Raw genomic sequence first — 60,948 nt, 5'->3', positions numbered from 1 at the left:
TATGTGCATTCACTGAACCCTTCTTTAGTGAAAAATATTTTTGTTTGTTTTTTGTTTTTGTTTTTAAATTCAAGATAAAGTTATATGTTTTTGGTAACACTTTGTTATGGTTAACATAATCTAAGTAACAAAGACTTAATTTAGAGTTATTTGGACATAATATAGGAACATATTCTAAGCAACAAAGACTTAATTTTGAGTTATCTGGTTAGGGTTAAAGGCCTACTGAAATGAGATGTTCTTATTTAAACGGGGATAGCAGGTCCATTCTATGTGTCATACTTGATCATTTCGCGATATTGCCATATTTTTGCTGAAAGGATTTAGTAGAGAACATCCACGATAAAGTTTGCAACTGGAGAAAAGCCCTGCCTCTACCGGAGGTCGCAGACGATGACGTCACATGTTGATGGCTCCTCACATATTCACATTGTTTATAATGGGAGCCTCCAACAAAAACAGCTATTCGGACCGAGAAAACGACAATTTCCCCATTAATTTGAGCGAGAATGAAAGATTTGTGTTTGAGGATATTGATAGCGACGGACTAGAAAAAAAATTGCAATCGCGTTGCATTGAGATGGATTCATATGTTTTTAGACACATTTACTAGGATAATTCTGGGAAATCCCTTATCTTTCTATTGTGTTGCTAGTGTTTTAGTGAGATTAACAGTACCTGATAGTCGGAGGTGTACGGCCGGGTGTTGACGCGCAGTGTCTCAGGAAAGTTGACGGCAGCTGTACGAGAGGCACAAGCTCAGCTGATATCCGGTAAGAGGCGACTTTTCAACCACAATTTTCTCACCGAAACCTGCTGGTTGACAAGTGGTCGGGATCCATGTTCGCTGTGATCCATAGTAAAGTTTCACCTCCGTGAATTTTAAACAAGGAATCACCGTGTGTTTGTGTGGCCAAAGGCTAAAGCTTCCCAACTCCATCTTTCTACTTTGACTTCTCCAATATTAATTGAACAAATTGCAAAAGATTTAGCAACACAGATCTCCAAAATACTGTGTAATTATGCGGTTAAAGCAGACGACTTTTAGCTGTGTGTGTGTGTGTGTGCAGCGCTTATATTCATAACAGCCCGTGACGTCACGTGTACACGTCATCATTACACAACGTTTTTAAGAAAAAAGTCAGGGGAAATTTAAAATTGCAATTTAGTAAACTTAAAAGGCCGTATTGGCATGTGTTGCAATGTTAATATTTCATCATTGATATATAAACTATCAGACTGCGTGGTGGGTAGTAGTGGGTTTCAGTAGGCCTTTAGGGTCAGGGTTAGAGGGTTAGGGTTATAATAAGGCCATGCCGAATAAGGCATTAATAAGTACTTAATAATGACTAGTTAAGATCCAATATGTTACTAATTTGCATGTTAATAAGCCACTAATCAATGGGGAATATGTTCCCCATACTAAAGTGTTACCATGTTTTTATTTACTGGTGCACAAAATAAACCGTGCATGAACATCACCTTCTTCAAACAACAAAAGCAACACAGTGCATAAACTCACAACTAATTACACACGTGCAAATCAGTCAGCTGTTGCCGGATCCGTAAAACGCAGATAGGGATAAGTTTGTATTTACACAATGAGTTGGGTGTGTTTGGACCCCTGGGGCCGACTCACCGAACACCTCGGGTTCGATCGAACTCAGGTTAAGAACCACTGCTCTAATGTGAGAGAAAACAGAATGTCGTAATTGTGCTTGCTCAAGCCTTTCTCAATGGAAATCATCCACTCTTTAAAATGCAGTCAGATGACTGAGGGTTTTACCACAAGGGGGGTGGGGGGGGGGCAGTGTTTGTGTAACAAATATTGTTATGAGCGGCGTGCATCATGTAGACGTCACCTTTGGGAATGGTTTACATTGCTGGGCCGCAAAGTGGCTTTTTAATAAACCGTATGGTTTCGTGGTCGCACCCGATTTATTCGCCTTTGAGATGTCCGCCATACAAGGTGCAGTAACCAAGGCAACCAGGAGATAAGGAGTCCTCCGCAGAGAACATAAAGGTAATCTGCATCCTCACATTCTAATGAAGTCCAGCTGCATGCACGGAGGTAGGCAACCTATGACATCACAACACTCCTGATAGTTCTTGGTGCCTTCTTTTTTTTGGGACGTCAACATCATTGTGGAAAGGAACATTCCAAATAGAACAAAAGAAGTGAGGGTCTTTACTCGGTTCTGGGTTCGAGTCTGGCTCAACATCTCCTTGTGGAGTCGGCATGTGGACTGTGGAGCGTGCCACCATCCTGTTTTCTTTCCCCTCCTTTTCCCTGCCGCCTTCCTGTTCAAATCATTTTCTGTAAATTTTCAACTAAAAATTTTTAAAAATCAGTTCACTCTTCCACCAAACCGCCAACCTCAAGAAGAAATGAAGGCTCTAACTTGAGTGGTTCCAATTGACCTTTGGTAAGGAGAGTAAATACTGTGCTTGTGTTCCGGTAAATGTACAACAAGAGTGCATCCAGAAAGTATTCACTGTGCTTCACTTTTTCCACATGTTTCTAATTCCAAAATGCAATGCATTAATTTTTGCCATCAAAATTCCACACACAATACCCTCTAATGACAATTTTAAGAAAAAATAGACAAATAAAATATACATATACCGTATTTCCTTGAATAGCCGCCGGGGCGCTAATTAATTTAAAATCTCTTCTCATCCCTGCGCTTATCAATGGTATGTAGTTAAAAAAAAAAAAAAAAAATTGAATAAAAAAAATCAAAAAAAATTCTTCTGCGGCCCGGTGGTTGAGGATCACTGCTCTACAACATGTCATCGCGCCCGCCTTTACACCATGTTATCTACGTGCCGGCCGGACGCATGCATTTCGCTGCCCCTCGTATGAGATTGCAAGGCATACTTGGTCAACAGCCATACCGGTTACACTGAAGGTTGTGATATAAACAACTTTAACACTCTTACTAATAAGCGCCACACTGTGAACCCCCACCAAACAAGAATAACAAACACATTTCTGGAGAACATCGACTATGTAACACATTATAAACGCAACATAACAATTACCCAGAATGCCATGCATCCATGACTCTTGGCTATATTATACACGCGCCCCCAACCCCGCCCAGCTCAACCGACGCACGGATGGGGGGCGGGGTTTGGTGCTAGCGGGGTGTGTAAGAGTCATGGATGCATGGCATTCTGGGTAATTTTTATGTTGCGTTTATGTGTTACAGAGTCGATGTTCTCCCGAAATGTGTTTGTCATTCTTGTTTGGTGTGGGTTCACAGAGTGTGGCGCATATTAGTAAGAGTGTTAAAGTTGTTTTATATCACAACCTTCAGTGTAACCGGTGTGGCTGTTGAACAAGACCCCTGGTTTACACATAGCACAAGCAAAAAAAACCTCCTCCGCCATTTTGAAAATGACGACAGGGGAACCGTCACTCGTGACGTCACGAATTTGACCCGGCGGTAAAAGTAAGCATGCGCTAATAATTTTGGGAAGCGAGTTTGACCCGGCAGTAATTCAAGGCAGGCGCATATTACATGCCCGGCGGCAATTCAAGGAAATATGGTATATAAGTGTGTGTATGTATATATATATATATATATATATATATACATATATATGTATATATATATGTATGTATATATATATATATATATATATATATATATATATATATATATATGGATATATACTTTTTTTTTAAGAGGGAAAGCAATGTCAATGCAGCAATGTACAGAGGACATCCTTCATGAAAAGTTCTCACCCAACCTGCAAAGAGGAACGGGCAAAACTACCCAAAGATAGGTGTGCCAAGCTTGTGCCATCGTATTCAAAAAGACTTGAGGCTGTAATTGCTGCCAAAGGTGCATCGTCAAAGTATTGAGCAAATGCTGGGAATGATTTTGTAAATGTGATTTGTTTTTTATTCTTCATACATTTGCAAAATAAATTAAACAATGACATAGTCTTTATGGGATATTGTCTGTGGAATTTTGATGACAAAAAGGGATTTATTCAATTTTGGAATAAGGCTGTAAGATATCGAAACGTTGGAAAAGTGAATACTTTTCGAATGCACTTTATATATATAAAAAAATAAAAAAATTAGGGCTGACAAAGAAAATCACAAAATCACATTATTCATGTAAAAATGTTGATTATTCACGCAATTTATCTTGACAGTACATGCTCCTTTACCTTAACCGTGGGTAGTTGCCAAAGAGGTGGCGAGGGTTCTTAATGCATACGTCGAAGATGAATGAGTGAGGAGACTCTGCCAAATTTCACTTCAAAATACACCCAGACGGGATTTTTTATGGATAGATCAAATCAAAGTATTTAGCATTATCTTGTAGTCGACGTAAAGAAGTTTGAAATCTTAAAGCCAACGGCTTGCAAGAACGCTACAGACCTCAAAGTCAACAAGCAAGGACGACAAACATCGCTGGCAGAGTATATCCGCTAAATGTGGTCTGTGATTCATCCAAATTCTAAAATGTGATTAAACTGACCGTATGTCAACTGTGATAAATCATAAATAATCAAAATTCTAAAACATGATTAATCAGAATTTTTTTGACAGAACTACTAAATATTAATTTTCGACTGCGTATCCTGTTTAGGGTTACGGGTGAGCTGGAGCCTACACCAGACGGGTGATAGCCGGGTGACACCTGGGACTTGTCAATCACAGGGCACCCCGAGTCACGCAGAGAAGGCAGAGCCAAGATTGAAAAACAGAACCTTGGGGCTTTGAGGCAGACATGCTAACCACGTTGAACCCTGCTGCCCCGTCGAAAACACAGCTGTTCAAAACATCTGCAATCTCACTTAAAATCACATTTGAACAGTTTCAAAACAAGTGCCATTTTTTTATAATTGTGCTTCTTTTGCAGGCAGAAAATAAATGAGTCGAGGATTTAAAAACTGACCTTAGGGACAAAAATAAAAACGTTGAGATCATCGTGGTCAAAGCTTCTTTCCCAGCACTCACGAGACATTAAAACAACGTTGAGAACTTTTTGAAATAAGTCCTAACGTTGAGCAACTCAAACATAAAGTTGGAGCAACATGCTGTTTGACAACATTTAATCAATGTTGGGTTCTGACTAGGGCTAAGCGGTATATCGATACACTCGATATATTGCAGGTTCGTCTCTGTGCGATATAGAAAATGACTATATTGTGATATTCGAGTATACGTTCTCACGCAGTTGCTTTTAGCTGCAGGCATTACACTGCATGCGTTTCTCCCTCTTTCTTGTCTCTCCTCACAGAGACGTAAACCAAGCGCAACTTCTTACATACGTCATGCGTGCAACGTCACACGCCCTCCCCGAGCAGAGAGGTAGCTACATGGTAACATTAGCTGTGATGCTAACGGTGCGTTGCGAGTGGTAATACGAGAGAGAGAAGGTGCGAATCTGGTAACAAATGGAGGAAGAATGAATTCCCAAGAAAAACAGCACGGGGTCCGTCGTCTGGCGGTGGTTTGGCTTCAAGCGGGAATATGTTGAACAATTATGCGGCAAAAGCGTTGCTACAAAAAGTAGCAGCACTGCTAATTTGTAGCATCATTTGAAAAGTCCTCTGCTAGAGAATGAAGAGTGCTTGAAACAGCATGTCAACATCTCCGGCCGGTGCCAAGCAACAATTTCCAGATCAACCCCGTATGAAAAAAACAATCAACGACAGAAGGCGATAACGTCTGCAGGAACCTACCACAGAACGAAGGACATACAATGTTTGATTTCCTATTATGCAGTTCATTTTTATTTGACAGTTTTTGAAATATCTTGTGTGATATCATGCACAAAAGTGCACTTAATTTGTTTTTAACGGTTGTAGAGGCGTTTTATACAAAAAGTGCACATTAATTTAGTGTTGTTTTGATATGTCATCTTTATGACATCACTCACAAAAGTGCACTGATAACTTGTTTTAAAATGTCTCTGACAATCTTGCACTTTCTGTTTTGGAAATGACATGAATATTATTGTTTAATAAACTGTTAAATAAATATTGCTAAATTGACTTAGTTGTGGTTTCCTTCTCTGCATGAAAGTTTAAAAGTAGCATATATTAATGCAGTATGAAGAAGAATGTTTTAATATAGACACATATAATCATCGTACTGCTGTGATTATATGCATCAAGTGTTAATTCAAGGCCAAGGCAAAATATTGAAATATATATCGTGTTCCGTGACATGGCCCAAAAATATCGAGATATTGATAAAAGGCCATATCGCCCAGCCCTAGTTAAAACCTGACTATTGAAATTTGGTCATTTCCCAACCAACAACATGGATCCAACGTTAGACTCCAACATTATCTCAATTTACAAAAACTATTTTGCAACGTATTTTTAAAGTCAGTTTTAAAGAACATATATGTATAATCAACATTGTATCAATGTCTTGTGCCTGCTGGGTTCACAGTATCACAAATGTGCCACGCCGTGGTGTAGGTCAGCGGTGTCCAAAGTTTTTTTTTTATTATTGACCTTCGGTATATTCTAAAATAATAAAATAAATGTATCATAACAGAGAAGCAAGCTTAGCATTTATTGCCCTTCATTGGATCGGTTTAAGCATCTTCTTAAACTCTGGGCTTGCTTGTGACTATTTACACTAGATGTGGAAATGCACATACAGTATCTTTGCTGACTAACCACCAGCGTGTCCATAAAGTTGTCTGGTCCAGTTCCCAGAACCTTCTAATACTGTATGTCCAATCACTGTGTCTTGTATCCATGCTGCCACAGTACTGTATGATAAACAAATCCGTTCACACTGCCCAATTGGGATGTTTTGTCAAATGTGATGGTTATGTAGTCTTTTCCAAAACAAAGGAAAATGTGATCAATATGAAGTAAATATGGCCCACATTTGAGTGGGTCTATATTCTGGCACAGATTTGTAAATTTGAAGGATTTTGTGCAACAATGTCAACATTTACTTAACCAAATGATTTCTGTTCTGAGCATGTAGGCATGTAGCTGAGTTCCAAAACATCTTCATGTTGACTGTTTTCTGCTTTTTTGTTCACCGGGTCTTTTTATGACCGTCTATTATGGCAAAGAATTTAGATTTTAATGATGTCACATTGGATACATATTATCAAAGAGGCTCTGGTCGGATTTGAAAATGTCGGAATTGTACTATTCTCACTGACAGGTCACATATGGAATTGACCTGCAGTGTGAACAGAGCCTAAGTGTTGTTTTTAAAACGGTTGTGTCACATTAGTATTTTATTTTATGAAATTATTCACAACATATTCTGGTCTACGACTGCTTAGCTATTTTTGACTTTGCGTCATTTAAGTGCTTGTGGTGTGAATGGTCCGATGTTTTCCTACAACTGTTTTGGTCGGGATTTAGCTGTGTATCGATTCAGTAACTTCTTAGCAAAGACAATTCAAGCAGTGTGACTGTAAAATAAATACTGGATGCTGGAGACTGCAATGGACGTTTTCTATATTCCTGTTACTTTGCGTACTGAAATTAGGTATAATTGAATTATGGATACAAACAAGCAAGTAAACAATTAATGGCCAATACATTCACATCTTATTTACCGTATTTTTCGGATTATAAATCGCAGTTTTTTTCATAGTTTGGCCGGGGGTGCGACATATACTCCGGAGCGATTTATGTGTGAAATTATTAACACATTACCGTAAAATATCAAATAACATTATTTATCGAATTAGCGGAAGAGACTAAGAAAATGTCAGCAATCGTCACACACACACGTCAACCAATAAGAATTTGGCGGGGGAGGGCCATGGCAGAAGTGCATTTTGGGTCATGGAATGCCAACTGCTATCAATCAATCATCAATCAATGTTTACAATCAATCACTAGTGTCTCAAAGGGCTGCACAAACCACTACGACATCCTCGGTGGGCCCACATAAGGGCAAGGAAAACTCACACCCAGTGGGACATCGGTGACAATGATGACTATGAGAACCTTGGAGAGGAGGAAAGCCATGGATGTCGAGCGGGTTTAACGTGATACTGTGAAAGTTCAATCCATAATGGATCCAACACAGTCGCAAGAGTCCAGTCCAAAGCGGATCCAACACAGCAGCGGGAGTCCCGTTCACAGCGGAGCCAGCAGGACTATATACTATATGCTACTGCCGTAGCTATTAAAATGGATCATTTCAACGTTGGCGGTAACTTATAAAAACTGAGAAGCGCTGAACAAAAATGGCACTGAAAAGGAAATCATCTACTGCAGATTACAAGCTGGACGTAGTGAAATATGCAGCAGAGTTGGCAGAGTTGTTTAGAAGCGACATAGAGGAAGAAGATTTCATGGGATTTATCGATTAGGAGTGACAGATTGTTTGGTAAACGTATAGCATGTTCTATATGTTATAGTTGTTTGAATGACTCTTAACATAATATGTTACGTTAACATACCAGGCACCTTCTCAGTTGGTTATTTATGCGTCATATAACATACACTTATTCAGCCTGTTGTTCACTATTCTTTATTTATTTTAAATTGCCTTTCAAATGTCTATTATTGGTGTTGGATTTTATCAAATATATTTCCCCCAAAAATGCGACTTATACTCCAGTGCGACGTATATGCTTTTTTCCTTCTTTATTATGCATTTTCGGCCGGTGCGACGTATACTCCTGAGCGACTTATAATCCGAAAAATACGGTAAAAAAAAGTGCAACCAACACTTACGTTGAATCAACAGGAGGAAACACTTTTCTGCTCTCATTTTCAATATTCAACAAATTTTCAATTAAAGTACAGTAACCAAGATGTTGACAGTAGATTTACATGCTACTTTTGCTGTTGTTTTTCCAACATAAAAGTATACAATATTAATATCAACAAATAAAGTGCTTCTGGTTAATTAAGCAGTAAGTTTACCTAAGAAATGAAGTGCAAACAAATATTTTTAGGTTTAGTGGTTTGACCTGCTACTACTCATTTGAATAAACAGCTAGGGTGGCCGAGAAAAGTCGCAACAAATGCAACCGCCACAGCACAACACATTGAAGCCACAACACTACGGCTTTCAGCTATAGCATGATTGCAAAAGCCACAGCAAATACGGATGCCAGATCACAACAACTGCAAGGCAAAAAACATGACGATATAAATAATATTAGCGGACAAGATTCGGCGACACACCGAAAGTTGACTACGGTGTAATGAACAAAGTTGTACAAGTAAGTGAAGTGTGACTACGTCTTCAGTCAGAAATCACTCTTTCAAAAATATTAATATACAGTGATCATTAGTTTTCACCCTTCGGTCTTGGCTTAGTCAGTCGGTAAAACTTACTACGCGTTTAGTTCCGTTGTGTCTATCGCGTCCTTCGGAGCGGACAGATGTGTTGCGGCTTTATAATATTGTCTTGTGGCGTTTGCATTTGTTGGACTTATCTCGGCCATCATAGGTGTCCGCCATTTTCGTTTTGATTACTGATGGCGTCAGGCAGACAGACTTGAGTTTCATCAAAGTATCATTAAATCTAAAGTTTTCTTTTTTGCAGTATCTATAAAATTGGTATTTCCTTTTGAAACAATGATCGATCAATACCTAGCTTCCTTAAGGTCAACTTGCCGAGCACGGATCAAAATAGTTGAATCTTAGGAATGTAAATCACCCGTTATAGCATGTGTATGTATCGATGCAACAATTGTGTAGCAGTTACCATAGCAACACAAATGCAACCAAATGCAGCTTTAAAAGGTCTTTGCACAAACTGTACAACAGAGCTCCTGGGTAAAATGAAAAAAAGCTTTGGACACCCTTGATATTTGTTGCCAATTATATCATCTTCCAACACATCAGGACAAAAAGGCACTAAAGGTCTAACCTCGACCGCTAATGACGCAGGCCCACGCAGACACACGCTCTCCTTTTGCAATTCATGTTTCTCTTGTCGCACATTAGTTGTTGAATAAAGATCCTAAAAATGCAGCAGTTCTTTCCTTCACATGCACAAAGTCATGTTCTTTATGAAGACGGAGAAAGTTCTCTGCAACAACTGGACACACGGCAGGAGTAAAGGGGAGGTTTAACACTGAGCAATGACAATTTGTAACTGCAACAAGGTGATTTTCATCATAGAAATATTGCACAACATTATAAATCTTGGAATAAGATATTGTCTATGCTATATATAGATATATTTGAAATACATTGACAGGACATTGTGGGTTCTACTTGAATACTTTCTATGTTACTATGTCAGTTTGAGGCACGCAGGAAATAACTGGAGGAGAGGAAACTGATCACTAGCATCATTTTCGAGCTTACATATAGTTTTACTGCAAAACAAAGAGATACTGAAGAGGATAATGACTTCATCTGGCCTTAAGGTGCACAAATGTGGTCTTTGCCAGGTAAGGGTCGAGCAATTGCTTACCCTTTTTTTGTTATTGCAGAAACTATCTATTTTGCCTGGCTGAGTCTCAGTTGTTGCACTTCCAGTACACTTACTATTTTGAGTGCATTCACACAGAGAAGTGCGACAAAATGCAGTGCACTGTCAGTGCAGGAGGTCCACGGCCTACGAGCAAGTTCCCATCCTATGACTTAAATGAACACCTAAGTTACTCAAACTGTACACAGAAAACATGACAATAAAGTAATAAAAAGATACCGTCTCTATCCTTGATGAATGTAGCGGCTTTTGAGCAGCTTAGGCAAAGTATGCAACAATTGTTGATAGACATATCTCTTCTTTCAGAGCATTTTACTGTGTCTAAATGCACTTAATTTTCCTTTTCTTTGACACTCTGCCATCTGAAGAATCTGCCCCACGCATGAGAGATATAATTAAGGTCAAAATTGTAACTAAAAAGAACAAATGTAACATATTTCCTGCCCAAGTGTTTGCCTCCACCTTCAGTGCAATAGTCGCCATAGTGGCTGTGTAGCACGAGGGTGGCGACTAACTTGAGAAATGGCTGGGTAGCAACCAGTGGCAGTGGAGGGTTGCTGGTAAATATTCCAACCATCATTTCCTGTGAGTACGCAATGATACTTGGGGATTGGAAAATGCGTGCACTCAGGAACTAAGTACGCAGTTTACCTATTGAAGTGTACTGACAGAAGTATTCCATTTGAGACACAGCCTTAATCTAAACAATGGTCTCGTAGAATTCCATTTTCTCACAGGCTTTAAAAACAAGTTTAAAGACAAAGATGTGTCATTTGCGGGACTCTAATGGAGTGGAGAACAAATATATTGTAGCTACAACAAACTAAGAAGTTCATACAAATTTAGATTAAAAAAACAACTGTTATCAATAAGAACGGACAAAAAGAACCCACATTCTAAGGGGCTTAAGAGTAGTTTAAACAGATCTACAGTAGGGAGAGGCAGCAAAATACCATATTCTTAAAACTCGATTTTGCAGGCAGGAAAAGATTCATCCTGCATGACGACAGTGCTGCTTGAGGCCAGGACCATGATGTTGAGCTCCTGCTGCCGCTCGTGTGTCTGCTGGTACCACTCACGAGTCACCTCTGTGTCATGAGTTGGGATCAGCGTCACCTGTAGGGGAAAACAATAACAAAAAAATGCAGATTTTTTACATTTGATTCATTGGAGGTGTAATGATACACAACTCTGGTTTTATTCCCGGCCAAGATCCAACCACCACCCAGCCCACTGGTCCCAAGCACTGGTAAGTGGGAGGCGTCTGACTTAAAAACCAAGCCAAACAAATCATGCAGTTTACTCATTGTGGCGACCCTTGATGGGAAAAGCCAAAAGACAACTTTCAGCATTTTATTTGAAGCGCAAAGAATGTAACATCCACAGACGATTGTGAAATTGAGTCCATTAGAGAGCCCCAACTGGATTTGTAAAGCGAGCACCAACTGGATTTGTTGACAATCTAGGAGCATTACTGTGAACGCTTTCCAAAGGAAGCGGAAAAAAAATTGAGCAGCCAGGTGATGGTAATGAGCAAACGCACATCAATTCTTTATCATTAGCAGGTGTGATAACCACTCTAAAAACAGATATTTTTGCACCTTGCTAATGCAGCGTTTAAGCATGTGTTAACAAAATACCAAGAAGGAAAGCAATGAGCGCAAAAAGTTTTTGAAAGTTGGTGTATTTTCTTTGTAAAAAATGGGTTGCCTTACAATACCGTAAAATATTAAGTCTTGAGTTTGGAAGGGTCACCAGTCAACCATAACAAAGGTTATACAATCATATGCAGAGCTAAAAAGTTACCTGAAGATTTGAACCCCATTGAGCTTTGCCATCCAACAGTGCATCAAGAACTCCACGGCTTGGTTCACCACTGGCAGCATCATTACCACTGACCACATAATACGCAGAGCGAATGCGTTTAAAAAACTCTTTATCCACATTCTTGGCGTTGCAGTGGTTGGGAATGTAGGCCATGTCCACATAGATAGGAGCTGTAGAACTAGCCTTTTGAGAACCTGGTAGGTCAGTCAGAAACATTTGTCAAATAAATGTATCAAACATCAAAAGTTATATTTTACCACTGCAGTGATTGACTTGCCTGAACTATTCTTGTTAATGTTGGTCAGCGACTTTCCAGGGTTGTAGCTTGACCGTGAGAGGTCATCGTCTTTTGAGCCTTGTCCATCTGACAGCCGAGACATTCGTGAGCTCTTGTCTGCTTCTTTCTTCTTCAGTGACGCACTGCGAGGAGATGATGTCTGTTTGACAGGCATGGGGGACCTCTTGCGCCTGGAAGGTGATGCTTTGGTTTTCCCCGAAGCTTTCTTCAATCCTTTAGCTTTAAGCTCTTTCTTAACTGAGCCATTATACAAAGAATCAGGATCCACCATACAAACATCTGGTCGAGGGGGGTGAGGGTAAGCATCCTTTTGAGGTGTGGGAACTGGGTCCTGGCTTTTCCAGGAGGAATAGTGTTGGCTGCCTTCACCTATGGCAGCTATCTTGTCGACGGGCATATAGTCTGCGTCCTCATCTGAGTCCAGGTTGCCTTCAGCAGTGACAGAAGGATACTCTTCCGTGCCTTGATGCACTTCAGAGTCTGACTGAGAGGCAAAAGACTCACTAATAGAAGTAGGTGGTGTGTCCTCTGTTGCCAGACCTAACCCTGCAGACGTGCCACTGGCTTGATGGACAGAGCTGCTGTGGGATTGCTGATGGTGGGGCTGCTTAGCCCTTCTCTTAACAGACATATCATGTTCATCGCCTTCCTGTGACTGGTCACTTCTTTGTCCTTGATCCTCATCGTCTTCATCACTGCAAAGCTGCTTCATGCACGGGTTGATAAAGGAAGGGGAGAGGTCTGTTTTACGCTGCCTGTACTCACAGGATGAAAATCCGGGAGATGTGTTGCCGGCAGAGGTGGAAGATGCTCCTATGGCTGATTTATCAGCAAGCTCCTGATCACTGTCATCATCGTCATCGTCTTCCAGTTCTTGTTGGCTACACTCCTCAAAGTAAAAGGGAGAGTGGAAAGGCTTATTAGTTGAAGAGAGAGAAAGCGGGCGGGCAGGGTGCTCGGGCTCCATTTCACACTCCTCCTCAAACTCATCATCATGACGATAATGGGGAGGGGAGTCTCCAGGCATCCTTCCTATCTGAGGCTTGGGCATTTCCCACTCATAGGAGCTCTTATAGACTCCTGCACTTTCTCTGGACTGCATTTTAGCTGTGCCTGAAATCGCATCATTGGCTGCTGCTCCAGCAAGGGGGGTAGAGCTTGTACTGACCTTTGCAAGGCCTTTGGTTGGGTCCGGCTTGCTGGCCTCAAGTGGTGAGGACATGTATGAACCAAGAACATCTGGGTGAACATTGCTAGTCTTTTCCCCTTCAACTGAAGCTTTTGGCTTCTCAGAGAACAACAAGGTACCTGTGACACCACTGGAAGGTGATATTTTAGACTTCCCCCTCATATAAACATCCTCATCCTCTTCACTGCTGTCAGTCTCTTCAAAGTAGTGCTTGCCTTCAATATCTGGCCTTGGGGAAGAAGTGACACCAAACAGTGCAGCGCTGGATGCCTCTTTATTAATTGAGAGTGCTGCCTCTTGAGCGTGCAAGGTTAATGATTGGTCAAAGCCTTTTGCAGAGTCCAGCGCAAACGCTTCAGACCACTCAGGCTTATAAAAACAGTCTGAATGAGGGCGTTTATCCAAAATGCTAGCAAAAGCGGTTGTGTGGTCTTTTTTGTCTTCATCAGAAGCAGTGGATGAATGTGAAGAGAAGCGTTTGGAATCCTCAAACGGATTGAGGGGGGAAAAGTGAGACAAGCTGAAGGTAGCCTCAGCTGTGGTTGCAGCAGGGACCTTTTTCTCAGACACTTCCAAATAGTTTTCTTTGGTGCCAGGTAAAGTAGAAAACAGAGAATCAGTGATCGGGGAGTGTTCTTCTTTGAAGGAGGAGTATTCAAATAGTGGCTCAGCTGAGGCAGGTGTCTCCAGCTCATCCGCAAGCTGACGACTGGTAGAGAATGAGCCTGAAGTAGAGGAAGAGTAGCTATATGCAGAGGATGAAGAGTACCCAGGGGCAGCGGTACTTGTGTACTGATCAGCTCTATCACTGTAAAAACTACCCTCTGATGACTTCAAGTTGAAGTCTTCATTACCTTTGTCTGTGGTTTGACTTGATAAAAGTGATTCCTTATCCTCACCCCCATATAAGTCTAACTCTGTGGAGTAGCCAGAGAAACCAGTAGCTGCTAACTTATCTTCATCCACTACCTTTGTGAGTGAGCTGAATACGATTTCTTTCTCACTTGGTTTCCCCTGACTGTTAAAACCATATCCAGCCATAGAAACCATAAATTCTGGCTTATTTGAGCCACATATTTCACTGGCAGGACTTTTTATCTCCTTCTCAGACTTTTCTTTGGGACCTTTTTCAATGTCAGAACAAATAGCTCTTTCATCATCAGTGTTTTCATCCTCTTCGTCTCCCTCCTCATCATCATCTTCATCAATTACTTCATCATCATCATAGTCTTCCTCATCCTTCGCTGTCAGTTTTCGCATATCAATCTCCAAACATGATCCACTATCAGGAACTCTAGCTTGGGAGACATTGGATGATGTCATTGAGGAATATGATGCAGGTTTTGAGCTGTCTGGTTGCCTAGCAAAAGACATTGGGTCTTTGTCTGATGATGGAGAAGTAGACAATGCTTTAGGCCCATCTGCCACTGAGGAGAATTGACCCGGGTATTCAAATGTCTCATAATCTTTGCCATCTTTGATCGATGGAGAAACAACTGATTGGCTTTTGGATTCAAACCTTGTTGGAGTGGAAGGATCTTTTTCGTATGAGACTTTACATTCTTCCTTTTCTGATATTTTGTCACTCGCCGTTAGAGGGGATAGAGGAAAACCAACATCATCCTTTGAAATGTCCTTCTCCACCTTATCTAAGGACTCGTGACAATATGAATCTGATTCCACTGAACTTGGTTTGCTATCATAAATGTCACCATACGAGAATGTTTTGCCATGCACATAAGGTGTGTCTTGTCTAATATAAAGGGCTTTCTCTTTGTTCTCCTTTTCTGGGAAATCACAAAGACCAAAATGAACACTTTTCTCATGCCCTGTGAGAGGGATATCTGTTTCCTCAGCACGTTCTTTGTTGATGTCTGTTTTGGTTAGCTCTGCTGAAGAGAACCCTGATTTTATTCCAGTTGGAAAATTGTCTGTTTCATCCTCATCTGAGTATATGATTTGAGGCTTTGGTTTCTCTTCAGCAGGAGGAGACAGAGACCCATCTGAGCAGAGAAGCTCTATGTCTGTCTTTGCAGTCTTTGCCTCAGTAGTTAGGTCATCATCCAGGAAGCACCCCTCTTTTGCCTCCATAAGTTTAGCTTTAACAGCAGGTTGGAGATCTTTTTTGGTGTAATAGTCGTCTTCATTCACACTGTCCTCTTCAGATTCCTCTGATGCCTCAAATGCATCCTTTTCAACTGAGTGTCCAGTTAAAGATGTATTGTCAGAAATAGTGACCGATTTTTCCACTTTATTCGTATCAAATTTGGTCACTGCTTCATTGTTGCCTTCTGTTTTAAATGATTTTTCATCTGCAGGAGAGTAACCACTGCTTGTAGGCACTGACTGTGTGGGTGAAGCCAGTTTCACGGTGCTGTCATCTGGACTTAGACATTTGTCATCGCTTTCTTGCCTAAAGTGTGACTCCAGTCCAGCGGAGAAGGATAGAGAAGTTGATAGAGGTTGTATTCCAGCACCAATCTTGAATTCCCCAGTACTAAATGGAGACTGACTTTCACCTGCAACCTGTGTAGGAAGTTTGTGCTCTTCTGAGAAAATAGGAGAAGAAATGTCGGCTGAGGGGGATTTCTCGTTCTCCTTGAGCATCATGGATGCAGCATGCTCATAGCCTTGTCTGAGTTTACCCAGTGGGATGTCAACATTTGGAGTCTGATCCTCATCCTCGTCTTCCTCGTCATCTTCTTCTTCTTCATCATGAGCTGAATGGGCCTTGGCATCATTCTCCATCTCAGGAATGTTGGGCTGGTACTCATCAGAAGAAGGAGACTTGAAACATTTGTCGTCCTCCAGAGAGGAGGTGGGTGAAATGGTACCAGCAGAGTGGAGATAGTCCTTTCCTTGGGTACCAGGTGAGGGTACATTGTTGACGGTGTCAAGAAGGAGGGAGTTCTTTCCAACTTCCTCAGTCTGAGGGGCTGTAACAGAAGCTATTGACTGGTCCTCAGCTACAGATGTGGCAAATGAAGACATTTTGTCATATTCGGTTATGGATGTGGCTGAGGAAATGTGTTCCTCCTCTGCAAGAGGAGCAGCAATTACAACAGGGTAGGAAGCAAGCTCAGGCTCATGAACTCCCACAAGGGCTTTGGGTCTGACATCCACAACATCTGACACAACCAAGCTCTTTATTTCCTTCATGCCCTGCATTGAGTCAAAGGTCCCAGGGAAATCTGGGACTGAGATGTCATAAGATCCCACATTATACCGTAACTGTGGGATTTTCTCTTCAGTATCCTCATGGATCTCCTCATCAGAGATAGTTTGCTCAGTCTCAGAGTAACCAGGGATGGTTTCATCTTGGATAAAGGAGAACTGTTCTGAGGCTGATGCCGATACTCCTTGCTCAGGCAGAGCTGAAGCTGACATTTTAAATTGTCCTGCTGGTTGAGTATCAAAATCTTTTACAGTTTTTTCTTTTTTCATCTCCTGTGTTTTACATTTCATAACCTCATCATCTTCTGTGCCTTCCAGCTCTGCTTTTTCAATTACATCATCTTCCTCTTCTGAACTGTCACTTTTCTTTGATATGAATTTTAGATCATCCTTTGCAGAATATGTGTCATAATCCTCAAATGTCTTCAAAGTTATCGTGCTGTCTTCAAGTTTATCACTCCATGAATCCTTTCCTTTTATCTGTTCTGAGGTTATTTTGTCTGTGGTGTTGTCTTCCTCTGGTTTGGCAGAAAATGTGGATGAGACTGTCTTTGTCTCAGTAGCTTGTGTAATGTTCTCATTTAGGGGATATGAGGTAGAAACTTTAGTATCCTTGTGAACTGACACCTCAGAGATTTGGGTAGCTCCTGCCTTGGGTTTGGACAACTCTTCTCTTTTAAGGGACTCAAAGTCCTCAGTAAGATCCTCGGGTGAAGACGCATTGGATCTTTCAGCATGAGCCGCTGCTGCAGCTTCTTCCTGGAGGTGCTTGGGGAGTGACTTTTTACCATTTACATCCTCTTTAACTGTTACATTTTTTTCAGTCTTGGCCTTTGCCTGAGTCTTTCTCAGAGTTTTTCTCACTTCAGGGGTGAGTGGCTTCAAGTCAGGTTTAGTCATTTTTCTCAATTCTGGCTTACTTGGGTCCTTCTTTTTGTTGTCTTTCTTATCGTCTTTTGTTATATTTTCATCTGTTTTTGCTTTTTCTCTTTTAATTTCTTTCTTTTCCTTGTCTTTCTTTTCATCCATACGAGACACTTTGTCAGTTTTTCTGCTTTTCTCCTTTAATATTTTCTTCTTCTCTAACTTGCCTGTTATGGGGGCCACCTCGCTATTTTTCTGCTGTTTGGTGGCCTTCAGACTTTCACTTTTGATTTTTTTCTCGAGTTTATTCTCTTTGGTCTTCTCACTCTTAGGCTCTTCCTCTTGGCCAACTATTTCTTTCTTGACAGTTTTGGAGTTTGGTTTTGGTGATAATTTCAGACTCTCTTTGCTGTCAGCTCTGGATCTAATTTTGGTTTGTTTGATGATTGGCAGTGGTGCACTGGATGTTAGGTCTTTTTGAGTTGCCACTGGGTATCGCAGGAAGTCTAGGTGTTTCAGTTTCTCAAGGCCCTCAAAGATTTTATTCTGTGGTGCATTCCCTGGGAAGAGCACTCTAACTATTCTTTCTGTGGGACGATGAGGAATCCACACAATGAGAGCAGTAACTGATGTTAAATAGGGAACAGATATTTCTCCTTCCTTTCCATTAGACATTAGAATACCTGTCTTGGCTTTGCTGTTACCAGCCCATTTTTGCATTAGAAATTGCATCTCTTTGCTCTCTTTTACAGGGTTTAGCACATACATGTCTAACTTTCCAACACCAAGTTTGTGAAAGAGTGTGATGGGTTCAACAGTGTTGCTCACTGCCCTGTGAAGAGGCTCTGGTGTTATTCCAAGTTTATTGAGGTACTGCAGCGTTAGAGATGCTTCCTCGATGCTCCGTTTCACTTTTAGAGTGGACTCTGGCATCCGAAGTTTATCTGGGACGTTCAAAAATACAATCCCAAGTTCAGGGGAAATCAGGTTCTTTATCGACTCGCCATTACTACTTGAACCAGATCCTTGATTGTGTTCCTCTTCCAGCTCTGCAATTTTTCTTTGGAACAAGCCATTAATTCCAGGAAGGTTGTCTGCCCCAATGTGGGTGAGCAGAATAGAGTCAATCCTGTCAAGGTGGCGAACCAGTTTCCAAAAGCAAGACTTTCTTTCAGATCCCCCATCTACTAAAATGTTAAATCCATTGATGGCAAACAATGCAGAATCTCCTCTTCCCCCAGGAAAAATGTAGCAGCAGGGTTTGGACAGTTTCAGAAATCCTCCAGAAGTCGGGGGTTCTAAGAGATCAAAAGGAGATGATCCATCTACTGTCTCAGACTCTGCAACTCCCTCCATGATGGGATGGTGAGGTTCAGGGTTAAAACGATATTTCAGAATATTTTTGAACTGATGCTGGTACTGGCTTTGGCCAAGAGAGCTCCAACCCCCTCTCCTTGACAGGAAACGGTAAGCCCTGGTGGCTCCTCTGTAAGAGAAAGGACTTCAATCACCTAGAAACAAATGAAGAAAGGAGAAAGATCAATCCTAAGTCGAAAGTCACATCAAAAGTAAATATATTCTCTATGACTTCAAGAAAAATGAAGATGGTGGACTGTATTTACATGAGGCTTGGAGATAATATCAGAAAAACGTTATCAGGTAAATGTTCTATCTTGCAGCACCTCCCTCCTCACAGCTCTTCCCACTCAGTATCAGCAAATTATTCCCAGCAGGTAGCAATCAGAACACCGACCTGAAAAACACGGGACAGTAGTGGAATTAAATATCACACCTCAAAATACAACTTTCAACATCAGAATAGCAGAGTACTTAGAACCCCTGAGTGCCAAGAGAGATGACTCGAAAGAAAAACAAGGACAAGATGAAAAGACAGCTAAAGGACAAAAGAAGATGAAAGCGATATATTGCGATCATTTAAAACTAAAAACATTATTGTGATATGTTTGCAGTGTCAAACGGAGTTGTCATTTCCCAATAGCACTGCATCAATGATGGAGCACATTACCACAATGCATATTTTAGAGCAGAAACAAAGTAAAAGTCTAATTTGGCAGCTAAAACCATCTTATATGTCTAACTTGCATAATGTGTGTTTTATTTAAACACGTAGGGCCATGTGAGAATCTACAGTTTGTACGTTTAATGCTAACAAGTTGTTTGTCCAAAAACCAAAATCATTTGTAAATGGTGTTAAATTGTTAAATACATTGTCACTCAAGTTATCATACTTTATCAGAGAGTCTTGTTGAGTTAGTTTTTTTTATTATCTATTACATGGTTTTAGGCTACACCAGGTTTTCTTTTACTTATTCTTTTTTTAATGTATAGTGATGGTAAAAGTCAATGTTATGTGCATATATGAGGAAAAAGTATAAAGATTTTGGTATTTAGGTTTTCCCTAAAAGATAAAGTGAGGCTAGAATTAATGTTTTATCTAAATACTCGATTCATCGAACAAATTAATAGATATATTAATAAATTTCTAAAATAATCAATAGCTGCAGCCCTATATTGTATCATTTAAATTCAAGGATTGTGTTAAAAAAGAACAAGACTCTTGTTGTGTTTTATCATTATCCTGCTTTCTCCTTTGTTGTGATGTCTGCACCTGTGTATTCAGTTAATTTGTCCTCAGCGAGGGGCGGACCTTGAGGCACACCTGCTAGCAATCAGCCCGTTAGTATTTAAGCTTGTCACTGACAGTTTGGCTTTGCCGGTTAATGTCTCCTAAACCTCTCACGTTCATGCGCCTGCTTCACCTCGCCAGACCTGGTATGTAGTCGCTCCGTAGTCCCGAATTCCCTAACCTGTTTTGTGTTTCCTTCCTTGCCTCCCTGAGGTAAAGAGGATTCTTTTGTTGGATATTTGTTTTGCCCTGCTCAGTGCGCCATGGCCGTTTCTACTGCCGACCACTGGGGAACCTATTTTGTCTGTGTTACATGGTGTGCGCTTCTGTCCCCATCACCCTTAGTTATCCGTGTTTTACTAATTAAATGTTTTCCTTTTTTGTAATTCTACCTTGTCTCCCGTTTCTGCATCCTGGAGTCAACCCCTTGACCAAGACTGTAATAGTGCTTTTATTAAAACTAAATAGCCTTGTCTTATTAATCTTATTTACACGAAAGCATGTAATTTCTGTCTCTTCTAGAAAAGCCCTATATTAATTGAATCCATCATTATTATTATAATTATTACATATATTGGTCGAGGCCAAGCGATAGCATTGATGATATGGACCATAATAATTTTGACCTTTTGGATTAGTTAGGAGTATTTCTAACTATTTATGTTATGTAAGTTTTGTGAAATGTAACTGTGGAGGAGCAACTGCAATAAATTCCACTGCGATGCACGCATGTATGTTTGCGTAAAGTAGCACACCTCCACTCGCCAACCTAAAGTTGTAAGCCTATGTATGGTAGGTGAAACCTACCATAGGCCAACTACTGTATATGTCTTTAAACAGAGGCCTTTCTGTCATTAATCTTTGTGGACTACAACAAACAATAACTTTTATGACCCACAAATTTCTCAAAGGAACATTTTCCAATTAGACAGAAAAATATGACAATATTATTTCACGAATAGTAATGATCTGGAGTTCAAAAAGATACGGCCTGACACAAAACGAATGGTATAATATGTCTTTCAACATATGCCATCAGCTAATCTACACAAGGCTGTGTATGAGCAACCTACCGCCCCTCCCTACTCTTACTTCCCTATCTTATGTTCACTATGGGGTTAACCTTAGCCTATAAAAATATGCTACACTTCAAAAAAAAAAAAGACCAAAAAGATTTTAAGAAATATGGCTGCCACAAGACTCATTGGTTGTTGCTATGGACACTATTGTGTCTGTCTCTGCAAGCTAAGTTACACTGACCCAGTCTTGGCTGAGGGAGACGCATTGCAGCATTTCTGCAAAGAGGGAGGGATGGCTTATACCGCATGACCGTACGCATGCACCATCACATAGTAAAGGATCTGCCAAAACAGTGGCAACATCATTGACATGCAGCTGTTTCATCACAATAATTTTTGGCTTTTTCTCCCAGGAATAATTTATAATGATGCATGGTCCTCTTTGACAAAATCATGTTATAATTAGTATATAAACAAGTTTGATTTAGAATCTGAATTGGTCTGACTGGTAAATGGGTGCAGTACTAATCTATACAAAACAATGACAAACCACAGTTCAGTTGGCTGTTTGATGATTTAACAAGCTGTGGTCCAATTTGTAAATGGTTCCCCAACACAGACGGACCAACTCAATTTGCTCAGCTGGCAATCAAATATTGAGTGGGATGATGGCTTATTGTTTTAACCAACATGACTCCGCCCGAATGCAGCTGAGGCTTCAGAACCCCCGTGTCCCCAAAAGGGACAAGCGGTAGGAAATGGATGGACTCAGTATAAGAGTGGCCCGACAGACAACACAAGTTTAACAAGAAGATTTGCCTGCAGCATATAGTTGCCTACATTTCGTCACCTGTGAATTGCATTGGGGTGATATCGCCACCCTCTTGCATGCAGACATAAAGTCGAAGGTCAATGACCACAAATTTCGCATGAGAGAGACTTGAGCACTACATATATGACCTGATCCAAACAACTTTTCCCATTCATGGTTTAAACTAACTGTAATCAACAAATAAAGTCAACACACGGTCGCACATAACACACCTCATGCTCATTGAACTTTGTGGACATTGTAACAAGTGCATATATAAATTACACATACTGTATATATATCTATTACAGTGCATGATGGGAGATATATGCAAAACACTTCCTCCACACCTATCCATGTTTGGCGCATTTTAGCTGCTTGAAATTTCTGATTGATTACAAAAGGTCGACTTGTCCAGGGTGTACCTCGCCAACCGCCCGAATGCAGCTGAAATAGGCTCCAGCGACCCCCCGCAACCCCAAAAGGGACAAGCGGTAGAAAATAGATGGATGGAAGGTCGTCAGAGAAGTAAACAAGGTAGAAGTCAAACTATCACATACTCTTAATATTCAATGTTCTATCGTTTATACCTCATTTCAAATAAATCAAATCAATTTTTATTTATAAAGTGTGTTTCAAAGGGCTTTACAGACTTAAAAGCAACACCCTGATGATCCAGATTTCCCATTATCGCACACACAAACACACGAACGCAAGCATGCACGCACACAAATCCCAAACACAAACACATATGCACATACGTACAGTATATGAACGGATGGCTGAGTACAGAGGAGACATGTGAGTAAACACTATCACAGGAGCCATCTGCACCAGGACATCATCAGATCATAGCCACCGGGGCCCCACAGCACGACCGATAACCCCTGATGCAGATGGCTACCTGGAATGCTGGAAAGTTATAATAATAAAACAGAAAAAAGATAGAATACAAGTAAGATATATGAAGATAAATCATATATATATAATAAATGAATATAAGTGAATACAATATTGTATAGCTAATAAGATTGAAAGTGAAGTACAAAGGACTTCAATAAAATTGATTAATATTAGGTAAAAGCCAAATCAAAAAGGTGGGTCTTAAGCCTGCTCTTAAAAACATAGCCATTTTCCACAGCCCTGAGGTCCTCCGGTAAGCTGTTGCATAGACGGGGGCCGTAATAGTGGCAAGATGCCATTCCGTGGCTTTGTGCCGTAGAACCTCAGGCCCCACAAAGGTTAATAGGGTAAAAGCAAATCTGAATGATAACAAGGCCAAATACCGTAAAAACATTTATAAACCATAAAAATTATCTTAAAATTCATCCTCAAACAAACAGGGAGTCAATGCAGAGATTGGTCTTCATCAGGACACGTGCCACTGAACTTTGGAGTACTTGTAAAGGTGCAATAACCTTTTTAGGAAGACCAAAAAGCAGGCCATTACAATAATCTATATGTCTTGTAATACTGTAAAAGCATGCATTAGCGTCTTCGTGTTGCGCTGAGAGAGAATTGTTGTCGTGATTTGGGGAGTCAGGGGGGTTAAATTTGTAGTAGTATAAGTTATGTGCTGGTGTTCAGTCTGTTATAGCTTGTCAATGCAAACTGAAATGTTATCTTAGTACAAAAGATTGTTGTTGTGTCACAATCATCGGTCTGCTGTGTGTATTTGTGTCAATGCGTGTGTTGAGTACACGCTCATGCATCCATATAAAAGCGTATTGGCGATTACCCCTAGAAAATATTGCTTTACTGCAGTTTGTACTATATTTTCACATGTTTGGCAAACATGTTGTGACGTCTCGGTGGCATTGTGGTGACAAGTTGTTCTCTCGTGGGTGCAGCGAAGATGGAACTCAGCGTGACGGTAGGGATAAGAATTTATTTACACACTAAAGAACACTATAAAACAGACTAGGAAACAGAACACTTTGCACGAAGGCACTAACAAAAAAAACAGAACTAGCGTGGAAGCTAGAAAGAACAGAAAGCGGTAGCGTGAGAACTAGGGAAAAGAACAAACAAAATAGCGTGGAAGCTAATCGAGCGCTAGTAGTTACCACAATGCCAGAACGCGACGTAATCTGTTGCGTGGGAGCAAACAAGAGTCCAAGAATGAATGTCCAACAAAGGCGGTTTTAAATAAGGAGATAAATCAGGATGCAGGTGTGCGTGATTAAACGGAAGGCAGGTGACACAAGTGCGTTGCTAGGACAACAGACACAAACCAGGAAGTTCCACAAAGAACTGGGGAAGACAAATACGAGACAGAATGTGATAACAAACAGTACCAAAACCAGAATATGCCATGATCCAATATGTGGATCATGACATAAGCCCCCGCCTCTAAGGACAGATATCAGATGTCCCAAAAGTTTAACATGAACCCCCCCACACAAAAAAGTCAAAACATGAAGGGAGGGCAAAGGGAGGACGCGGTGGAGGGTCGCCAGGTCGCGTCCCCCCGAATCCACCGAGGACAAGCCAGGTAGCGGCGGCGGATGGAACGAACGCCGCAGCCGAAAAAGTCCCGGGGGGCGACCTCGCAGAGGCCACACCCGTGGCCGACCTGCAGGAGGAGGTGCCCGGCGGGGAGGACGACCCAGGCACGGCGACGTCCGCGGCCGACGTGGGGGAGGAAGTGCCCGACGAGGAGGGCGACTTCGTAGAGGCCACACGCGTGGCCGACGTGGAGGAGGAAGCGCCCGGCGAGGAGGACGACCAGGACAAGGCCACTCCCGTGGCCGACATGGAGGAGGGCGCCTCAGCGCCGTCATCATGGCGAGCCTGGAAGCTGCAGATGAGGGTGCGGGGACTGCAGCCCAAGCAGGCCCGAGTGCAGCAGGCGAAGACGGTGTGGTTGCTGCAGCCGAAGCAGGTGGCGTCGTCGTCGTCGTGGAGACAGGCAGCGTCATCGTGGAGACAGGCGGCGTCATCGTGGAGACAGGCACTGGTATCAGCCGCGGTGCTGGCAGTGGTATCAGCCGCAGTGCAGGCACTAGTATCAGCCGCGGTGCTAACACTGGTATCAGCCGCGGTGCTGGCACTGGTATCAGCCGCAGTGCAGGCACTGGTATCAGCCGCGGTGCTGGCACTGGTATCAGCCGCGGTGCAGGTACTGGTGCTGACGCCAGCCGAGGAGTAATTACTGGAGTGGAATCCAGCACTGAGTCCGGTGCTGGAGTGGGATCCAGCACAGTGTCTGGTGCTGGAATGGGATTCAGCACAGAGTCCGGTGCCTGAGTGGAATCCAGCAAAAAGTCAGGTGCTAGAGTGGGATCCAGACCTGGACTAGGACTACGACACAGACTGGGACTAAGACTATGACTAGGACTGGGACTATGATTAAGACTAAGACTATAACTGGGACTATGACTATGTCAAGGACAAGGACTCAAACTATGGCTAGAACTGTGACTTGGGCTAGGACTGGGGCTAGGACTGGTGCTAGGACTAGGGCTAGGACTAACTACAGCTAGCCATGGAGCCGGTGGAGGCGGCCGAGGAGGAGCTAACCGGAATACCGGTGGAAGGGGACGTACAGGAGGTTGCGGTCTGGCGAACAAAAGACCGGTGGAGGAGGTCTTTGTGGAGGCAGAGGCTTGGCTGAACGCCGCTGTGCTACCTCCGTAGCACAGCTACCAGCATGAGCCCACCCTTCCAAAAGCGGATGCCAGACGCTCTCTCTACGGTCTAAAACTACCTCTAGGGGTGGGTGGGGGGAGGAACAGAAAGAGGTAGACAGGGACGGAGGAACAGTCACTGGAGAAGGGGGCCAAGTCACAGGGGGTGGGGTTCCAGAAAATGGCTTCATTTAAATCCCCTGTGGACGACTTAAGGAAGTGCATGATTTAAAATAAATTCCTCATCTCCACTCTCCTCAGGAGATGTCGGAGGAGTGACGTCACGGCTGTAGTACTAGTTACTGACAGGCACGCCGGAGGAGTGAAAGGAGGGACAAAAAAAATTATTAGCATATGTGTAGGATGAGTCCTGGACGGGTTGGAACTGGCTGTGTCCATGAGGTAGTGTTGGCGGGGTTAGCGAGTCTCTGTTGCTAGGCGAAGCCTTTCCACTTGGCATCCGCCTTTGCTGACGCGTGCGAGCCGGGACCACATCGAGTCGAGAGGCGTCGGGAGAAGCCTGGAGACGTCCGGGCTCCCAGATCTACTCTGGCGTGTGGCGAAAAGTCCCCGCCTCCATTGCTTGGGCTAACTGCCCCGTAAACTCATCAAATGCCTCTATTTCGGCTGCGAGAGAACATTCACTTGCTTGGACTCTTCTGTTACGTCTCGGTGGCATTGTGGTGACGAGTTGTTCTCTCGTGTGTGCAGCGAAGATGGAACTCAGCGTGAGGGTAGGGATAAGAATTTATTCATACACTAAAGAACACTATAAAATAGACTAGGAATCAAAACACTTTGCACGAAGGCACTGACAAACAAAACAACAGAACTAGTGTGGAAGCTAGAAAGAACAGAAAGCGCTAGCGTGAGAACTAGGGAAAAGAACAAACAAAATAGCGGGGAAGCTAATCGAGCGCTAATAGTTACCACAATGCTGGAATGCGACGTCATCTGTTGCGTGGGAGCAAACAAGAGTCCAAGAATGAATGTCCAACAAAGGCGGTCTTAAATAAGAAGATAAATCAGGAGGCAGGTGTGCGTGATTAAACGGAAGGCAGGTGACACAAGTGCATTGCTAGGACAACAGACACAAACCAGGAAGTGCCACAAAGAACTGAGGAAGACAAATACAAGACAGAATAAGATAACAAACAGAACCAAAACCAGAATATGCCATGATCCAAGACGTGGATCATGACACATGTAATTTTCTTCTATTTGGTATGAAATTATTTTGCAGACTTTAACGTGATAAGAGATCACTCTGAAACAGCAGACAGTTGTAATAAATAATAATAAAAAACAACTGAAGTTAGTGTAGTGATATTATATATGTATGTATATATATATATATATATATACATATATATATATATATATATATATATATATATATGAATGTATCATGTATGTATATATTATAATAAATATGTGTATATATGTACACATGAATATACAATAAAGGCCAAAAATTTGAACACATCTCATTGAATGCGTTTTCTTTATTTTCAGGTCGATTGTAGATTGTCACTGAAGGCATCATAACTATTAATGAACACATGTGGAGTTCTGTACTTAAAAAAAGGTGAGAGAACTGAAAACATGTTTTATATTCTACAAACCCCGTTTCCGCATGAGTTGGGAAATTGTCTTAGATGTAAATATAAACAGAATACAACGATTTGCAAATCATTTTCAACCCATATTCAATTGAATATGCTACAAAGACAACATATTTGAAGTTAAAACTGATAAACATTTTTTTTTTGCAAATAATCATTAACTTTAGAATTTGATGCCAGGAACACGTGACAAAGAAGTTGGGAAAGGTGGCAATAAATATGGATAAAGTTGATGAATGCTCATCAAACACTTATTTGGAACATCCCACAGGTGTGCAGGCTAATTGAGAACAGGTGGGTGCCATGATTGGGTATAAAAGCAGCTTCCATGAAATGCTAAGTAATTCACAAACAAGGATGAGGCGAGGGTCACCACTTTGTAAGAAAATTGGTAAAAGTTTTAGAACAACATTTCTCAACAAGCTATTGCAAGGAATTTAGGGATTTTACCATCTACAGTCAGTAAAATCATCAAAAGGTTCAGAGAATCTGGAGAAATCACTGCACATAAGCGATGATATTACGGACCTTTGATCCCTCAGGCGGTACTGCATCAAAAACCGACACCAGTGTGCAAAGGATATCACCACATGGGCTCAGGAACACCTCATAAAACCACTGTCAGTAACTACAGTTGGTCGCTACATCTGTAAGTGCAAGTTAAAACTACAATGCAAAGCGAAAGTCATTTATCAACAACAGCAAGGAACGCCGCCGGCTTCGCTGGGCCCAAGCTAATCTAAGATGGACGGATGCAAAGTGGTAAAGTGTTCTGTGGTCTGACGAGTCCAGATTTCAAATTATATTTGGAAACTGTGGACGTGGTGTCCTCCGGAACAAAGAGGAAAATAACCATCCAGATTGTTATAGGTGCAAAGTTCAAAAGCCAGCATCTGTGATGGTATGAGGGTGTATTAGTGCCCAAGGCATGGGTAACTTACACATCTGTGAAGGCACCATTAATGCTGATAGGTACATACAACTTTTGGAGCAACATATGTTGTCATCCAAGCAACGTAATCATGGACGTCCCTGCTTATTTCAGCAAAACAATGCCAAGCCACGTGTTACAACAGCGTGGCTTTGTAGTAAAAGAGTGCGGGTACTTTCCTGGCCTTCCTGCAGTCCAGACATGTGGTGCATTATGAAGCATAAAATACGACAGCGGAAACTGTTGAACGACTAAAGCTCCACATAAAACAAGAATGGGAAAGAATTCCACTTTCAAAGCTTCAACAATTAGTTTCCTCAGTTCCTAAATGTTTATTGAGTGTTGTTAAAAGAAAATGTGATGTAACACAGTGGTGAACATGCCCTTTCCCAACTACTTTGGCACGTGTTGCAGCCATGAAATTCTAAGTTAATTATTATTTGCAAAAAAAAATAAAGTTTATGAGTTTGAACATCAAATATCTTGTCTTTGTAGTGCATTCAATTAAATATGGGTTGAAAAGGATTTGCAAATCATTGTATTCCGTTAATATTTAGATCCAACACAATTTCCCAACTCATATGGAAACGGGGTGTGTAGCCTGTTCAAAATAACCACCCTTTGCTCTGATTACTTTTTCGCACCCTCTTGGCATTTACTCGATGAGCTTCAAGAGGTAGTCACCTGAAATGGAATATTTCGCAAACAACATGGTTGACCAAGACAGTCTTTAAGACTCACAACTTGACCAGCCAGATTCACCAGAATAGTTTTTGCTTTCACTGAGGTAGCCAGACAAGTTAAGTCATACTTGCCAACCCTCCCAAATTTTCCGAGAGACTCACGAATTTCAGTGCCTCTCCCAAAAATCTCCCGGGACAACCATTCTCTGAATTTCTCCTGATTTCTAGCTGGACCTGAGTGAGGAAAGCCTGTCGTCACGTCCACTTTTCCTCCATATAAACAGCGTGCCGGCCGAGTCACTTTATAACATCTACTACTTTTGGAGCTCAGTGCGCAACTGAGCTCAAGAAGGAGACTGTTATATATATATGTCTCCGTTACCCAAAGGTTTATCTATAACCCATAAAGAAGGCAGGCACGGAGTTATTTCTACGCGTGTGTTTATTCCAGCCGGTATGTTAATACACTGACACACGACATCCAGATTCCCATCATGCATTGCTTCAAAACTACGGCAAGTAGTAATGTCCAAAAAAAGATAGTGACAGAGAATAGAACGAGGATGGACAATTCAACCTTAGACTCACTCCTTTCCTGCAAATTAAATGTCACAGATGCTGCCCATACCTATGCTCCTTCAAAGGCTGTGCTACAGGCTACAAAGCATTGCACTTTCAAATACAACAATGGGTAGAAAGAGGCACTATGTGCGTGTATATGTGTAAATAAATTAAGTGAATTCTAGCTACAAATATACTCCTCCACCCTTAACCCTTCCCCCACTGTGTTTGACAATGCTGTCTGTAGGACAAATATGGAAAATCTAATAAAACCTAAGCCTAACATTAAAACCAGCAGTTATCATTAACTAAATGGGGCATAGAAAATGAGGCAGTGTTTCTGTAGACTATTCAATGTCATTGGTGTTTGCAAATGTGTCATTTATTAACAAAACTGTTCCTCGTTAATATAAGGATAATAAATTAAAGGCAAATATTTTGTTTGTTTCACAACACCTCAGTCACCTTTCATTAAGCATATATAGCCTTATAACTGTGGCTATGATAACAAATTAACAAAAAGGCAAAAGTTAACTTTTTTGCTTTCACTGAGGTAGCCAGACAAGTTATGTATAGACAACAATAATAGAGCAAGAAATGCATACAACCATGTTGTGTAAAAACTACAAAATCATTCATATTAACTCAGCTCTAAGTTGTGAAAAGGGTTACACATTATACATTACTTGACCTTCACAGTACAAACAAGTCCAATAATGTGACCATTTGTTTTGCAATTGATCAAAACGACAAAATGTAACTTGTTTGCTTCAACTGAGGTAGTCACACAAGTTAAGTAGACAACCAAAATAATGGAGCAAAAAATTATTTAAAACGACAACCTCCCAGCATGATGGACCGATGCACCACTGTCCTCTTGGGGGCGACACAGAGCCACAACAACCTAATGCAGAGGTAGGGAACCTATGGCTCGCGAGCCAGATGTGGCTCTTTTGATGACTGCATCTGGCTCTCGGATAAATCTGAGCTGACATTGCTTAACACGATAAGTAATGAATAATTCCACTTGTAATCACAGTGTTAAAAATAACGTTCAAAATATAAAACATGCATTTTTAATCCATCCATCCGTTTTCCACTGCAGCTGTTCAAGAAGTTGCGTTAAAGGTAAGAAGTTATTTATTTATTATTGGCTAGTGTGGGGCTTTCCCTCTTGGGGGTTCTTCATACCACCAAGCACCGACATGAGAGCCTGTTTCAGGGTTACAATATTGTTTTATTTTTCAATTAGTCTCTCAGTTGCTTTCCACCAATTGTCTTTTTCTCTTTCATTCTCGCTCGCGCTCTGGCTTCAGCCCCAGCCCCAACCCCATCTCTCCTCCTGGCTGCTGCTTATTACAGAGCGACAGATGATTAGATAACAATGCCCAGGTGGGCCATCTACACACCTGTCGCTGATTTCAAGGCCGATCCTGGCAACACCCCGCTTCGCTGCAGGCCCGCAGGCCACGCCCCCTCCACATGTAGCTTCAGAATAACAATGTTGTTACAAAGAATAAGAGACCTATTATACTCTAGAAATATTGGTCTTACTTAAAAATTCACGCGTTTAGTTGTGTTCAGTGTTAAAAAAATATTATATGGCTCTTAAGTAAATAAATTCTAAAATATTTGGCTTCTTGGCTCTTTCAGTCAAAAAGGTTCCCGACCCCTGACCTAATGTAAGGGCTTGTGCAAAGCCAACAGATCAAGTGTGTAGCTTTCATTTTTAAGGAAACTTATTAAATTTTTTTCCTTTTTATAATTAGCCTATTGAGTCAGACTGCGGGGAATTATGTTGAACATTTCCAAGAATTTACAAGCACTTCACCCAAAATTCAAGCATTTTAAACCTTAAAAACACAACATTAAAATCCAAGCATTCTCAAATTTCAAAGCACCCATACGAACCCTGTAATAGCTAGTCAACAAGAGTTGTGGTTACTCAACAGTGTTTTCTACTGCCCTCTAGCATTTTGGAGGAGAATTGAAGGTGACGCGTCAGTCTCAGCAGAAGAGCTACATAAGAATCCAGACGCCAAAAGAGGGGACGCAAGCTACGTGACACTAGAGTAGAGTTCAGCCTTAAGGCGGTGAATGATGAGGTGAGTTCTGGACAATTCTGAGTTCTGGTGATGCGATGAGTGTGAGGAAAGCAAGGGAAATAGAGGCATGCGTGACTAAGTCGTGAGAGACAGTGTAATTCTTAGAACTCTGCAGTAAACTAAGCTGCGTGCTTGGTGTATACAAACAACAAAAAAATACAACGTTGAAAAACATTTTCAAATAGAACATTTTGCATTTTCTGAAAACAGGCCTACACATGTGCAATGTAACCTAAGCTTTTTCGCTCAATCCAGCCCTATACATGCCTAATAATAATGCATTCAGTCCCGCTGTGACTGGAATCCAAGATGGCGCCACCAGGTATGGCAGGTGTTGTCGCTGCTCCGTTCATTTGTGCAACACTGACAAGTACAATGAATAACAAAGGCAATGGTCAAACCTTTTTGCCTAAAGATATCTGTTATTTCGACAATATCAGCAAAACAATAAATGCGCACAAGATTGAAGCCAAACAACACTTTGGGTTCGGGAAACATTCGCTGCTCGCCACATTTATCCACCCGCTTCTCTACAACCAAGCAACAAAACGAACCAAAACAGAACCTAAACAACAGCAAAGTATGGTCTTTTTTGTGGCAATCTCCTTACTGCTATCTGGAGATATCCACCAGTGTCCCGGTCCAAACAACATACCGGCAACAGGGGAAAGCAACGTAAACACAGCTAACAGAAGAAGAGCAACAGCTAACAGCAGGAACACTACCGCTAACCTGCAGGTACAGCTATGCACATCGTACTACACACCTGAGCAAGAAACTTACGCGTGAAATTCCATCCCCCCTGGGAGTATTTCCCTGACACCGGTGTCCGGCTTGAATCTGGCGGCCTGCAGGGCGAGATCGCTTGAAACGTGAAGTGGAACGAAGACGCGGGACGACGCTGCGGGCTTGCCAGCTCTACATCCAGCTTCGCCGCGGAGCGCCCGAGCTTGGAGACGGGCCTCGCGGTGATTGTTGCTGCGACGGAACCCGGGCGGGGGTCGCGGTCCGACTACAGGTGGAGCACGTGGAAGACGCTCGCAACAACAAATTGATGACATCTGCACTCATCTACCAGACCTGGGATGCAAGCCTATAGGCATTTGGTCGATACCAACACAGGCGTGAGTAAGACTGAATCAAGTAATGCTGATAATACTGGGCCCCGTAAACAGTATAGGGCTAAGATTCCAAATAACGCAGCTGCTTCCAAACAACGAGCTACAAAGATGTTTCAATCTGTAAACCATGCACAAATATTATGGGACCAAAATTCAAAGCCCAAACGAATATTTGGGGATTCACCTTAATATTAGAAGTGTTGTCCAAAAGACTGAACAAATCCAGCAGTTACTGTCTGACTCTAATCTGGATTACCTTTGTCTATCAGAGACATGGTTAAAACCTACAACACATTTTGCTCTAATTAATGTCCCAAGGTACAAGATTTACAGAAAAGACAGATTAAGTGGGAGAGGGGGAGGAGTTATGATCTATGTAAGGGAAAACATTAAAAGTGAACAAATAACCCTCCCAGTAGATAATCTTAAATGTGTTGGAATTAAAATCACATTGTCCTCAGTAATGTATTTCAAGGTAATTGTAGCATACCGACCACCCACAGTTAAAGACATTTTTCTCAATTTATTTTCAGACATCCTCAAACAGCACAGTATGAAAGAATTAATCGTTATGGGGGACTTTAATCTGGACTGGCTAAATATATCACCTAGAAAGAAATTTAAGGATATTATTAACGGCTTCTACATGACACAAATGATAAACAGCCCTACTAGAAATACACATTCCTCCCGAACCTTGCTGGATTTGGTATTTACTAATAAACCTGATCGCATAAAAAAAACTTACAATTTACTAACCGGCTTGTCAGACCATAACATCACATTGATAACGCGGAAGTTGTCAAGATTTAGGCATCACAGCCAAAAAAGTGCACAAAAATGCTTGCCCTCTGTATCCCTAAAAAAGACCAACACTTACTAGAGAATGAATTTATGCAGTATTGTGTTGGTCTTGGAGCGCTTGACGAATGTGATGAGAGGAAGACAAAAATTCCGAAAATGTGCAGTTCCCCTTTAACCAAAATAAGGAACTCAGGATTATTAAAATATATTATATGAGCACGTTTTTAAGTACACAGCTTTTCGAAACGGAGTTTGAAGCATGATAATGATACCGTAAAGCATGTCCCTCAGGGTCATATGCACCCCCTGGCATCGCACCACAACCCCCCAGGTGGGGCCCACCCAACTGTTTGAGAAGGACTGAATTAACGTAAATGGCATTGGAATGTGGGAGGAAGGAAAAGTAACTGGAGAAAAACTGGTACTCACAGGGAAAACGTGCAAAACATGTAAACTCCACACATAGACATATAGAAGATTTAGAGTGTATTTGGCATTGCTAACAAATTGATACAGGTGTATTTCTTATTTAGCAGTTATACAACACTAATATGACTGATTCCTTAAGGTGAAGTGGCGCAGAAGAACATCTTTACTGATCATGTACGGTAAGAGAGATGTCTAAAGGTGTAGGGGTGTTTAAATAAATCAATCAAGATCTAAAGAAGCCTATGCATCTATGCTTCAAAAAGCATAATGCTAAGTGGTTTGCAGCCTCCATCATTTGAGCTGGCAGGAGCACATTTCCTGCCCACACAATCCCACAGCCAAAGCATCATGTGCTGAAATGCCACCTGATGCCAAAAGAGATGTCTTCAACTATGTATTTGCTAGACCTGGGATAAGTGTCTCACTGTGTATGTCTCTGTGTGGGACTTAACATATTGTGATGCCCCAACAGCCAACTACATCCACGACATAAACACATTTGAAGTGCAGGTTCAGCATTTCCTCAAAAGACATCAGATGACAAGCACTGACTCATATGACTGCATTTACTCCATGAACAGAAAAAATAATTCCATTCAGGAAGTGACAACTACTTTAAATATATCTCTACGTGGTCACATGTTTGCAGTTCTCCTGTAATAATGTGCGTTTGTACTTGCGCAAATGTAAATGTCTTTTTTTTTTTTTAAAGTAATTACAGTCTTTCGATTTATTTCCAATACAAAAGGTGGCAGTTGTCAAATGTGCATCGACAGTTTCGTACATATGGGTCTTGGTATTGGTGTTTGTCGCAATCCTAAAGCAGACAGGACTCATTGCAGGACTCACAAAAAAGTCTCAAGAACCCATGTTTACAAACAGGAAGTCAGCCATTATGGTTTAGACCGTCCATTTTGGGCCAAAAGGGTCTTATTGTGACAAATTCCTCCCAGAGATTTTTACCATATAAACCTTGATTAAAATCACATATAATCCAAAGATGCGCGATGACATAATGCAAATAATTTTATCCTATGCCATAGGATGTAGGTGGAGCCTTGCAACAGATTTCCAAAGTCAGTTTGACGATTTTTCACATACTCCACTCCACAGTGTCAAAAGATATAATTTGTACATATGATAAAGGATGAAAAGGTCACATGAATAAGTGGGTTTAAATAGTTAGCAACATAACGTTGCATTTTGCTATAACTTTCAGGTAATGTCAGAACTTCGATAACGGACAAGTGGTTAGATTTTGGGGGTGATCTGGATTACCAAATTTTTTTAGATGATTCTCTTCTATTGCGATATAGGGCCTGACATAGGTTAAAAATGCTCATGAAACAGGCAGAGAAATGTGTCTTTCAGTCTGTATGTTGGACTCACGGTGATCCCTTCTGTTAAAAAAAAAAAAAGGACAATCTTTTGTTACAGTATGAGGCAGATTATCTGTCAATAAATTGCACATATGTGTTTGTCAAATGATTTTCATAGCTTGATATTGTATTGCCAATCTCCTCAAGTATACCATTGTCACAGTTTTCAGGGTACAGATAGGTTATCAGCTTTCGGGGGTACACAAACACATTCACAGTTTCCAACGCAGATTGACCGACTGTAATGTGATCGCACTGTGCAGTGTTTCCCGTACATTCATTCATTAGTGACGCCGCATGTTTTCATTTTCATATATATGTGTCAGCGGTAGATTTGTAAGTACCTGCTTTCCATCGGAATATACACAACACGCTCACCTGGACCCATAAACACATGGGAAACTGTAACTCAAAGTGATTTATGAATCCAAGACACAGGCACAAGCATACTATAGGTATTATAAAAAGAAATAAATGATAAATAAATGAGCTGTACTTGTAAAGCGCATTTCTACCTTTAAGGTACTCAAAGCGCTTTGACACTACTTCCACATTTACCCATTCACACACACATTTACACACTGATGGAGGGAGCTGCCATGCAAGGCGCTAACCAGCACCCATCAGGAGCAAGGGTGAAGTGTCTTGCTCAGGACACAACGGAGGTGACGAGATTGGTACTAGGTGGGGATTGAACCAGGGACCCTCGGGAAGCGTAAGGCCACTCTGCCACTGCGCCACATATGTTCTTCAGGAGATATTACTATGATGTGTCGGTGGTTTGAACCTGCTACTTTCAGTGACAGACATGTAAACACAAAATAATTATTTAAAATAATATCAGAAGGAAATTATGTTTGTAGAGAAATGTAGACGTTCATAGATTTTTTTTTTTTCCAACAGATTCAATCAAAATTTAAGACCTGTCCTGTCTTGCTGGTTCTGTGCAACACAGGTGAATAAATATTGAATACATCTCTGATGCGCTAATTTTGCAGGATTCCAGCGTAAAAGAAGCTCATATTCTGAAACACCAAGTTTACCAGTTTAAAGACAGCATATAAAAACATATAAAAAACACGCAACTTTTCATCAAAAACATACACTGCTGGAGGATATTTCAATGACAGTTTTCAGTTTGTGTTACGTAGTTATGTTATATATTGTTAAATACTTTTTAAAATAAACACCAAATAAGTTCACAAAACTTTTTCAACTGATGCCATAAAAAGCATGGACAACTTAAATTTAAAAGAAAAATGTGTTTACTTGAAAAATGTTTTATAATACATGGTCACATAGTCAGTATGTTTTCATGCACACGTTATTCCTGAATCAACCATAATATAGTAAATATTTTGATAACCCTTGATATTAAAATAAATACTTTTTTCAGAGTACCAATTCGGAATTTAGATCATTTTGCGGTTATCAAAACTCTGATTTGGACGCCTGACACAAGTATTTGTAAAGGATGCTCGTTAGCTTTGCTGTGCGACAGTACTTTAAGTATGAATTAAGAACTCTCTCATTATATAGCGCTTTTTCACAATTGTCTCACACTTCTGTATATTTAGAAAGTAAACCTCACTCCTCGACGCCTTACAGAACTAATAGAGTGGAAAGACAAGTTGCCTCTGTATTGAACTATAATCGTATATATCTGATTTATGACACCAAAAGACTTCCAAAGTCTGATATGATCAAAACAGTATCAATCTCACAGAGATTTCATCCATCCATTTTCTACCGCTCATTCCCTTTGGGTCGCGGGGGCGCTGGTGCCTATAGGGCGGAAGGCAGGGTACACCCTGGACAAGTCGCAACCTCATCGCAGGGCCTACACAGATAGACAACATTAACATCTCACATTCACACTCACATTCACACACTAGGGCCAATTTAGTGTTGCCAATCAACCTATCCCCAGGTGCATGTCTTTGGAAGTGGGAGGAAGCCGGAGTACTCGGAGGGAACCCACGCATTCACGGGGAGGACATGCAAACTCCACACAGAAAGATCCCGAGTCCGGGATTGAACCCTGACTACTCAGGACCTTCGTATTGTGAGGCAGACGCACTAACCCCTCTTCCACAGTGAAGCCCTCACAGAGATTCCCAAGCTATTTTTAGAGATAATGAGGAAAACAATAGCAGCATAAGCTAGCATTAGCTCACAGCTATCAAAGTGCCGCTTATAATAGCAATATCACTCATATGTGGTTAAATTTTAACTTATGACTTGTTAATAAAGTATTGTTAGTGCTTTCTGGATGTTTTTAGCAACAGTCTAATGAGCGCAACAGAGGACCCTCGATCTGTTGACTCAATTTTTAGCTATTTATTTACGATTTCAAATGCATAAAGGAAGACAAGCACATGTGTTCTTGTCTTTTATAAGGATTATAAATAAAAACCACGACATCTCTTTTCAACTTTTGCGTATCTGATAACATTGTCAGAGTGCAGAAGCGTTACTACCAGGATGTCACTCTCCGAAAATAGCTGAAGGAATTCAGAGCGGAATATTCAAAATGGCTGACTCAATTTGTGGCATTTTGTTATGTTTAATGTTTTCACATCCTTTGCGGATAGTGATTACAATTGGATATGGTTTTTTGGCTACAATAAAACACAAATACCATATAAAGTCAACTTTTTTTTCTACTTTACTGGTACTTTAAGAACCATGTTGGAATGTGGGTTGTAAGCGGATGTTTAATCACATTTATTAACAGGTTAGAAAAAAGAAAAACAAAGAGTATGTGTAATCTTGTTTTATAATCTGCAATAAGGATTGTGAATGATATGCACAATTCCCCCAAAAAGTAAAGTTCCCCTTCTTGAAACCAGAACAATTTAATTTAGTTTCTTCTGCCAAAAATGTATACTGTGTGTCTATTTATTTTATTTTTTCAAATAGAACTTGGTTAAAATATTTCAGTCAGTGTATAAGTACTTTTTGATCTCATTCAACGGTACCATTATAATTTTGGCCACAATAACCGTGATATGAAATGTTCATATCCTAACATCCCTATAAAGATAAAACTACATGTTTAAAACAGTGTGATTTATTTAAATGTATGCACATTTGAAAAATTCGCCCCGCTTAAATGATTTAGTCTGAACATTTTTAAGCCCTGATGATAAGCAAACTTCAGTGTTTAACGTCAAAATTAACTGAGTTTTATTTTCCTTTTATTTTCAGAGTCTGGGGTTAACAGACGACCCCACAAAATTAGCTCCAGAAAATTTGCTTTTCAAGGACTAGTATTTTCGCATCCGAAAATACTAGTCCTTGAAAAGATAATGATAGTTGCTAATGCACTGATAAATGTGTGGCCCATGCTGGTCAATAAAACAATATCAATATGTATTGCTTTGGCCACTTAATTGAAATTTAAAAAAAGTTATATATATATATATATATATATATTTTGGGGGAGAGAGAAGCAGTAAACAAAGACGCATGTTTGGTTGCATGAACAAAGACACACATGTAACCTGGTAACCTAGAAAAACAGGAAGTGGTCAGTGAGCAAAGGGGCAAGACGCTAAACAGCCAATCGCGTGACAGTATCAACTAACAAGTGTGGTTGCGCCATCTTGCTGTCTCGCTGTTGATTCTCTGCACGGAGTGAGAAGACAAAGTAAAAATGAGTGCTGCAGAGAGCAAAGGAATTGACGATAAAACAGGAAAGGTCACCTCGACAGTATGGCAATTTTTGGAATTTTTTCAAACGGACCATAATCCTTCGCCGCCCTTATCTTTTCTTTTTAACCCTTGTCCGGTACCCATTCGGATGTACAGAAACAACAGGTAGGAACTAAAGTGCAGGACTTTATGAATAAACTAAATAACACAATATTACAAATTAGCTACTTTAAAGTAATGATTTGGTCCAATAATATTTAAATAATAATTACTACATAACATAAATTCATAAATTCATTTCCATACTTAAATAAGAATAACAGACAAAATTAAACGTTAAACAGATCACATAACTTCCTGGCAGTAAAGCTGCAAAAATAGTTTTTCTCTGGTTTCTCTCTGTTTACATTTTTACACTTTGCAATACTATTTTGTCACACTTTATGAAGCATTTCTTACATATTTGTTATTTTTGCACCTTAATTTAAAGAAGTATTTTGTCAAGGCTTTATCGTGATTTTAGAATTGTGGAGTGTTTTCCATGGTTATGTTGACATTTCTTGTCCTTTCTTCCTTATCCTTGATGTCTGAGGGGATTCTAGTGAAAGGAAGTTTACATTAATTACAATGTTAATGTTACTTATATTTTTCTCCCGGTCCATATTTTACATAGGTCATAAAAATATGTATAATTATTGATATCGACCAATAGGGCTAGGCAATATATTGAGTTTGTAAGATATATCGATATATCTTTAAGCTACATATGAAATAAGAAAATATGATAATATTTATATAATCTATTTCACATTAAAATGACCTAACACCGCTTATTTGTTGTGTTCCTTGATTTCCCCCACTTCCGACTCGCTACTTAAACCCCTACCCTTCCTCCTTCCAAGACGTGCTTGCACATATAAGAACATCCATGATTGGTTGGTTGTTTACTACGATGAGTCACGATTGGTCGAGATTATGGCAAAACATTAGGGATGGGTCATCAAACCAGGGAGGGATATCACAATAGACATCCCAAATGACGACGAGAGAGCATACTTACCAACCTTGAGACCTCCAAATTTGGGAGATTGGGGGAATATTGTAGCCTTTTGATTTATTGATTGAAACTTTTATTAGTAGATTGCACAATACAATACTTATTCCGTACAATTGACCACTAAATGGTAACAACCGAATAAGTTTTCAACTTATTTAAGAATGGGTTCCACGTAAATCAATTCATGGTACAAAAGAGTTAGTGCTGCAAAGGGTTCTGGGTATTTATTCTGTTGTGTTTATGTTGTGTTACGGTGCGGATGTTCTCTTGAAATATGTTTGTCATTCTTGTTTGGTGTGGGTTCACAGTGTGGTGCTTATTTCTAACTGTGATAAAGTTGTTTATACAGCAACCCTTATGTGACGCTGATTGTATGGAGGAAAAGGACGTGACCACAGGTTGTAGAGGACGCTAAAGGCATAAAGGCACGCCCCCAATATTGTTGGCCGGGTGAAAATCGGGAGAAATTTGGGAGAACGATTGCCCCGGGAGATTTTCAGAAAGGGCACTGAAATTCGAAAGTCTCCCGGGAAAACCGTGAGGGTTGGCAAGTATGCGAGAGAGTCGTAGAAAAGAACGAAGGAATATTCAAGCGGGCGGTTTAAATATTTAAAAAAACTAGTGGAAGATGACAGAGGCATTCTCTTCTTTAGATTTTTCATTTAGTGATGTAGACGAGGTCCAGGAAACCCACAATGCGTCTACTTGGCCACATTTGGACAAATGTATGCATCTGGATAAAACCTTCATTTGATTTGTGTAACACGTAAGCCCAAATCAAAACTGTTCACGAGGAAATTCTGCTTAAAATGTATGCCGAAGTGAGGAAGATAATAGCCGCACAATTAAGTCAAGTGACTTTCTTGGCGCTGACCAGAACCGTAAATGTGTGACAGTCCATTACATCATCGAATGGGAATTAAAAAGTGCCTGCCTGCAAATGCATTTTTTATCTGATTTTGATACCTTTTTTATTATTTGCACAGCTATGTAAATTATTTTACGTAGTAAGAATATTTTCCTATTGTATTTATGTGATGTAATTCTGTGCTACTTGAACATTTTCTTTTATGTGCTGTTAATACCCATCTTGACTACCGTATTTTTGGGATAATAAATCGCTCCGGAGTATACGTCGCACCGGCCAAAAATGCATCATAAAGAAGGAGAAAATATATATACGTCGCACTGGAGTATAAGTCGCATTTTGGGGGGAAATTTATTTGATCAAATCCAACACCAAGAATAAACATTTGAAATGCAATTTAAAATAAATAAATAGTGAACAACAGGCTGAATAAGTGTACGTTATATGACGCATAAATAACCAACTGAGAAGGTGCCTGGTATGTTAACGTAACATATTATGGTAAGAGTCATTCAAATAACTATAACATATAGAACATGCTATACGTTTACCAAACAATCGGTCACTCCTAATCAATAAATCCGATGAGATCTTCCTCGATGTCGCTTCTAAACAACTCTGCCAACTCCAAAGGTATGCGCCGCTTCCTCTTGTCGTTTTCTGCTGCATATTTCACTACGTCCAGCTTGTAATCTGCAGTACAGGATTTCCTTTTCGGTGCCATTTTTGTTCAGCCCTTCTTAGTTTTTATAAGTTACCACCAACAATGAAATGATCCATTTTAATAGCTACTGCAGTAGCTGGCAGTTAGCATTCCATGACGCACAATGCACTTCTGCAATGACCCTCCACCACCGAATTCTTATTGGTTGACATGTATGTGACGATTTCTGACGTGTGTGTGACGATTGCTGACGTGTGTGTGACGATTGCTGACATTTTCTTCGTCTCTTCCGCCAATTAGATAAATAATATTATTTGGTATTTTATGGTAATGTGTTAATAATTTCACACATAAGTCGCTCCGGAGTATATGTCGCACCACCGGCCAAGCTATGAAAAAAACTGCTATTTATAGTCCGAAAAATACGGTAACTGGGTTTATAAAAGTGTCACTGACTGTTTACAGTACAGTTGTCATTCACTTGAATTTCAGTGAATCTCGCTCAAATATAAATATCTTTATATGTATACTTTCACCGGATAATATTTCGAGATATATGTGTTGACCCTGCGATGGAATGGCAACTTGTCCAGGGTGTACCCCGCCTTCCGCCTGAATGCAGCTGAGATAGGCTCCAACGCCCCCCGCGACCCCAAAGGGAAAAAGCGGTAGAAAATGGATGGATGTTAAACTGGGTAACAATGGCATATTGACAAAACTTAACCCTTTGTTACTATAACAATCTACAAGATTAATATAGGTTGCTTCTCTTCCCCTCCATCATTCGGTATTCCATCCATCCATCCATTTTCTACCGCTTATTCCCTTTTGGGGTCGCGGGGGGCGCTGGCGCTTATCTCAGCTACAATCGGGCGGAAGGCAGGGTACACCCTGGACAAGTCGCCACCTCATCCCAGGGCCAACAGATAGACACACAACATTCACACTCACATTCACACACTAGGGCCAATTTTAGTGTTGTAAATCAACCTATCCCCAGGTGCATGTCTTTCGAAGTCGGAGGAACCCGGAGTACCCGGAGGGAACCCACGCATTCACGGGGAGGACATGCAAACTCCACACAGAAAGATCCCGAGCCTGGAATTGAACCCAGGACTGCAGGACCTTCGTATTGTGAGGCAGACGCACTAACCCCTCTGCCCCCGTGAAGCCTTCCTTTTTTTTTATTTCATTAATTTTTTTTATTATCTTTCTAGCTTTCATTATGTATACGTATTGTTGCATTTGAACAACTGTATTGTTGATAATAGAGGTAAACTATTGATATTGTTCATGATGAATAGCGCTTTTTCTATTGGTATTTGCATTGCTCCAGTTTTAGTGTAAAAATGCTTATTGACATTTATATATTATTATTTATTTCACTAACTGCTTATTTGTTATCACTTTTACGATCATATTTGTGCATATCGTATGTGCTGGTGTTGTTCTAATGTTGCTGTTGTTTTTGTTGTTATTGTTGTGTTTGCTGTTGTTGTTTTTGTCTCTGTCTAATCCCCCTCTTATCCCCACAATTTCCCCCTCTGTCTTCCTTTTTTTTTTCTTTCTATCCCCTCCTGCTCCGGCCCGGCTGCACCAAATGATAATATAAATACATTTAATAAAGTCAAATTCAAATAAGGCAACAAGAGAAGTATCCTACACTTCTCTTTTGTAAAGTAAATCTGAACAGGCGATATGGGCATCTACATCAACTATATGATTTGCCTGAGAAGCTGGACAGGACAAAAAATTAAAAAATTAAAGAAAATGGATGGATGTAGGGCCAGGCGACATATCGATATACACGATATATCGCGGGTTGGTCTCAGTGCGATATAGAAAATGATTATATTGTGATATTCGAGTATATGTTCTCACGCAGTTGCTTTTAGCTGCGGGCATTACATTACACGCTCTTCTCGCTCTTTCCTGTCTCTCCTTCTCACAGACAAGCGCACTTTCTTACATACTGTCACGTCATACGTCACATACGTATACGCTCTCGCGGAGCAGAGAGGTAGAAGCGTGGGAAACGTTAGCTGTGTTGCTAGCAGAGCCATGCGAGTGGTGATACGAGAGAAAGAAGGTGCGGATGAAGGAAGGAGTAATTCCCAAGAAAAACAGCAGGGGGTCCATCGTCTGGCGGTGGTTTGGCTTCGAGTGGGAATATGTCGAACAGACAACCGTAATTTGTCAAGTGTGGTGCTGAAACGTTGCTATAAAAAGCAGCATTACTGCTGATATGTAGCATCATTTGAAAAGTCACATGATAGAGAATGAAGTGTTTGAAACTCTGCATGTCAACATCTCTATTCGGTGCCACACGCCCACACCACCAAAATGCCGAGGCAAACATTTCCAGACCAACACCATATGAAAAAAATAGTCAACAACAGAATTTAATACCGTCCGGAGTGACCTACTAGATAGCGAAGGACGAATAATATTTGATTTCCTACTATGCAGCTCATTTTTATTTGACACTTAAAATGTCTTTAAAAATCTTGCACTTTCTGTTTTGGAAATTACATGAATGTTTATGCCACTGCTTAATAACTGTTTAATAAATACACTTTTGGTCAATTGACTTAGTTGTGATTTCCTTCGCTGCATAAAAGTTTAAAATGAGCATATATTAATGCAGTATGAACAAGAATGTTTTAATGTAGACACATAGAATCATCATACTGCTGTGATTATATGCACTAAGTGTTCATCAAGGCTAAGGCAAAATATGGAGAAATATATATTGTGTATCACGATATGGCCTAAAAATATCGAGATATTAAAAAAAGGCCATATCGCCCAGCCCTAGATGGATGGATATTGAATATCAAGTTTGAGTAAAAATATATCGAGATAAACTCTTTTGTCCATATCGCCCAGCTCTATCGACCAATTTAAAATACTTACATCGTGATAAGAGTTTTCAGCCATATCGAAAAGCCTTACGAAGGCTGCCGTGCCACACTGGTCTAGCCCAGTGGTGCTCAAATGGGGGTATGCGTACCTCTGGGGGTACTTGAAGGTATGCCAAGGGGTACGTCAGAATTAAAAAAAAATATTTTAAAAATAGCAACAATTCAAAAATCCTTTATAAATATATTTATTGAATAATACTTCAAAAAAATATGAATGTAAGTTCATAAACTGTGAAAACAAATGCAACAATGCAATAATCAGTGTTGACAGCTAGATTTTTTGAGGACATGTTCCATAAATATTGATCTTAAAGATTTATTTTTTTGTGAAGAAATGTTTAGAATTAAGTTCATGAATCCAGATGGATATCTATTACAATCCCCAAAGAGGGCACTTTTGTCACACCTATGGATCATGTTTTGTTTCGGTCATGTTCGGTTTAGTTTTTTGGACATTTAGTTCTGTTTTGCATTTCCTTATTTGTTTTGGTACCATGCCAACTCATTAGTTTTCATCTGTCATCTCTGTTCATGAGCGTGTATGGCCATACTACCCTGAGCATCCCCAATCTTGTTTGTTCTCAAAGCCAAGCAGTGTCTGGCCTGGTTAGTACTTGGATGGAAGACAGCCTAGGAATACCAGGTGCTTTTGACCTTTGGACTCTTTAAAGTTCCTTTTTTCACTCCCTGTTTTGTCACCATGACGACCAATCAGTTGTCTTGTCTCACACCTGTTTGCACTTATTATGTTCATTATTTAAGCCACAGTTACCAGGTTTTCTGTCTGGCAACATCGCTTCCTGCACCCATGATATCCATGCTGCTTTTCTCATACCCTTGTCACAGTTAGTTTTCTTGTTATTTATGCCACAGTGCAAGTTTTTGTTTCATGTTTATAGTTAATTGCCTTTGTGCTAGTCTTTTTTTTCATAGCCCAGTTTTTTGTACCGCCGTTGTGCGCGCTTTTTGTTGGTTCCTGTTTTTAGTTTTAGTGTTAAAATAAAGATGTCTTTACCTTCACGCCGTTTACACTCCATTCACTTTTCATCTTGGGAAAACAACCCAAGACCAAGTCCAAGCTTGACAACTTTAAGTTGATGATTACTTCTATGTGTAGAAATCTTTATAATTGAATCAATTGTTTATTTTTCAACAAGTTTTTAGTTATTTGTATATATTTGTTTCCAAATAGTTCAAGAAAGACCACTACAAATGAGCAATAGTTTGCACTGTTATACAATTTAATACATCAGAAACTGATGACATAGTGCTGTATTTTACTTCTTTGTCTCTTTTTTTTTCAACCAAAAATGCTTTGCTCTGATTAGGGGGTACTTGAATTAAAAAAATGTTCACAGGGGGTACATCACTGAAAAAAGGTTGAGAACCGCTGGTCTAGCTTGTTGCATGAATTGGTTTTTTTTTTTTGGAGAGTGAGGTTTAAATAAATTCACTATCTCAGTCAGTCTCAGGTCAGTCAGAGGATGCTTTTACCCCCCAAATATAAACCAGGTCACCTAAATCTACTGAACTGAAAAGGTAGTTGCTAATGCACTGATAAATGTGTGGCCCACGGTGGTCAATACATAGAAACAATATACACGGTATGCAATCTAATGAGACTGTTGAATTTTTTGCACATTAATCAAAAATAAAATGGCGTTTTAGTCTAAAATAAAATAAATGGCGTTTCTTAAGTCCAGCTGCCGAAATGGTGGTCATCGTGCATCAAGTTACTTACATGATTACCTGAATCCACCGATAATAGCGATAGATACCTCCGGTGTGACACATCAGCATACGTCACGCTCCAAATGGCCGTAAATTGATAGACAGTGCGTTAACGACACGACTCCGTCGAATCCCCCACCTAATTCTGTTTTCAACCGTAGGAAGAAAAAAACGAAATGTCCTAGTTTTAGGACGTTAAGGACGAGATTAAACGTGGAGGTGTCTTACCGTCCGTTGGCGGTCAGGATGGAGGCGAGGGCGGGGCTTTGATGCTGCAGATGAGGATGGATCGTCAACGCTGCTCATGCTACATTCAGGGACCGCTCGTAAAATTCACCACAATCAACGTTACTAGTTAATACAGACCTGGGCAAATTAAGGCCCGGGGACCACATGCGGGCCCGTTAAGCTTTTCAATCTGGCCCGCCGGACATTCCCATTTTTTTTTTTTTTTATATCGTTAAGATGGAAAGTGTAGCTGCTATTGTGATATGCAGTGATGTTTTGTAATGACCGTAAGTCTTGAACTATACAAAGTATTTCAATGATTGTTACTATGGACTTCTAATTAGTTACTATGGTCATCTAATTCAGTGGTTCTCAACCTTTTTTCAGTGATGTACCCCCTGTGAACATTTTTTTAATTCAAGTACCCCCTAATCAGAGCAAAGCATTTTTAGTTGAAAAAAAGAGATAAAGAAGCAAAATACAGCACTATGTCATCAGTTTCTGGTTTATTAAATTGTACAACAGTGCAAAATATTGCTCATTTGTAGTGGTCTTTCTTGAACTATTTGGAAAAAAAGATTTTAAAAAATAACTAAAAACTTGTTGAAAAATAAACAAGTGATCTATTTATGAATAAAGATTTCTACACATAGAAGAAATCATCAACTTAAAGTGCCCTCTTTGGGGATTGTAATAGAGATCCATCTGGATTCATGAACTTAATTCTAAACGTTTCTTTACAAAAAAAAAATCTTTAACATCAATATTTATGAAACATGTCCACAAAAAAAATAGCTGTCAACACTGAATATTGCATTGTATTTTTTTTTCATGGTTTATAAACTTACATTCATGTTTTGTTGAATTATTATTCAATAAATATATTTGTAAAGGATTTTTTAATTGCTGCTATTTTTAGAATGTTTTAAAAAAAAATCTCATGTACCCTTTGGAATACCTTCAAGTACCCCCAGGGGTACTCGTACCCCCATTTGAGAACCACTAATCTAACTAGTTACTATAGTAATCTAAGTCACAGCAGCTAAGATGAGGAACCAAGCAGTGTGGTTGGGGTGTGTTTCCACAGAGTGTTTCCAGAACGGCCAGCCCGAAATGCGGGTGTCAGGGACAGACGTGAAGGGAGATTTTTATAACAAAGCTCTAAAGCTTAGTGATATACCCGATATGTCAGATTGAAAGTTTTTTTGTTTTGTTTTTTTACCCCTCACTGTTTGTTGCGTTTTTGTTGTGTTTCTCTTAATTGTAAAATATGTGGACGGAGAGGTGGTGTGATGTTCATATGTTGTCAATATTCAGTGTTTTATCCTTCACAGTTAATATGGTAAATCCCACATTCTTTATTTTCATGTACATTCCAGATGTGTCATTCAATTTAAAAAAAAAATACAATTCTATTTAGTTTTTTAAGGCGGTCTGTCATAACATTTTTAGCATTCAATCAGACATTATTGCATGTTTTTTTAATTAGTGTTCCTAAAAATCAGATATACTGGCACCCAGTCTCACTTGTTTCTCTAAATATTCAGTGTTTTATCGTTTATTGTTAATATTGTAAATCCCACATTCTTTATTTTCATTTACATTATGGGTGTCTCATTCAGTAAAGAAAAAAAAAATTCAATTTGTTTTTTTTTAAGGCCGTCTGTCATAACGTTTTTAGTATTCAATCAGACATTATTGTGAGGTTTTGTATTAGTGTTCCTAAAAGTCAGATATACTCGCCCCCAGACAGACTTTTTTCCCAAAATTTGGCACCCGAGTCAAAATTATTGCCCAGGCCTAGATTAACACATTTAGTACTACAGTGGCCTATTGTCAAAGCAGTAATTAGGTTCAAAGAGTGGTCAAAATAAAAGGTTTATTAAACTTACAAGCCATGTTTTTTACCATTAATTGATTAACGTGGACCCAGATTTAAACAAGTTGAAAAACGTATTTTGGTGGTACCATTTAGTGGTCAATTGTACGGAATATGTTCTGTACTGTGCAATCTACTAATAAAAGTTTCAATCAATCAATGTTTCAAGACACAGTCATACAGTGTAAAAAAAGTTTACCACTGTTAATACCAACAATACATATGTCAACCTAACCATGGTGTATATAAACATATGTGTGTGGCATGTTCTTGACTGAGCTGATACTTAACTGCAACATTTCAATTAACTTTCTGGCTTTAAGGAAGTGTTGTCCAAACTATGTCCCGGGGGGCATTTGCGCCCACAGCACATTCTAAAAATACAATTGAAAATACAGTTAAAAAGTGGGACAAAAGAGCAAACATGTGAAATGTAACAAGTTGCAATGTTGACCTAATAATGCAAAGCTGTCATGTCAGCATTTTTTTTTCTTTAAAGCTGTTAATGTGTATTTCTGGTCTTTTCACCGTTCCCCAGGCTGAAAGGTGACGCGGCAGTACAGCGGGATCAAAGGAGACGCCGGGGATGCATCGTTGAGCAAGTTGCTTTATTACGAGCGAGCCTCATTAGGCAGGTATGCAGTACCTGGAGGAGGTCTAGTCAAAGCTATGTGTCACTCCCAAAATGGAGAAGCCAAACCAACAGTTTTCTATTCCTTACTGTCTGGGTGTGCACTAGTTCAGTGGAATACAACCTGACCATGCACCTGGGGATAGGTTGATTGGCAACACTAAAATTGGCCCTATTTTGTGAATGTGAGTGTAAATGTTGTCTATCTATTTTGGCCCTGCGATGAGTGGCGACTTGTCCAGGGTTTACACCGCCTTCCGCCCAATTGTAGCTGAGATAGGCAACAACACCCCCCGCAATCCCAAAGGAAATAAGCAGTAGAAAATGGATGAAAAAATGGACAACCTGACCATGTAAGGAGATGTTTGTGTGTCTAACTGTCTGAAAACAACAGATTTAAGTCATAACATAAATGTTGGTGTAAAGTTGATCTCTTCTCATGGATAGGGCTGTCACTTTGAATACCAAAGTCCATTTTGCTGCCTTTTATCTTGCGAGGACTAGTCTAGTCAACATGTGATGTCCAAAGTTAAGGGCCGTGTTTTATTGTGTGTGCTCACAATGCAATACCCATATTTACCTAAAAAATGTGCTTCACTTTCTACAAGATGAATATAAGCATTCACTATATACACAACATAAAATGTGTTAATCAATGAACACTTCACTGTCATTGCTCAAAAATAATAATTAATAAAAATCAACCTATTCAAGATTCCAATTATTCACGTCAAAAATTCCACTTTGAAATATTTTTGGGTCAAATATTGCATATCTTTCATGTTTGCCTTAAAAACTAAGTTTTGTTTGACAAAAAGGGCACAAGAAAAACACATGAAAAAATAAAAACTTAGAATCAAAGTTCATGTAAATGCATTCAAAGTTAAAAAAAAAAAAATCAGTTATTTTTAACATTCATATTAGTTGGCCCCTGTTTGGATCCCAAATAATTTTAATGGGACTATTTTTTTAACTCATGACTTTCACCAACCACATGAAGACCTTCAGGAGTTGAACAACAGCCATGATGACCACTGGCATTTGCATATGGAAAAAATGTGGGTGACCAACCCCTTAGATCAGAGATCTTTAACGTTTTCTCGGGCAATGACCCCCAAACTGATGGAAATAAGGAAATGATTGTATTTTGCATTAAACTATATTGTGTATTGAAGAGTGAAAAATAATGAACCTGGTTTTATTGAATTTGATGGTAAGCTTTTAACTAAGCCTGGGGATATTGCCAACTTTTTGAATTTTTTTTTTTATGAGTAAGTCAATTACATTTATATAGCGCTTTTCTCTAGTTACTCAAAGCGCTTTACAAAGTGAAACCCATTATCAAAGTGACATTTCAACTAGTGTGGGAGCAGGTGGTGAAGTGTCTTGCCCAAGGACACAACGGCAGTGACTAGCATGGCGGAAGCGGGGATCGAACTACAGGAAACTATTAGAATTACAACTACAGGTACACAAGTACACTATAATTACAAAAAACTACAAGTACTACACCTACAAGAAAATACAAATACACTGCGACAAGTTCTAGAACCACAAGGCACTACAAGTACACTAATTCAACTAAAAGAAACTACAAATACACTACTACTCCTACAAGGACTAAAACTACAAAAAACTATAAGTACGCTACAACTAGTATAAAATGTGTAGTAATAAATCAATATAACTAATACGATAATATTCTATGAAAGTGAAAAATTGTAACTTTACCTTTTGTTCAATATCATTACATGATGTCAAAACTTTTGGGCAAATAAGAAGCAGTTTAGACTTTATTATCTTGAGGAAAAGTTGATAAATTACATGTTGGATTACATTCTCAAACCTGTTTGTTGTATTTTTAATCTGAGTTTAAAAGATTTTGTATTCCCCTAAACTAGGAAGATATCCAAAGAGATACCCATGCTCAAAAATAATAACACAGCCATCGGTGCAGCCAAGAGTAGACCAATTAGTATCTATGTGTTCTGAGCAAAATCATTGAGAAACTTGTGTTTTTTTTTATTTAAAATCATTTATCTCATTTTAAAATTAGCTCCGAGTTTCAGCATGCCTGCAAAGATGGTGACTGATTGATGATTGGCAGCAACAAATTGATGAGAAAAAATATGTTCGTGCTTTCTTGTTAGATTTTAGAGCAGCGTTCGAGATTATAGTTTACTGTTGAGATAGCTTTCTGCATACGGTTTTAAGATCTGTGCAATTAGCTGGATGAGAGCTATTTAACTAAGTATAATTCAATCGGTGTATTTTAATGGTAACTTTTCTAATATAAGGAGATTAGACTGTGGAGTTCCCCAAGGCAGCTGCATTGATCCTCTTTTCTATTTTTACTAATGATCTTTATACAAATTGAAAAAAAAAACCTCATGTGTCAACTATGTATGCAGATGACCCTACCCTACATATATCTTCTAATAATATAAGTATTTTAAGAAATATATTACAAATTAAACTGGACTGTGTGTCGACTCGGGTTGACAGTAATGGACTTGTTCTAAATAACAGTAAAACAACATACATGATTCTGGGCTCAAAACACACATTGAAAAATGTAAAGCCTCTGTCACTCATGTTAAAAGGTTTTTCTTTGGAGCAGGTGCATTAAACTGAGCTGTTAGGGTTAACCATAAATAATCAATTGAATTTGTATGGTCTTATAAACAAGATAATGTCCAGAAATGGGCAGGACTGTGTCTGTTTTTACAAGATGTGCCTATTTTATGACCGATTCGTCAATCAAACACGTCATTGGTATTGTCTTATCTTGATTATTGCTCTGTGATTTGGTCATGCGCTTTGGACTAGTATCGACAGTAAACACTACAATCAGTCATGGTTATATGTTAATAAGCACTTATTAAAAAAACCTGCTAGCATTGTTTTATACTATTCATACTAGAACAAGGTCAAAATCTTACACTCTGAAAGATCATATGTTTGTAACAGATCCAGACATTCCACTAGATAACAGACTAATGGAAACATAGTAGAACCAAGAGCAAGAACATGTGCTTTACAAAAAAACCGAGGTGTGGACTCGAGTCAGACTCGAGTCATGAATTTGATGACGTTAGACTCGACTTGACAAAATGCAAAGAGACTCGCAACTCGACAAGCTTTAAGATCAATGACTTGTGACTTCACTTGGACTTGAGCCTTTTGACTCGACAAGACGTACTACTTTCCCCAAAACCCAAAGATTAAAAAGTTATTCAGGAGCGCTCCGTATATTCCATTGTGTACGTGTGTGTCTGTCAGCGTGTGTACCGCCTGTCAGAACAACATCCAATCAAATTAGATCCACGTTGTTTTCATCCCACAGCTTTCATCCAATCAAATTGCAGGACAACCAACGAAGAAAAGCTGTCAAACAAGGCGCCTGTGAGGAAAAATTATGCCAAAGATAGTTTCGATCGGGTATTAAACTACAAATAGGTCAACAAAAAATTAATTGCAGTATGCAAAACATGCGGTTCAAAGATTACATACTTCCAACTTCGACATTTGAAGTTGCACAAAGAACAGTAAGTTTTGAATATGAGTTACTGGCCTACAGGCGCTGACGAGACGCGGGCCTCCATTTTGGAGTGGTGATCCGCTCCACTCAGTGCAATTCATTTAACAGGAGCAATGAACTGTCAGCGCATTTAATTCATCTTACCTCACTGAATACCTCTGATTTCCACGCGTTTTTTTGTCATACGTGTAGCTATGATAAAGGACACATGTTTTGGCGTGTTTACTTATTAATAGTTTGCTTAACAGTAATAGAATATCAAAACTGGGAGTATCATCCCAGAAAAGGGGTAAGAAAAAAAACGGTCAGCTATTTTCAAGTTCTGCGATGAGGTGGCGATTTGTCCAGCGTGTACGCCGCCTTCCGCCCGATTGTAGCTACGATAGGCACCAGCGCCCCCCGCCATCCCAAAGGGAATAAGCGGTAGAAAATTGTTGTATGGATATTTTTAAGTTGAAGAAAAAATATTATATATTCGTGCGTATATCCTACATAAACAATGTATGAATACATTAGATATCTATACAGTATATCTCAGGGAGCTATAGACTGTATCTCTGTTGCTGCAGCAGCAGAGAGTTTATTCTCTCGACACTTTGTATTGATATTTTGTATTACATTCTTCCTTTAAATGATAATGTTTACAGTGATTATTTCATATGTATTTTTTATGTATGTCGTAATGTCATTGCAAACACAACAATCTGTTGTGTCCACTGAAATTCGCTACCTTATTCATACTTTTTGTCAAGTGATTTTTTTTTTTTTTTAAGCAGGGTTTCATGAGGTACCTACACATAACATTAGGTTAGTCAATGTATCACACACAGTAACGTAACCTTGGACGGCGGTCAGCAGCACCGCTTATTTTAGCCACCTACAAAAAGACAAACATAATCAAATAAAGGTCAGTTAAAATGTATATTATATTAAGAATATGCATACATATTGCATAGGGCCCCGACATCTAAAAGTACAACTCTGTTCATAGTTACGTTCATGTATATGTTGTGTTTTTCATGTGTACGCACACATCAACACACGTACAGTATGAGATGAGATCAATGAGATAAAGTAAGAACAGGATATAAACTGCAGTGGAACTAGTTCCAATGCAATATGCCATGAAAATACAATGTTCACTTTTGTGCAAATAAGTACAGTTGCACTTGTTTTTTCAAATGTGTTTATACTGTAAAGGAATGAGTTAAATGTTTGAAATGACTGGTTAATAGTGCTATCATGAAGTGAGATGTCAGCACTATTTTTTTTCCTGCAATTTCAAATGCACTTGTTTGAACAAATAAATACAGCGTTTTAAAAGCAAACACAATCTGTGTAAATATATTGGTCCGTGGATAAAAGGGCTTGAAAGGACTCGAAACTCAAAATGCAGGACTAGGGACTTGACTTAAAGACTTTCCAGTCTTGACTATGGACTTGACTCAGGACTTGACTCGGGACTTGAGGGCAAATACTTGAGACTTACTTATGACTTGAAATACAATGACTTGGTCCCACCTTTGCAAAAAACTGTGTTGTACAGAGCCGCTTTCCAGTAGAATAGGCAGCCTTGTGTACTAAAGGAGGAGAAATTTTAAAAACAAGCTTAAAAAGCTATTACACTAAATATTGTTTTTTTAATTCCCTTTTATTCTGTATTTTGTACATGATGGATTGTAGTACTGTTCATGTGTAGTATTTTATAGGCATATCCTTTGTATGTATGTATCGTTTAGAATTTATTTCGATGTTGTTATGGTCTTATGTGGTGGACCCCATGAAGATTAGTGGTTACACAGCATTTCCGTTTTCTTGGCCTTGAGTTGCAAAAAAAAGTGAAAGAGTCAAAGAGCTTCTCTATTTTGCTCATAAAATCTAATAAATAACTATTAAAAAATCTCCAGCAATACCCCATTTACATTTTGTGATTTGAATATGAACCAAGTATTACTGATATTGTTATGGCGCTAACGCAGACCAACTATGTATAGCGGCGCTGTGATTGGAAGCCTGCGTACAATTTCGACATAATCGACTGGCGAGGTGTTTCCTTGCTCCCTTACTCCCTGGGAGTTTTTTGGAGATCACAAATCATGCATCTCACCTGGACAGAAGAAGTCTGTGGACATATTCCGACAAGTCCGTACACTTTGACCGTCATTTAGGACCTGGAGATGAGTAAAGACGCAAAGACACGCTTGGTCAACCACCCCCTTTCTTCGAGGATTATGGTCGTTCCTCACCTAAATTGGAATGTATGACCATCCTAATAGTTGGCATCGTAATGACAGCAGACCTTGTACAGTAAGTGATGTTTTATTATGTTTGTTGGCTCTCAAAGTCTGCAGTGAGTGGTAATCAGCGATGTAATTTAGAATAAGAGCGAACCATCGCGATAAAATTATCAAAATATGTACAAACACTGTTTCCATATGAGTTGGGAAATTGTGTTAGATGTAAATATAAACGGAATACAATGATTTGCAAATCCTTTTCAACCCGTATTCAATTGAATGCACTACAAAGACAAGATATTTGATTTACAAACTCATAAACTTTATTTTTTTTTTGCAAATAAAAATTAACTTATAATTTCATGGCTGCAACACGTGCCAAAGTAGTTGGGAAAGGGCATGTTCACCACTGTGTTACATCATCTTTTCTTTTATCAACACTCAATAAACGTTTGGGAACTGAGGAAACTAATTGTTGAAGCTTTGAAAGTGTAATTCTTTCCCATTCTTGTTTTATGTAAAGCTTCGGTTGTTCACATTTTTGATGGGAGACAGGTCTGGACTGCAGGCGGGACAGGAAAGTACCAGCACTCTTTTTTTTACAAAGCCACGCTGTTGTAACACGTGCTGAATGTGGCTTGGCATTGTCTTGCTGAAATAAGCTGGGGCGCCCATGAAAAAGATGGCGCTTAGATGGCAGCATATGTTGTTCCAAAACCTGTATGTACATTTCAGCATTAATGGTGCCTTCACAGATGTATAAGTTACTCATGCCTTGGGCACTAATGCACCCCCATACCATCACAGATGCTGGCTTTTGAACTTTCCGTCAATAACAGTTTGGATGGTTCGCTTTACCTTTGGTCCGGATGACACAATGTCAAATATTTTCATAGACAATTTGAAATGTGGACTCGTCAGACCACAGAACACTTTTACACTTTGCATCAGTCCATCTTAGATGATCTCGGGCCCAGAGAAGCCCGCAGCGTTTCTGGATGTTGTCGATAAATGGCTTTGGCTTTGCATAGTAGAGATCGATGTCGGTTTTTGATACAGTGCCGTCTGAGGGATCGAAGGTGACGGTCATTCACTGTTGGTTTTGGGCCATGCCGCTTACGTGGAGTGATTTGTCCAGATTCTCTGAACCTTTTGATGATATTATGAACCGTAGATGTTGAAATGCCTACATTTCTTGCAATTGCACTTTGAGAAACGTTGTTCTTAAACTGTTTGACTATTTGCTCATGCAGTTGTGGACAAAGGGGTGTACCTCGCCCCATCTTTTGTTGTGAAAGACTGAGCATTTTTTTGGGAAGCTGTTTTCATACCCAATCATGGCACCCACTTGTTCCCAATTAGCCTGCACACTTGTGGGATGTTCCAAATAAGTGTTTGATGAGCATTCCTCAACTTTATCAGTACTTATCGCCACATTTTCCAACTTCTTTGTCACGTGTTGCTGGCATTAAATGATTATTTGCAATAAAAAATAAAGTTAATGAGTTTGAAGATGAAAAATCTTGTCTTTGTAGTGAATTCAATTGAATATAGGTTGAAAATGATTTGCAAATCATTGTATTCCGTTTATATTTACATCTAACACAATTTCCCAACTCATATGGAAACGAGGTTTGTATATAATGTGATATTTTTTTGTATCAATTTGATTTTCATGGAAAACGGTCTACTGTAGTTGTGTGTATGTGTGTGTGTGTGTGTGTGTGTGTGTGTGTCGATTAGAGACACTGATGCCTGTAAGTCATGTGTGCACTTTCTGTTGGCTCAGCATTACTGCACAAAGACCCAAGACTAGAAAACCCTAAAAAGGATAACACAAATTGGACGTGGCTTGAAGTAAGGCAGCATAGTAATGTCTGAAACTACAACTGCTGACTACACAACATGACCGCACATTACTGCTCATCAATGCACTAATTGCATGCTAATGCTCAAACATCCTTGAGCAGAGCACCAATCAGTTTATTCTACATCAGGGCTCTCAAACTCAATTCACCTGGGGGCCACTGGATGCAGAGTCTGGGTGAGGCTAGGCTGCAAGAAAAGAGTTCTTAAAAAAATGTTGCATACTCTTCAGCACGTCTAGTTGTACAATGACGTTTCAAATTGTATTCCTTGTGCACCCCAACTTTCTCTGTGCAAATAAGACACGTCGGGGTGCCCCTGTGCTCAACAAAGAAATATTGCATCCCCCATTTTTCCTGGAATTGTCTTTGCTCATCACTAAACTTTCTCTTCACTGCAGGCTTTGAAAAATACATTTTTGTGGTTGTGGAATATATTTGTATTCAGCCCACGCACCGAGTATAATGTTATTTCCGCAATGTGTGTCACTCCGCTCTTCCTCCCTACAGCAACACTGCGGTCGGCGGACAATAGTAAGTACCGGGATAACGAGCGCCAAAAAGTGACGGCTCTCGGAGTGTTATCCGGCGTCGTATAGAAATATATGTAGTGTTCATCGTGTGAGGCAATGCAAATTAAACAATAAAAAAAAACAAAAAATGGTTTGAATTGGTCCAGGTTATCAGGGACTGTTGTTACTGATGGACCGGTGTCGCGGCGCAGCCAGGCATGTTATGGTTTGCAGAGGGGAGATGACAGACACCAGAGGGGGGAAATGTTCAATAATTCAGTATATATATATATATATATATATTTATATATATATATAAACAATACTAACTAATAAACTGAGGAAATGGCATACGTGACAAAATCCAAGAGTGTGTATAGTGTAAGACTATGTGTGTGGTTAGCTGAAGTGTGTCTTACCAAGTGTTGAACGAGAAACGAGGAAGTCCAGGGGAGAAATAGGTCCATGTCCAAGCGGGAGGTCGAGATCCTAGAGGCAGTCCGGTAAGCAGGGGAACGGCGACGAGAAATGACGAGACACACAGCAACGTCAAACACGGGAACGGAGGTCTGCAATAGGATCGACACGACATGACAATGAAACACGGAGGGGAAAACAGAAAGAGAGTAAGATTGCATAAAGCATCCGATGATCGCTTACTGTACGAAAGACTATATTCCGGCGACTGATGGCAAGTTGAGCAGGCTTATGAAGGCAGCTCCTTCATAAAGGCAGGTGTGCTGATTGCCTGTAAATGATTGCAGCTGGTGGCTGCTGCAGGGCGGAGACGCGCACAGCGCGTCCCTGGGTGTGTGCGGCCGTGGGCGTGTCCTGAGTTGAAAAGCAGAGCGCAAGGATGAGTGCACATTCCAATACGCCCTGGCCATGACAAGGCACGTAAGAAAACCCTTGTATCCATGGCAACGTTTGTCGCTTTCACTCATTCGCCGCTTTTCCACCAACTCAGGGGTAGGCAACCCAGAACGTTGGAAGAGCAGTTTTGGACCCAAATAACACAATGCTGTCAAGCGCCATTCATATAAAACTTGCGGGCTGCACTTACATTAAACTTTCATATTAAGGTGGGGGCCGCAAAATAACGTCCATTTGGCCACAATTTGCCCGCGGGCCGCGTGTCTGAGAACCCTGTTCAACACGTTTCACCAAACAGCTCTTTCTACTTGATATTTCTGATTACAAACAGCCATCCTGCAGAAAAATCTAATATTGACACTGGACTGTCTGATTGTGGCGGTCCGCTCTCTGTACGATCAGTGTCAGAGCTTGGTCTGCATTGCCGGCAGTAACTTGTACACGTTTCCAATGACGGTTGGACTCGGCCAAGGATGCCCTTTGTCACCGATTCTGTTCATAACTTTTATGGACAGATGTTCTAGGTGCAGTCAAGGCATTGAGGGGTTCCGGTTTGGTGGCTGCAGGATTAGGTCTCTGGTTTTTGCAGATGATTGCTTCATCTGGCCAGGATCTTAGGATCTCACTGCATCGGTTTGCAGCCAAGTGTGAAGCGACCGGGATGAGAATCAGCACCTCCAAGTCCGAGTCCATGGTTCTCGCCCGTAAAAGGGTGGAGTGCCAGCTCCGGGTTAGGGAAGAGACCCTGCCCCAAGTGGCGGAGTTCAAGTACCTCGGAGTCTTGTTCACGAGTGAGGGAAGAGTGGATCGTGAGATCGACAGGCGGATCGGTGCGGCGTCTTCAGTAATGCGGATGCTGTATCGATCCGTTGTGGTGATGAAAGAGCTGAGCCGGAAGGCAAAGCTCTTAATTTACCCGTCGATCTACGTTCCCATCTTCACCTATGGTCATGAGCTTTGGGTTATGACCGAAAGGACAAGATCACGGGTACAAGCGGCCGAAATGAGCTTCCTCCGCCGGGTGCAGGGCTCTCACTTAGAGATAGGGTGAGAAGCTCTGTCATCCGGGAGGAGCTCAAAGTAATGCTGCTGCTCCTCCACATCGAGAGGAGCCAGATGAGGCGGTTCGGGGATCTGGTCAGGATGCCACCTGAACGCCTTCATAGGGAGGTGTTTCGGGCACATCCGACCGGTAGGAGGCCACGGGGAAGACCCAGGACAAGTTGGGAAGACTATGTCTCCTGGCTGGCCTGGGAACGCCTCGGGATTCACCGGGAAGAGCTGGAAGAAGTGGCTGGGGAGAGGGAAGTCTGGGCCTTCCTGCTTAGGCTGCTGCCCCTCCGACCCGACCTCGGACAAGCGGAATAAGATAGATGGATGGATGGATGATTGACACTAGTGGTCATGTGGTCGATGTATTGAGCATAAGTTGTAAAAATGGCGGTGCAGAAATGAAATGCTATACCTATCAGTCAACAAACACGACAGGTCCTCAAAATTGGGATAAATTGTGTCGTGTGGACTGAAGCGAAGTTCACAGTCACCTTTACATTTCGTTAGTGAGGAAATGTGATCGTCCATGGGGAAGATTGCCTCATCAGTCCATCAGTCTGCTGTGAGCTGACTGGCACAGTAATGGGCATGCAGGGATGGATGTCTGACTACCTGAGTGTAATGCTTACTTCATGTCTCCCTTTCATCACGATGCTGCAGACATTACGTCAGTATAATCCCAAAGAGGGTGTGTGTAGGTCTCTACAGGGAGCTAAAAATAGCCCAGCGAGAGTTCAAATTGACCAGAAAAGAGATTAAATGGAGTCTTAGATAACAGTCTGTGACATTAGTGTGTTTATTTGCAACTAACCAAGTTTTAACATTTTATTTCTATAAATGTCCCTATTTTTAAGAGCTATTTTGTCTATTCTAGTTTAAAAATTTTAAAATTTGAGAAAATAACTATTTCTATTTTGGTTTTCCCCACATGGAAAACCTTGTTTAGAGATTCTAAAACATCCCAACGATGCTTGATTTAAAAATCATGTCGTATATTTCTTGATTTTAGAACAAGGTACCTGTTTCTATCTTAAAAGTCCTGATAGTTTCTAGATACTGTATCCATCCATCCATTTTCTACCGCTTATTCCCTTCGGGGTCGCGGGGGGCCCTGGAGCCTATCTCAGCCACAATCGGGCGGAAGGCAGCGTACACCCTGGACAAGTCTCTACCTCATCGCAGGGCCAACACAGATAGACAGACAATATTCACACTCACACACTGGGGCAGACCTGGGCAATTATTTTGACTCGGGGGCCACATTTAGAGAAAAAAATGTGTCTGGGGGCCTGTATATCTATTTTTAGGAACACTAATACAAAACTTTACAATAATGTCTGATTGAATGCTAAAAACGTTATGACAGACCGCCTTAAAAAGGAATTTAATTTTTTTTCTATGAACGATAAAAAACTGAATATTGACAAAATATGAATGTCACACCCCATTTCGATCGACATATTTTACAATCAAGTGAAACGCAACTAAAATTCAACAAACAGTGAAATATGAACAAAGGGAACAAAATCAGTCCACCTACAATCTGATACATCTGATACATCACTAAGCTTTAGAACTTTGTTGTGAAAATCTCCTTCCGCATCTGTGGAAACGCTTCCTTGTCTGAGCTGCTGTGACTTAGATTACCACAGTAACTGGTATATCATCCATAAGCGCAGATTCCAACCATTGAAATGCTTTGTATAGTTGAA

At 40.2% G+C, this 60,948-nt stretch overlaps 1 protein-coding gene across 1 annotated transcript; it reads right to left on the bottom strand.

The window, feature by feature from the left end:
- Positions 1 to 3,293: 3,293 nt before the first annotated feature.
- On the bottom strand, positions 3,294 to 19,255 carry map1aa (microtubule-associated protein 1Aa). The gene is made up of 3 exons (XM_061887218.1): positions 12,525 to 19,255; positions 12,227 to 12,441; positions 3,294 to 11,536 (listed from the first exon to the last, which is right to left on the bottom strand). The coding sequence occupies exons 1-3, from the start codon at positions 19,126 to 19,128 to the stop codon at positions 11,381 to 11,383; spliced, it is 6,975 nt and encodes a 2,324-aa protein (XP_061743202.1). The 5' UTR covers positions 19,129 to 19,255; the 3' UTR covers positions 3,294 to 11,380.
- Between the last annotated feature and the right edge of the window lie 41,693 nt (positions 19,256 to 60,948).

This window comes from Nerophis ophidion, linkage group LG25 (assembly GCF_033978795.1).
Source record: "Nerophis ophidion isolate RoL-2023_Sa linkage group LG25, RoL_Noph_v1.0, whole genome shotgun sequence".
NCBI classification, from domain to species: domain Eukaryota; kingdom Metazoa; phylum Chordata; class Actinopteri; order Syngnathiformes; family Syngnathidae; genus Nerophis; species Nerophis ophidion.
This window is presented reverse-complemented; position numbering and strand designations above follow the sequence as displayed.

What these genes read in the sequence shown, in the direction of transcription:
- map1aa (XM_061887218.1), bottom strand. Translation starts at nt 19,128, where the DNA reads ATGGAGGGAGTTGCAGAGTCTGAGACAGTAGATGGATCATCTCCTTTT. An exon ending in CATTAACAAGAATAGTTCAG is followed by an intron (nt 12,442 to 12,524) that starts GCAAGTCAATCA and finishes CTGACCTACCAG; the next exon opens with GTTCTCAAAAGGCTAGTTCT. An exon ending in AATGGGGTTCAAATCTTCAG is followed by an intron (nt 11,537 to 12,226) that starts GTAACTTTTTAG and finishes TTTCCCCTACAG; the next exon opens with GTGACGCTGATCCCAACTCA.